Source organism: Gouania willdenowi, chromosome 21, assembly GCF_900634775.1.
Source record: "Gouania willdenowi chromosome 21, fGouWil2.1, whole genome shotgun sequence".
NCBI classification, from domain to species: domain Eukaryota; kingdom Metazoa; phylum Chordata; class Actinopteri; order Blenniiformes; family Gobiesocidae; genus Gouania; species Gouania willdenowi.
The window spans coordinates 8448011-8520099 of NC_041064.1; the positions used below are offsets into that span (position 1 = coordinate 8448011).

General features: G+C 36.3%; 1 protein-coding gene across 7 annotated transcripts; it reads right to left on the reverse strand.

Moving 5' to 3' along the window:
- Positions 1–5341: 5341 nt before the first annotated feature.
- Positions 5342–32054, reverse strand: ikzf2 (IKAROS family zinc finger 2). 7 transcript variants are annotated; one of them, XR_003672684.1, is made up of 10 exons: positions 30781–31778; positions 30571–30655; positions 29569–29615; positions 25820–25921; positions 20398–20589; positions 19308–19475; positions 13977–14114; positions 10490–10621; positions 7028–7981; positions 5342–6946 (listed from the first exon to the last, which is right to left on the reverse strand). XR_003672684.1 is itself a non-coding variant. In XM_028436756.1 (9 exons), exons 3-9 carry the CDS (start codon positions 29594–29596, stop codon positions 7179–7181), a joined length of 1563 nt encoding a protein of 520 aa, XP_028292557.1. In that variant the 5' UTR covers positions 29597–29615; positions 30571–30655; positions 30781–31778; the 3' UTR covers positions 5342–7178. The 7 variants fall into 7 exon arrangements, 6 of the variants coding, with proteins under 6 accessions (XP_028292557.1, XP_028292559.1, XP_028292562.1 ...); XM_028436756.1 differs by having other exon boundaries at positions 5342–7981; XM_028436758.1 differs by lacking the exons at positions 30571–30655; positions 30781–31778 and adding an exon at positions 31798–32054 and having other exon boundaries at positions 5342–7981.
- Positions 32055–72089: the final 40035 nt, after the last annotated feature.

Sequence of the window (72089 nt, forward strand, 5' to 3'; positions counted from 1 at the left end):
CCGCGGGTGAGACACATCTGCCCCTTGCAGCTGTTTTCTGTCATACTCACAGTCTCACTATTACTGCTTTTCTTCATCTATTTCATGATTTCTCAACAAATTGACTCTATTGGATTTTCCCCTTTTGTTTGCACACTTTTACTAGCAGCTTGTCAATTTTTTTTTTTTTTTGTCAAACCCTTGTGCTCTGTTATTTTCTTTCATCGAGGTCGTTTACAATGTGCTGATATGATCTAAAAAATACAATCTTTGTGTGTACGCTGCTCAACCAACTGTTCATCCTCACATGTTTTGCTAACCCACATGTCTGAAAAAAGCAGGTAAGCAGAAAAAAAAAGAAGGAAAGTGGAAGTCCCCCCCCCACAGTCCTACTTCCTCCCCACATGAATATAAATACCGCAAACTTTTAGAGCGCCCCGACCACAGAACAGCCCAAATTACACGAAGGTCTCTGCAGTGACACCGACACTTCCTCGCCATGGTTTATTGCTTCCATCCAAGAGTATTTAAAAGTCTCAAAAGTCAATTTATTGTATGCTAAAGTGTTCTTTTTAAATTATTGTTATTTTTTGTAATTAATTCAAATTTGTTTGCATGAATTTAAGTATGTTACGCTGATGTAAGAGCCACAATGGGAAAAATCACAAAAAAAAAAGTGACTTCTAAGAGGTTCCCAAGCTCCAAGAGGTGTAAAGAGCACTGATATATCCTACTTAAGTAGAAATACTGTTACTTTATTGAAATTGTACTCAAGTACAAGTACAAGTAAGTCATGCATACAGTAAAATACTCAAGTACAAGTAAAAAGTAGCTTGATTAAATAGTACTCAAAGTAAAAGTTAGTAGTAAACCTTCACCGTCCACATTGATTTATGGTTATGCATCTTGTCATGGTTCCCTTGCATACAATCTCATCTATAAACTGAAAAAGGAAAAGACAAAATCTTTCCCAAATTGGAATAAAAAAATATAAATAAAATATTTTCCACAACGGCATCTGTATAAAATAAAAGTTTTGTCAAAATGTACAAATCTTTAAAAAAAAAACAATGATGAGGCTCCATGTATAGCTAAAATTATGAACTGTAAAACAGTGCTATACCAAATGTGTCACATGGGTAACAACATACCAGGTAGAAACCACAACTTGAACCCAAGAAAGTGGCTGGGCGTCGATCAGAAATGGAACAATAAGAACAGTCGTCAGTAACAGTTGGGTGTAGACATTTAATAAATTACTTTGCTTTCTTATCAAATGTACTTATAGTACAAGTAAAATTACTGATTTAGAAATTAAATTTAAAAAAACAACAAGTACCCATCCCCTAATAGGTACTCATTTACAGTAACGTGAGTACTTGTAATCCATAACCTCTGCCAGTTCCACCAGTGACACCAACCAGTGACTGAACCCAAGTGTAATAATTGTTTCCCAGCATCTCACTTTACAACAAAACCTAAAGCTACACAAACACCTAGCAAAGATACGAATGTGACGTCTTGTAACAAGCCTGATTAACTTGTAAAATATGGGCGTGTAACGGAAACCAAATATAGTACGAGACGTGCGCATTAAGCTGTCTCCTATGTGTGTGTCTGTGTGTGTGTGTGTGTGTGTGTGTGTGATTTATTTGTGTGACTGTGTGTGATTGGCATGTATGAAAAAAAAGTTTAGGGGCCTGTCCAAACATCCACCACCATCTGGCAGGAAAAACAGGAATGGGACGCGTCACAAGGCGATTGCGCAACGTTAGCTACAGAGGATTCACACTCACTCGCTGAAACCAATCCCCACGCTGTAACACGACGCTAAGAGGACGTTATGACCTATTATTGTTATAGGCTCACTTTAAACAAACTGAAACTTAAGTGCTAATGAACTTAAAAGTAAAAAATAGCAACATGCTAGCATTATGCTAATTGGCATGCAGTGTAGCAGTTAGCATGATGACACAGACACGAGAAAATTTGTTTCACGGTTAAATGTCTTGACCAAAAGTAAACAAAAGACACCTGTTGCATTGGCCGCAATTTGTTTAGAGTTGTCAAATACAGCAAATCGTTTCAAATGCGTCCGTGTCATCATGCTAACTGCTACACTGCATGCCAGTTAGCATAATGTTAGCATGTTGCTACTTTTAAGTCCTGAGCACATATAAGGTAAAGTTGCCCTTTCATATTTAGAAATATCCATGCAACATACAAGCAGGCGTCTTTTGTTTATTTGCGGTCAGGCATTCAACCACGTAACTAATTTTCTTGTGTTATGAAAGGTGACGCTGTCCTTTTATATGTAAAAATATTCATGCACACACTAGCAGCCACTTCATTAGCTACTTAAAAGAACTTAATATTTCATGTCATTTTTACTTTTTTTGACATGAAACACCTACAGCACCAGAAAGTGACAACATGCCTTATTGTTATAGGCTCACTTAAAACAAACTGAGACTTAAGTGCTCAAGACTCACATGCAAAAACTAGCTACATGCTAGCATTATGCTAATTGGCGTGCAGTGTAGCAGTTAGCATGATTACACAGACACTGCTGCATTGGCCACAATTTGTTTAGAGTTGTCAAATATAGCAAATCTTTTCAAATGTGTCCGTGTCATCATGCTAACTGCTAGACTGCATGCTAATTAGCATAATGTTAGCATGTTGCATGTTACAGTTGTTGCTTTTAAGTCTTGAGCACTAGAGTATCAGTTTGTTTTAAGTGAACATATAACATTAATAAGGCATGTCGTCACTTTCTGATGTTGTAAGTCGTTTCATGTAAATAAAAGTTGAATTAAATTTTTTTTTTTTTTTTAAGAAGCTAATTGCTTGTGTGTTGTGTGCAGGAATATTTCTGCATATGAAAGGGTAACAGTTAGCATGATACCAGACACATTTGAAACGATTTTGCTATATTTGACAACTCAAAAGAAGTTGTGGCCAATGCAGCAGGTGTCTTGTTTACATGTGGTCAGACATTTAACTACGAAACTAATGTTCTCGTGTTATGAAAGGTGAAGTTACCAATTCATATGTAGAATGATTAATTAGCTTCTTAAAAAAAAAAACAAATAATTTCATTCAATGTTAACTTTTTTGATGTGAAACAGATGCGTCGAGCAGCAGAAAGTGACAACGCAGGTGTGTTTTCACTGTGCTGTGAGTATGACTCAAAATGAGATACGATCTCAATGGGAACCGACAGGCAGATAAAAACAAAAAAAAAAAAAAAAAAAAAAGGAATCTGAAGATAAAAAGATACAGTTCAGCGTCTGTTTAGGCTTTCTCAGTATTGCCTCTGCCTTCATGCAGCTTTGAATGGGAACGTGCACATGTGCGCGCGCGTATGTGCACAATACACAGATTAATGCAGTAAGTTGGTGTAAAAAAAAAAAAAAAAAAAAAAAAACATTGACATTTAGAGGCTTCAGCAGCCCACCAGTTAACAGAATGAGGCTGGATGGAGAATAACACAGCCTTGTAAAAGTTTAAACACTGTGGTGTCATCCACGCCCTTAAAACATGAGATGAGAATATGTTTTTTGATGAAAACGATCTGTTCTTTGAATTCTGAAAGTCCTCACAATTTAAATACAAAGGAGCAAAAATATTTAAAAACAAAAAATAAATAAATCAAATCAATTCATAAAATCCAAATGCACACAACCCTTGAAAAAATAAAAAATAAAAAAATAAAACTTTTTCTTTTTTTTTATATCGTAGAATTTTAGACGCACATTTCTTTGAATGTCTATTCACTGTTTGATTTCACTCCTGTTCCTGTGGTTATAAATTGTGTGTACAAAACTCTAAAACAACATTTTATGTTTTATTATTACTATATTCAGCATTTACCAGAACTTTAAGACCAAAAACAGCACAGACCCGACATTAGAATCATAAATAAAGCAAAGAATATTGTGGGAATTACCATCACTGGCCATATCTCGTAACTTTTCTCTGGTTCACCTTAACATCACATTCAAACACAACTTTTCAACGATAAATCATTTTAATTGCAATGTACATGTTTTATTTTTTCAAAGAAAGTGTAACAACCACACATCTGAATTTCTTGAAAAACAGACAAGGCAGCAAAAGCATTTATTTAACAGATTGAACATCACCCGTAAAATACACAATGCATTCCTCGCTGCAGCACATCTTCACATCCCATCATTAATGCAAAAATGGAAAAAAAAAAGGGCCCAACGCTCTTCACCAGTTTCAACTAAAGAATAAAGAAATTCAATAATGTACATCTTTTTGATAAATAAATCACACAGTTTAGGACATTACATACACAACCTATTCAAATACCTGAGAGCCCTCACATTAGAAAGTCGGTTTCAGAGACACTAGGTTGATCGGTTTGCACACTTGAGGAAATTTTCTATTATGCAGTGCCAAAATAAACAGTCTCCAAAAAATACAATGCACCCACAACCCTTCCATTACCATTTGTGTAAACATTTCAAACACTCAGAAGTCACAGAACTATTTGCATTCACCTTTTCAGCAGAAAAATAGACTTTTAGCATATTTTTTTAATTTCATTTTTATTATTTTATTTTTTTTTAGCAAAAGAAACATCCAAAAAACCTAGCAATGATTTGGATTTTCAAGTATAGTCCCCTCTCCTGAGAAGGACTGACAGATGAACCATTGATTCCTCTTGTTCCTATGGCTGCTTCTCTTTAAGAACATTTTTTAATATATAAATAAGGCCTTTTATTTATTTTTTCTATTATACATGATGTACCTGTAAATATGAGGTTTGTTGCCAGATACATGTACGTACAGTATGCACACACACAGAAAGGAAAAAAAAAAGATTTCTATGAAGTCAATTTACTGCTTGGATCCAAAATACACACATTGTTCATTAAGGACACATTTTTCAATCGTTTAGATTTACATTGCAGATATTGATATTAAGGTATCGTGATAGAGGAACGTGTAAATCACTACTTTCGGATGTAAACAACTTCCACTGCTAATACGTTTTATGCTAGCTGGGCAGAGTAAAAGAAGTAACATGAACAAAGAGCTGCCTTTTAAATACAAGTCAGTGGACATGAGTTAATAGTTCACTGAGTTTAATCGTTATTGACTGTGTTTAACGTCTACACCTCATAATGCCAAAACTTTAGTAAGTTATAAGAATTGAATGAAAATAGATTTGTCAGATAGCTATAGCCTAGGCCCTAGGCTGCAGACACATACTGTACTGTAGCTAAATGCTAAGACATAAAGTGCTTGATCAACTGTAGCAAACACAGTCTGAGTTTAATCTTTAAACAGATGGAAACAATGCATCCAGATCCTTCATTGTGTTGTGTATGATAAACCAGAAAACCCTCCTTTTTTTTTGCGCTTTATGTAAACTCCTTTTTTTCTTTGTTTGAGGTTTTTAGAGGTTATTTGGAATGCTACACAGTTTTGGTAAGTGCCTTCATTTACGTACCACACAGTAAATAACCACGCTTCCTTAACCTTCCTGTCGGTTTCCTTTCTTTGCTAAAAGGTCACTATGGCGATGCAAAGAGCTAGCTTGATTAGTCTGCACGTCAATGTTCGTAAGAATACGTTCATATAAATTTAGAAATATCTTTTCCATCAGATATAAAGTATTATAGAAACCCGATGAACATATACAAATAGACATAGCACTCATGTAAACTCATTCAGTAATTCAGTTTTAAAAGGGTTTAAAAGTGGAAAAGAAAGATTTGAAACACAAAAAAAATAATCCCATCTCATTATTGAACTTAGTTGGTCATTAATACAGTACAACATAACTCTGCAGGGCTTTCTTTACGTGTCCTTCATATCTATTTTCTCAGTATAAGAAGGAAAAAGAAACAAGGCTGATTAAATGAAAAACAATCAATACAAGTCAGTCACACAACTTGTTTTGTGCGTTTGCATTTCAGTAACTTTTTGTCCTTTCAAAAGTTTTTTTTTTAGGATATTCTCAGCTCTTGACATGCACAGATTACAGAAAGTTAATGCAATTATTACTATTTTTTTCAATTTTTTTATATTTTTTAACCAGAATTTGAATAATTCTGCCAATTAATTTTTGGCGATAAACAAATAGTGTAAGAGGCTGTCTGGTATCTGTTACGTCTTTAGTACTTTGTGTAGAATATTTGGGTTAGACTTTCTAAATGAACCATAAATTTTAAACATAAAATCAATGCAGTGGAGATTCTAAATAAAGAAATCATGGCTGATTTATTAGACTTCATTAAAAAGGAAGAATACGGGTACAAACTGTGCCATCATGAAACGCCTCGTTGCCATAGAGCTTGACCACTTGCATAAACGTCATCCTCACTGTTTAGAATCAAATCCTTCAAACCTACACATTTATACAACTTTGAATGCAAGAATAAAAATGATTGTCTTTGCAATCTACTTCAAAGGTTTACTTAAAAAGTCCTCCTAATATTTAAAGTTTAACTGTGTAACCTTTTATTTTCTGGGGGTGTTACTTCCTGATTATGGGTGCAACTTCCTGTGTGATAAATGGATGAAATACAAGCTTTGTTTTAAAAACTGTCACTGTCAAGTGCTTGACATGCAGAACATCAACTTCTGCTTTTTTTGACCTTTCACAATAAGAGCCCTAGACTGATGTTATGTTTTGTTTTTCTACCTTTATGTCTTATATCACACAGGAACTTGTGCCTTTGATCAAATCCACAGTAGCGCTTTCAGTAATAAGGCAGATTGACATTCTGTTTGCTGATCTCAATCAGAGAGCGAGGAAGGTTAACATATAAGCATTATTTTCAACTTTACACATTTTTTTTTTTTTTTAATTACAAAATAAGAGCAAGGAGAAGATGAAGGAGGGGGGAAAAGAAAAAGAAACATTAAAAACAAAAATAATAATAATCATGTGACAGCTGCTCTGGTTTACACTTCAGTGACATTTCTGAAAGAGAGAGAAAAAAAATTTCCTTCCTTAACGAACAGCTGTAACTGAAAAGGTATCAAATGTATCTTTGGCCCATACCTTCATATGATTTTTTGTCGGTTCAGATTCACAATAAGTAGCTTAAAAAGAGTCAGTGATTGTGCTACACTTGATGTTTACAGTTGCCATTTCAACAGACTGATATCTCGTCTATTGCTCCTTTCACGTCTTTGTTTGTTGTGTCTCGTCTTCACTGGAACGTATGTTCCCCACGCACGATGTGAGAGGAGAACTCATAGCGGTCCTTGCTTCGGTGGCCGCAGATGTTACACTCTAGTGGATCTCTGTATCCATGGCAACCCATGTGAATGGTGTACATGACATGGTCGAGGAAGAGCACTCGACAGTGCTCGCACTGGAAGGCTCGCAGCTCGTGGCCCTCTCGCCCGAACACCCGCACTCCCTGCTGAGGCGCAGACCTTTCTGTCAGCACTCGCATCAATCCCACTCCCGCTGCACTCTTTGGTGACGCGTCTCTGACCCGCTCACCTGAAAGTGCTCCTCCTGGGCTAGCTTGAGACCTGAGGCTAGGGGGCGCGTTGCCACTGTGGAAAATGGGTCGGTCCTGAGGGCTGCTGCGTGCTGAGTCAGCAGAGTCAACGCAGCTGTTTGGTGATTCATTTTGCCTCTTCGGGGCTGGTTTTCCCTGCCGGGGCAACAACGCGGGGCCATTGGAGGTGGAATGGTTGGCAAACTCCTGGGGTGGCGGTGGATGAGGTGTCACCCTGTCACAGTTCCCTGCACCCTCTATCTGCTGGCCCACTGGCAGGAGATGGTGAAAGAGGGGGTTGACGATGGGCACCACCTCGGCCATAGAAAGAGGGGGGCCCGGATGGTGCAGCATCGGACGTAACGCGTCTGAACCCAGATACGTAATGGCATTATTCATGGCCTGATCCATCATGTGGTGAGGCATCAGTTCACCATGCTTTTCATATTTAAGGCCCATCTCATATCCAACGTCAGGGAAGCTGTAGCGGACCAGCTTTTCACCTGCAGATATGACACAGTTAGACTATTAACATCATAGTGACAAAAAAAAAAAGAAAAATTGCCTGAGGGCCAAATACAGCGCAGTTTCATCTCAAGATTTTAGGCGGGAAAAGTTGCCATTTCAACATTAATGTGCACTAGTTTGAACTTCTACATATAAATGATATTTAAAGTATGTAATGCAACAACAGTATCCAAGCAGAACATGACATATCAGTCCCTGCAGGATCTTCTCTTTTAAATGCCATTGATTTTGTGACAAATGTTTAATTAATTTGGGGAAATTATGTTAATTATTTCAAGAAAAAAATGCAGGATTTTCAAAAAATTAAGAGTTCTTTGAACTAACTGCGATATAAAATGCAGTCAGGTAATAATTTGTTTTTCTCAATCTTATTAATTTGTCTTTAGGGCCGAATTGGATGCTCTAAATGAGCGATTCTCAACTGGTGGGTCAAGACCCAAAAGTGGGTCGTGGACCTGTACTGGGTGGGTCACAGACAGCTGGTAAAACATAAATTAATACTTAAAGGGCTCATGTTAGCTACATCAACTTTTCTGTGCTTTAAACATGATAAAAGTGCTATTTAGGTTTCATACACATGCACAAGTGCTTTTTCATTGATTCCCTCAATCGTTAGTTAGAGGGTGATTTGCTCCTTTTTTACTGCAGGGTGAGCCCAAACACCTCGCTACAATTTGATGACGCATTCCCACTTTGATGACGAATTTGACACGGCACTGAGCTGGAGAAGCCGCACCTCCAGGAAACTCTCTGCCGTGATTGACATGTAAACAGACACGCCCACGGAGGTGAGCATTTCAGCATCCTTCGCACAGTGCTATGTATGTATTTTCTACAGTCTATGTATATGCAGCCGAATGCCCCGCCCCCACGGTCTGTCTCGTGTTTATAAAGCAGCATGAGCTCAGCTACGGAGTGGGTGGGAGGTGGGCGGGCCTACGTCACCGTACGGGGAGGAGGAAGTCAGTGTCCTGTCTGTAGACACGCCCACTCATGAATATGCAAATCAGCCTGTTTGTGTAGAATTGCTCAGAAAGTGACTTTTCAGAGGCTAAAACTCTGGAAAACAGGCGAGTTTTGGAAAACAAACCTCAAATACTATGTTTTTGGGGTTCTTGAGATGGGTGAAAAATAGCATAACATGGGACCTTTAATGTCTCTCATGTTGGACTCTCATGTTGGACTATTTTGAAATAATCTTGTCTTTTGACAGGTATGTTGCACAAGAAAATATATAAATTTATGTTTTAAAAAAAATTATATAAGTGTGTTTTCAACAGCTTTTTTTGAAAAACTAAATTTGGTTGGCAATTTAATCACCAAAATGTGGGTCCCAGGGTGAGACCAGTTGAGAACCCCTGCTCTAGGTCACGCATGTCAAACTCAAGGCCCGGGGGCCAAATCCAGTCCTTTAGAGCATCCAATTTGGCCCGCAGGAGAAAGTAAAAATTACAGCGAAAACATGAATTTTTGTGTAAATGACCAAATAATCTGTTGTAGATCTCTCAAATTCACCAATTTAATGAAACTCTGCAATATGTTTAGGGGGTTACAGTTTTCCTTTGTTTATATCACATGAATGCAGTCATTTTTTATTGCAAATTCTGGAAAGAACTCAACATTTTTCCACAACTTTTGCAATTTATCAAAAAAACATTTCCGCAAAATTACACAAAAAATGGTTACAAAATCAATGATTTTTGAAGTGAAAATTAATAATTAATTAAAGCAAATGATAATTTTGAATACAATATTTTCTTGTGTGCTTACAGATTACTAATATTTTTTATTATTATGTATTTACAAATGTCCCTGTAGAGATACAGTGTATATATGACATAACATTGTTATGTTTTTTAAGTGTGCAGGAGTAGATGGTACATTAATTTAAGTTGCTTGAATCCTCCTTTTTGACTTTACTCAAACTCACCTCTTGATAATATTTGTTTGTTTTCAGTTGCTACTTCTTTATTTATTGCTCGACTCTAATGAAGTGGAAAGTCCCACATTGACAGTGTGCTGTTTAACCCCTCCTAGGCAGGGATGCGGTAAACTACTTTCTCTCTCTCTCTGTGTCTGTCTCTCAATAACAACACTGGCAAAGTACAGGTGTATATAACCACAAGAGAGCAAAAAAACAACACTTCCTTGCTTGTCGCTCATCTGCTTCTTTTTTTTTTTTTTTCTTCTTCTTCTTCTTCTTCTAATAATGCGGCAAATAAAGTGTGCAGAAGTAAAGTAGAGCACGGCTTTAAAGTGAAATGACATTATCTTGCATGATGAAATGCTGCAAACACGGGTATGAGGCAACATGAAAAAGAAATGTTTATGAACCAAAAAAAAAAAAGGGATATAGGTAAAACACATAATCATTAAAAACTACAGTTCTTTAACCACTATAACAGTGACAACCTAGATGTAATCTACTTTAATGTATAGATGCTGTATTTAAACCGTGTGATCAAACGTTTAAAACAACTCACCCACAAATTTCTGAGGCGTGGTGCTCTTCCTCTTTCCCAAGTTGCTGTGTAGCCTTTCTATCACAGGTGGCCGATCAAAGGACGCCATATTGTTGGCCTCGGCCATGCTTCTCGCCTCTTTTAACCCCTCGCCTTGAAAAAGTAGAAATGGGATCAAACTCAAAGTTGCTCAGAAACAGCCTTATCAGCTTCATCCAACCTCCTCTGTAGATCGTAGACATTTGGAGCGAACAGCCCCACAGATAATCAGAGCAAAGTTGCTTTTATTGTCACTCCTGGGGTCAATTATAATTGTAAATGCATAATTAATAATAAATTACAATTAAGGCGTAAATATAATTGTAATTTTAAAAATGTGTTGCTGTCGTAGCTGTGATTAAATTGTAATTGAGTTCAGATAATTGACTTTGTAATTGAAATTGCCATGAAAATTCTATAAAAATTGTCAATTAAAATTTAACGCAAAACTTGGGAACCATGTTACAGTTCTACACATATGTAGTTAACAATTATTGAAATATGTTTCATATCAAGCTTTCTCACAATTTAACATTAAGAAAAAAAAAAATCTAGGGGTATATTGACACAAAAAAAGGCTCAAACACCCACATTATAAATATTGAAAGCTATATTTTCATTGATTAAGAAGCCTAACAAGGTAATCAATAGATAGGAAAGAGAATAGATGATAAATATTAGTTTTTAGTGTATTTTACAGCTGATTTAGGACCCCAATCATAAGAGATGCTAACAGAAAGCTAACACAAGAGGAAGGTTCACTTTGATTAGGTTATTTATTTCAGACTCAGTAATTGTGTTCAATTGTAATTGAACTTTAGTAATTGAGAATGTAATTGTAATTGACTTTCTGAAGATAAAAAAAAAAAAAAATGAATGTAATTGGAAAAAATGCTGGTCACTAATTGTGATTGAATTGTAAATGTACTGGGGTAATTGAAAACGTAATTGTAATTGAAAGATGTAATTGACCCCAACCCTGCCCACGGCACACTTTAAAAAAAAATTACACTTTTTGTCCTTAGGTACCAAAATGGTACCTTTCATAAAACTGTGACAAAAAAGTTGCATATATAATCCCCCCCCCCCCCCCCCCCCCAACCACCTCTAGTTTGATATCAACAACTTCAGACCTAACCATAAGCATAAACTTTATCATCATATTTTTATACATTTTCTTTGCCATTTTTGTCATAAAAACATACATAATAAAAAAAAATACAAATGATGCCTTTTCGGGCGAACAGCCTTTCCTTTCATCCCACAGATAATCACAGTCAACTGACTCACTATGACAGCTAATCGCGTGTTCCTTGAAGCAGTCAAATTACATATTTATAAGGTATGACAATAAAAAAAAAAAAAGGTTTAATACATTAAAAATGTACAGCTACATTTTAAATGTGGGAAAAGTCTGTTTGTGACCCTGACCGTGATATATTTGCTCCTCCCACACTCCTGAATCGACGGAACGTGTCATCACGCATTGCTCCAGAACGCCTGATAACAAGATACCCTCAAAGTCTGAACTTGGGCAACCCTGATTTAAACCCGTTTGGTATTTATGATCTTTTTTTTTTTTTATTAGAAAACTAAACAGCAAAGGGTTTTATTTAAATGATTGCCTTTTAGTTCTGATGAACATATAACATATAAAACAAGCTTTACGTTATTTATATGTATATTGATAAATGACTGTAAATGTATATTAATATATTGTAAATGTATATTGCTATCATCTAATGTTAAAAACCACATATTGGAGGAATTATTATTGGAACTACGTCAGACAATATAAATGCTGTTTTTGTTTTGTTTTGTAAATAGTTTTAGTTGTTTGCATTGCATTGTTGTGTGATGTGGTATACTGTATGTAATTATATACTGCAATAACAAGACCATTGTATTAGGTGTGGACTCCAGGAAGAATGGCTTTAGCCAAAGCTAATGGAGATCCAAATAAAAAGTAAAGAAATAAGACATTTGCACCGATTTCAAATCAGCAAACCACACTGCCATGGACACGTTTTTTAGTCTGATGATGTGGCATAACGTCTGACCTAAAAACATTCTGTGCTGCAACATTAAAATAGGGCACACAAATCTCACAAGATAATTATAAACTTCTAAACTTGAGTCCTGCTGTTAATGGAAATTCATCAGTTAGATTTTTTTTTAATTTAGACATTTGTTCTTGGCCGTCTTCAAACATATACAATACAATGAAAACATACATTTTGCTTAACAGAACCCATCCCCAAACAGCATTATATAAAAAAACCACAACAGAAATAACTAAATAACAGCGCTATTTATCAGCTTATCAACTTATGTTTGAATAGGAGCAACATTTTTAGTTTTTTAATGAATTTTTGAACATAGACAGTAGGGGTGGGAACCTCACGATACGATACGCGATACAAAGCTCACAGTAACGATTATCTCAAAATATGACAATATTGCGATTATTGATATATTGGTCAGAAATCATTCTACGATAATCTATGACAAAACAAAGAAAAAAAAAAAGATTAAGTGAAAAAATCAAATTTTTATTTTACATCTCTGAACAACAATAAATTGAAAAAGTGTCCTATGAACAGTGACACTATTTTAGAGCAACGTTTCTGTAAATAAGTGTCAACATACCAATGTAAACAAATCCCAATAGTGCTTTGTGTAAACAAAAAATAGGGTCTTTCTTACCAGTGACACCATTATAGTGCAGTATTCCAGTAAACAATATATTGGTCCCTTCAACAAACAGTGACAACATTTATGTGAAGACCTTTTGAGTGAAAAAGCAGCAAAAAAATTTGAAATAAATAAATAAATATTAAAAATCGATAGCGCGAGCATATCGATAATCAATCGTGCGAAAAAAATATCGCAATATATCGGCGTATCAAGATATCGTCACACTCCTAATAGACAGTGAACTCATTAACTTAAAGTCATCCTCAAGATCATTCCAAACTTTAACACCATGAATGGAAACGCATCTTCTTTTCAAATTTGTTTCAAAAACATAAACCCCTCTTAAATTATATTTTCCTTTTACTTCTTACTCGGAAAAAATCTCTAATAATAATAATAATAATAATAATAATAATAATAATAATAATAATAATACGTTTTATTAATAATGCATTTTACATTTAAAACAAATCTCAAAGTGCAACAATGAATAAAAGCAGCTTTAAAAATATAAAACACAAAGTTTTACTATATCCATAAGTTTTATTGATCTAGATTTTTTAAACAGTTCATTAGTAAGTGCCGGGAATTCCCAGTTCAAATGTTACAAAGTCAAAAGCCGTTTTTAGTATATCGTCCTCAAATATAAACGTAGAACCTGGGTATAGAAACAATAATACAGTGTTTGCATGCAGCAGGAATGTGTGCATCTGGTTTTTTACAGTAAGTACGTTTTCACAGCAGAGAATCAGAGCTGTAGTAAACTTTTTACCTGTGTATGGGACAGCATTGGTTGTGGGATCCAATCCGATGCTCTGCAGGTAGCTATGGCAGCGCTCTTTATGCTCCTCCAGTGATGTGCGCTGTTTGTAACTCCGCCCACAGTAGTTACACTTGTGTGGTTTGCCCACTAAAAGTTAAGACATTTGATAAAGGAGCGATGATTAATTTCATTCACTGCTGCACAGACACAGACAGAGTGGGAAGCATACAATGCCGTCATTTTTCATGTGGTGCGTAGTATAAATACCGTGATGAGTTAAACCATGCAGCACAAACTAAAACGTCTGAGGCTGAGATCATGGAGGTTCCACTACTAGTGTAAAGGCTTCCAGATCACTGTTACCAGACACAAACGACAAGAAAGATGTGGGCGAGAGTCGCGATAGCTACAGTCGCTGCATTTCCAAATGCTTTGCTCAGTAAAAATATATACAGCAAACTCCCACTGCGGTGGTAATGTATGTGTAAGAGACCATCAGCATTTCGTGTTGGGGTAGGAAAGTAAGGCGCAGTTGAGGGTGGAGTGTGATTCATGCTGCCATTTTTACAATACCAAAACACTTCCTATTGATACGAGGGGAAACACATACAAAGACATATTTATGGTAAGCCTTTTGAGCATAAATGACGTAACAGTTTTATTATTGAGTAAAGTTAAGATCTCAAATGTGGAGTGCATGTACTCCAAAGTAAAGCTTTGAATTATTACAAGTAACATATTTGAAGTCTACTAGTACTTATTGTACTACAAAATCACCTACTAAGGCCAACTTGTGGTTCTATAACTTGTTTGATCCAAGTACCAGTTTCTCTTATTTCTGAATCCATGTACCCCCTTTGTCAGACTACAACATTTTGCTCAGAATACCATGAAAAAACCACTATTAAGCATAATGATGGAATAAATGAAGGTTAACACACACTTTAAAGAATCTCATTTTGTTAAATAGGTGAAAGAAACTGTGTTTAGTGCCTCCTGAAGAGATTTATTTCTATAGTTTTTTTTTATTTTATCATTTCAGTTCATTTCCTGCCTGGTGTGGGACCAAGACTGACTTTTGTATTTTCAGTTCGTGTTCAAATCAAGATCATTTCCATCATCATTATTGTTATAATCATTTTTAATTGTTTTTCTTCATTAGTACTATTATTTATTTATTTGTAATGGATCACAATTACATTTGTTACTCAGATGTATTGTTGTAAGTGTGTTAGCACATGTGCTAATTGTCCACAGGAGGCTTTTAAAAGATTTAAAGTAACAGAAATAATAAAAAAAGTGATGAGGAAATATGCACTGTAGAAAATTCAATTCCAACAGTAAAAGAAAAGCATTATTCAAAGTTAAACACAGTCATTGCTAGCACCATTAGTGACACTTTTAGATTTACCAGTAACGTGTACTCGCACACTGGTAACCAAAATGTATATCACTAATATCAAATTAATACACAAATACACATTCATTATGTTACTTTTATTAAAGTTATTGTCAAACCTAAATTGACAAACTAAAACTAGTAGCCTGTCTCACAAAAATGTCACTCTGTTCTGAGTCAGTTCCTTTTGTGGAAACATATTATGGAGGCAACACATAAATAACAACAATGACTCCCCGATATACTCAAATAGTGGCTTAACAGCTCATTATTTGGACTTAATAAATGAATACACAAACCAGTGGGAGTAGAAGATGCACCAAAACGTCTGAGTATGGGTTTAATGTGTCCTGGTTACAAGGGTCGAAGTTTATTTGTTTAATTGAAGTACATTTGTAATTACCCCTGATGAAGATTTTTCTAATGCCATAATAAACTTAAAGGCACATACAGACAGAAATATACAAAAACTCCTACATGTTCTATGTTTAATACAAATAGGTCAAAAACCCTGGAAGCTAATAAAAGACCTCATTAGAGTTGGTCTAAATTAGGATCATTTAAGTTTTTTAGGGCGATAAAAGGTTCACATTAGAATTAGACTCCATCGAAGCTCATTTTAATTTAGGTATCTTTCTTTCTCTATTTCTTTGTTTCCACATTGATGCTTTCTCTCCCTCTCTTGAAAATACAGATACTTTAGACTTCATTACTTCTTCATATTTATATCCCCACCTACACACAATGTTGTGCAGATACGCCACCTTTCATTTGCTACTCTTATTTATGCATCATCGCTAATGTACTCTGAGCGCCACATCGATTGACTGGCTGCATTTGGTCTTTAACAGAGAAAGAAGAGGAAAAAATATAACTGTAGATTACGTAGCCGCGTCCATTCACTCCCTGTGTATCAATATTTATTGATCGATAAAGGATCTATACTTGCCGACTTATACATCAATCCATTTTCTGACCCGCTATCTATCTCCAGCAGGCTTCAGGTGGGGATACACCCTGGACAGTGCGCCAGTCCATTGCAGGGCCCAACCTATACAGCTTACCAATATTTGGTACTCATTTGTGTCATTTCCGATATTTACTGGTGTAATTCCAACAGATTTGGCTAACCTGAATGTAATTTTTCAAGTTGTAAATGTAATATTTTCCATATAATTTGAGGGAAAAATGTTCTCAAACAAGAGCACTCGGAGAGCGCATACTATCCTCTTTGTCAAATATTGCCAGTTATTTGGATCACCATTAATCACAATTAAGTAGTTCGAAACTTTTTGATAAAATGCGTAATCAATGAATTGCATAACCATCGGTCAATTACAAACTGAAATATTAATTATTAGGAGGATGTAACAACAACTTACCGGTAGTTCAATCAAGAATTGAAAATTGGATGCTCTCAATTCATTTTTGCTTTCACAGTTTGTGTGTTAGTAATTGAATAGTTGCCATTCATCTGTATATGGAACGCCAATGTGGAAATGGGTTTCCTTCATTGGTCAAAATAATTTCCAAAGCTGGCTAGCATCTTTCCTGGCATTAAACGATTTTTTACGCAGCAAAATTACACAATTAACTTTTCTTATCCCCTTTCTATTTTCTTAAATATTTGGAAATACAAATGGTTATGGCTAAATCTGGCTTTTGTGTGGAGAAGTAACTCACCATTCCACTGTCTGGGGTTGGCTCTGCTTGCATTTAAGAAACATTTCAAACCTTTGATCCACTAAATGGTTCAATACCCATCCTCCATTCCTTCATTGACTGTTCAGTATTCTTTTGATTTTGGTCTGTTGTTACTATTTTTTCCTTAAAACTGCCGTTCCTGTCAGAAAACTACAGCTGAGTTGCCAGATATGAGCACTCACTGTGTAGCAGTTCCCAAGACAAAAATTGGTGTGAGAACATGACAAGACACAACCGCACGCACACACAAAAATCCCTTTCACAATGAATCAGCCTGCCTCCAACAACACAAAACAGTCGGTGGGATGTGACGGAATAATTTTGATGAATAAACAAAATGAGAAGTAAATAATTAGTAAACAGGTCCACGCACCTAAACACAAAAACCACCTACATCTAATATGAGAACTCTGCATGAGTAATCGCTGTCGGGGCACTACAGAAAGTTATGACTGCAGTATTGTCCGACCTTTATTCTAAAGGCAGAGGGCACAACCTCTGGAAAGTGCGATACATATAGGAGAGAAAGAAAAAAAGCCCTACGTGTTTCTCAACAGTTTCCTCCTGAGCAAGTTAAGCGACTGAGGAACAGCGTGTCCTTGATGCCTAACCACAAAGCCTTTGCAACCTCTGTCTATGCAAGCCATTGAAAAACAATAAGCGATAGTCACGTACAAAAAATGTATAGTGTGTTTTTTTTACATCAGATGTTGAAATTAACAAAAGGTGGCAACATGGTCCAAACGCTGGCTTTGTAGATGAAGAATCTCCAAAAAGATACTTGGGATGTCTGAATAAATGAAACCTTAGCATATTATCAAAAAGAAAAAAAAAGAATCTTGCAGGAATTATTATGCAGAAGTCAAGGAAACTTCAAAGGAAACATCAAAGCAATCAGCAGACGCCTTTGACAGAGACAGGCAGTTGTCAGTTGAAACATGTCAGGAAACCAAAGTGGATTTCCAGAGAAACAGTTGTCTGAATAAATGAAAACTTAACAAATTATTTAAAAAAAAAAAAGACAAATAGGACTTGCTGGAATTATTGCGCAGAAGTCAAGAAAACAGAGGAGGAGCGATATTGTGGAAAAATCATTTTAGAATGGTTTTGCTACAGTGATGTACATCTCTTTAGCTTCATTCAGAGGGCCAAAGTTGAAAAAGGTATGTTTCTCGTTATTCCACAATTTGTAAAAAGTCAGCTCCAAACAGGTGAGTTGGATTTTCACACCGTTCACACACCGTGAACTCTTCCTCGTTTCGCCTTTGAGATCTGCCGTCTTTGTGACACAATGCGACGCAGCGGTTGGACAAAACAGTGGACTATCACTTTGAATGGACTATTCCTGTAATCACTAGAGGAGATGATGACAAGAAAGCGACATAGCAGCTTCGGTAAGTGTTTTAAGTGTTTGAACTCCTCTGCTTTGGCTGCTGCTGCTCCGGCTCTGCCGACATATATGGCTGCTGCTGGTGCACGGCTCACACACTTCATGAAACAGTGTTTTTCTGACTCACAATCACAATAGCCACTTAAATAGCCATGTGTTTTACCGTAATGGGCAGATTTTTTGGCTGAAAACAATAACAACAATGTGTGGATAACGTCTACAGACATGCCTACTCAGGAATACGCATAAATAGGCCACAAATCAGCCCATTTTTAGAATTGCTCAGAAAGTCACTTTTCAGAGGGCTAAAACTCCAAAAAACAGGCGAGTTTGGTAAAATTAACCTCAAATACTATGTTGTTGGGGTTCTTAGAACGAATGGAGATGGGTGAAAAATAGCATAATACTGGACCTTTAAAGCAATCAGCACTCGCCTGTGACGAAGACTGGCAGTTGACAGTCGAAACATGTCAGGAGATCAAAGTAAATTTCCTGAAAAAAAGTTGTCTAAATAAATGAAAACTTAACATACTATTCAAAAAGGAGACAAAAAGTATCTTGCAGCAATTATTACGCGGGAGTCAAAAAAAACTTCAAAGAAAGCATCAAAGCGATCACACAAACGCCTTTGACGAAGACTGGCATTTGTCAGTCGAAACATGTCAGGATATCAAAGTGGATTTCCCGATTAACAGTTGTATGACTCAATGAAACCTTGACATAATACCTAAATTATAGATTTTTCACCAAAATACAAAAACAAAAAGTGAGCAAAACTAATCAGTTGAAAAGTGAAGCCTGTTTCAAAACACAATCAGATAACTGAGGATGACAGGGTGAGGCTTACCAGCATGGGTGCGCAAATGACCAGTGAGGGCATCGCGCCGCCGGCAGGCGTAGCTGCAGAAAGGGCATTTAAAGGGTTTTTCGCCTGTGTGCAGTTTAATGTGTCGCAGCAGGTTTCCCTTCTGTGTGAACGACACACCACACTGGTTGCACTGGAAAGGCCTGTCTCCTGGTAGAGGCAGACACAGGGAGTTAAGACCACATTCACTATGGAAGACTCAGTGTCTCCACAAGACTTTAACTCATTGCAATCACATCATTACTTTTCTTTTGTCTCTTTTTTTTTTTTTACTGTACTTTTAATATTCCAACAAGGCAAGACAAGGCAAATGTATTTGTATAGCGCCGTTCATGCACAAGGCAACTCAATGTGCTTTGCATGATCAAAAAGTGCAACAGAAAACATTCAACAGCCTAAAAATCAATAGGAACATTCAAATCATCAGTAAAAACAAAATTACAGCTATATTTGAGAAACCCTAACCAAAAAAGAAATGATCTGAGACAAATGTATTTAACTTTAATCTAATTTAATTATTTTTATTTTAAATAAAAGCAATCTTTCTCAACAACCCTGCAGCTAGGAAAACACAACAGTGACTTACTAATAAATTGATGTAAACTGCTAACAACTAGTTATGCTACTGTAACTATGTTTCTCTGGGAATGCAGTGAACCTTTTATTATGTGGATGGCAGCCTCCTAATCTCATGATTATTATTAATTTTTTTGTAGTTTAGTTTTTTTAATCTCTCTCTCTTTTTTTTTTTTTTTTTTAAATTTACAGCCAGTTGGAAAAGAGAAACATGATCCTAATGCTGTGACAAACCAAGCAGCCGTGGCGTCAGTTAAAACTGGTTGCGGGAGATTCCAAGAATTATTTTCCCTGGGTCATCATTCCAAAACTAAAACTATTGTCTTCCAGAAAAAGGAAGACTGCCGTCCACACCCATGAATGTTCCCTGTAAAGTTTGGACGCAGTGTTCTTAGGCATAAAAGTTAAAATAAATAACTGAAATGGTGTTGACTGATGATATCTAATCACATTAAACAGATTTCACCCACATATTTGCAAATACCCAATCAGTTACCGTTTGTTTGTCGATTTCCTGCCTCTCCTGCCACGTTTGACCCTGACGAACTCTCCTGTGTGATTCCTGGGCTGCCAGTCATCGACTCCTCCTGTGAAACCCTTTCATTGTCCATTCGGTTCAGTGCTCCATGGCCTGGGCTGCAGTTTTCAGTCTCTTCTGTAATTTCCTCCTCTTGCTTTATAGTCAGTTCTATAAACGGAAAAAAAAAAACACACAAAAGTTATTCTGTTGAAGCCTTTTCGTTTATCTTCAGACGCCTCTGAGGAAGACTGGCAGTTGACAGTCGAAATATGTCAGGATATCAAAGTAAATTTACTGAAAAAAGTGCTCTGAATAAAAGAAATCATAACATATTATTCAAAGTGAAGACAAAGTGAAATTGCTGGAATTAGTATTACGCAGTAGTCAAAAAAACATCAAAGCATCAAAGCGATCGTCAGGAGATCAAAGTGCATTTTCTGAATAAATGAAACCTTAACATACTAGTCAAAAACAAAAAAATGTTAACTTGCTGAAATTATTATGCGGAAGTCAATAAAACATCAAAGGGACCAGCAGGCGCCTCTGAAGAAGACTGGCAGTTGACGGTCGAAACATGTAAGGACACTAAAGTACATTTTCTGAATAAATGATACTATAACATATTATTAAAAAAACAAAACAAATTGAACTTGCTGGAATTATTAAGCAGAAGTCAAGAAAACATCAAAGCAATGAGCAGACGCCTCTGAAGAGGACTGACAGTTGACAGTCGAAACATATCAGGAGATTAAAGTAAATTTCCTGACAAAAAGTGTTCTGTATAAATGAAACTTTAACATATTTAAAAATAAAAGAATGTTAACTTGCTGAAATTATTATGCGCAAGTCAAGAACATCTCAGCGACCAGCAGATGCCTCTAAGGAAGACTGGCAGTTGACAGTCGAAGCATGTCAGGAGACTAAAGTACATTTTCTGAATAAATGAAACCATAACATATTATTCGAAAAGAAGACAAATTGAACTTTCTGGAATTATTACGCAAAAGGCAAGAAAACATCAAAGCGATCAGCAGACGCCTCTGAAGAAGATTGGCAGTTGACAGTTGAAACATATCAGGAGATCAAAGTAAATTTCCTGACAAAAAGTGCTCTGAATAAATGAAACCTTAACATACTATTCAAAAACAAGAGAACGTTAACTTCCTGGAATTATTATGCGAAAGTCAAGAAAACATCAAAGCGACGAGCAGACGCTTCTGAAGAAGACTGGCAGTTAAAACATGTCAGGAGATCAAAGCAAATTTATTTTAAAAAAAGTTGTCTGAATCAATTAAACTTTAACATATTCAAAAAGAAGACAAAATGAACTTGCTGGAATTGTATCAAACCTTCATGGAAAAATATATGTCAATAGAAAATAGAAGAAGTTTTAAAAGTGTTTGCATCTACTAAGGATTGTTACATTCACATATCTAAGTTGAACAAAACATGAATCAATCTTCTCGGCGTTAGGATGGACAGCCAAACTGACAGGACGAGAGTGAGAGCGAGAGAGAAACAGGCTGTTCTGGTTTCTGGTCCCTGGGGAGAAAGGAGTGTCAAAGGGCCGAGAAGTCGCTGCAGCTGACTGGCAACGGGAGGCCTGCTCGATGACAAGGACTAATGTTTGTGTAATGGTATGAGTGTGAGGATGAAGGAGGTGGCAGGAAGCCATTTACCTTCAACTGTTTTTTTTTTTTTTTAAACCCTGTCATAAGTTAGCAACAGTGTTAGATTTAACAACACATTTTTAATTTATAAACCTTATATTTTGAATTACTGTTCCTTTTTTCACTGGTTTTTAGGCAATATATATATTAGCAATAATATATATATTTTTTTTATTTAATTAATTAATACTTTACAGTACTTACCTACTTACTTAGATTATGGACAAAAAATAGGAAGATTTATAATTATTTTCTTATTGAATTAATGTTTTTATTGTCGATTTTAAACTGTTTAATCTTTTATTTATTGCTTTTTCAGTTCTGTTCAATGTTTTCTGTTGTATTTTTAATCATGTAAAGCACATTAAGTCACATTGTGTATATACATATAAACTTGCCTTGCCCTGGCCTTACACCTGAACTAATTTCCGTAAGTTAAAAAGTAAACATTACAGTATTTGCTGTATATAGTTTTCAGCAGTTGTTTGCATTTAGTCTAGTTTTGGTGAAAAATGAAAACCTAACAAAAATACAATAGTTAATAAAAAAAACGGTGGACATCTTACTGGAAGATTTTTAATGTTTTTAATTATTTAACTGTTGATTTTAAACTCTATTAAAAAAAAAAAAAAAAAGATTTTTAAGCTCTGTTTAATGTTTTATGGTTTTTTAATTATAAAGCACATGAAATCGCCTTGTGCATGAAATGCGTGATACAAATACATTTGCCTTGCCCTACACTGAACTAATTTCCTTCAGAAAAAAAGTAAACAAAGTAACATTTAAAAGAAAAGTAACATTTGTTGGTCGCTTTAAGTGAACTTAGATTATCCAGTCAAAACTAAAACGTTACAGTTCAGTCATACCCTGCACATGTCACACATTTATCTCAAACTTGTAGTTTCAGAGAGCCGTTCACAAAGGGGAGAACATTTACTGTGTGCTATCTACAATGATGGAAAACACAATACGTTAAAAATATAAACGCAAAATGAGTATGTAGTGCGTTCACGTTAGATAGTATGAAAAGATTGAGTACGCGAGAAATACCCGGACATTTTTTAAGTATGCACTATGGGCAAACTAGTCATACTCAACCGCCCCATGATGCATTGCGAGCGGAATGTAAAATCATCCTGGGACCGGCTTCAAGCTAAAAATCAAACATCCCCTTTTCAAAACAAAAGCTTCTCTTCTTGTCTTCCATTAGTTTTTTTTTTTTTTCTTCTGTAAATAGGGCTCTTGTTTTGAAGTTAACCGGAAGTTTGGTCAGTATCACATGAAAATCTCAGAAATGTCGGCATGAAATGTGTATACGCGAGTTTTATGGATCAAATGAGCACATGTTGATATTGTACTTGGTCACTTTGTCACTTAAAATGTTTTCAGAACTTTCAAAGGTGACGAATCAACGGAGATATTTATCTTTAGTGTGCTTCAGGTTTTCGCCGTAGGTTTGAAATGCATCTTGGGAAACTTGGAAGTGTACTTCAGAGGGAACGGTCATCATCCTAATCATACTACGGTAATAGTAAATAGTAGAGAGTAGACAAAGGTGAAGATTCTAGATGTGGTTACACCAGGTCTGTGGCTGTTGGGTTGGTTAAATTAACTGCCAAATTCTCTGAAACGCCTTAGGAGACGTCTTAATGCGCACGGTAGAGAAATGAACTTTTATTCCACAGGTAACAACTTTGGGAGGCATTCCTGCCGTCACTACGCCAACCGCACTCTCCCTTAAAACGTGCAACATGTGTGGAACACCTGTGCTACCGTCATGTCGTCTAATCAGCATCTTGCTATGCTACACCTGTGAGGTGGATGGATCATCTCAGCAAAGGAGAAGTGCTCACAAACACACATTTAGACACATTTGTGAACAATATTTGAGAGAAAAAGGCCTTTGGTGTACATAGAAAATTTTTTTTAGATTGTTGAGCTCAGCTCATAAAGAATTAGAAGCTCAAACAAGTGTAGCTTTATGCACATTTAGATATGATCATTGCCAACTACCATGGAAACGCAGGCATCCTTTAAAGAAATCAATCAAAATATAAATGTTTTAAATTTCAAGAGATTTCAGGATGTTCCAAAAATCTATATTAACAAAACTGCTGTGTTCTTTTTCTTTATCAAATATGTCCAAATTTGGCTTTTTTTTTTACGACTTTAGGAGGCAGATTTACACAATAAGGACTAATATACATATCAGAGATTTGACTTTAGAACAATGGTTTGATATTGTACAAATTGTCCTAAATAAATTTGAAATAAAGAACAAACAAAAAACTGTTTAGTCCAAAAAAAATTTAATATTTTTTTTAACCTCATTCAATTAGAAAATTAATTAGAAATACAGATTTCACATAAAATCAAGCATGATTTAAGTGTTCAAGTATTATTTTTTTTGCTTGTTTTGGTACACGCACTATTGTAATGTACATATCATATTGTATATTCAACATTTTTATGCAGCCAGCAGCTCAAATGTGTACATTCCTGTCGCTGAGATAGAAAACTGTGACTAAATGTTATAATATGTGTTCAACGTAACATTAACACACTATATTGTCTCCGTTTCAGCATGAGACCATGTCTTTAAAATCAGGAGATATACAGTACATAAATAATCACGTGGGTGATTTTTTCTAACAATAGGTTGATATTTTGGTCAGTTTTATCACTGCACACTACTATGATGGTGTTAATGTTAGATCGCTAAAAAGAGGATTTAGATTTAAAGTTAAAGGAAAAACCCCCCGCGGTGTTTTACTCACTCATCCTGATCTTCTTGTTTTGGGATTAGTGGTGATAATCATAGTGTGAGCAGACACGGTTGTTTCACTAAAGCCTCCCATTAGACTGCATCTGTTTAGTTTTTGCCCAAGGCTTCCAAACTGGATTCATCCTCCTTTCAGAGGTCAGTGTAAATGCATACATAATTAAAGGAACGCACTGATCAAAGAACAAAGCCATGAAAGACTTCTCCAAGGTGTTACTGTGTGTTTCCAAAGCCACAACAAGTAAGAGAGAAGGAAATAGAGAGAGTAAGAAAAAGAGAGATAAAAAAAAAAAAATCTCCCAATATTGAAGTTGCAATAGAGCCTTGTCTTTGACAGCTGTATCCTGGCAACACGGAGCAGACCTGAATGTCCTTGCTATTCAGCTCATTGCATCTTTACATCTGTCTCTCCAGTTCAGCAGCACAGAATGCAAAGGGGCGGTCAGCTGAGGATACACTTGAGACGGCTGCTCCGACAAAAGAATCAAGCACATTTTCTTCCCTTCTTTTTTTATGATTCCACTGCATTAGAAAAAAAAAACCCCAACCATACAATCTGTCCTTAAAGCTCTGTTCATCACATAAAACATAGAACACCAATGGAGAATTGCACTGTCGATGCACCCAAAACTGTTTTTTTTTTCTCTTCAGTATTATAAAGCATTTTTTTTTTTTGACAGAACTCGAAATACCAAGTCACGTTGTGCAACGTCCAGGATGACTACAGCTCTTTATCAGCGAGCAGATCCCAATGTGATAATAAAACCTCCTTCCCTTTGCTGATGTAGACTTGTGGGAAACATACAAACTACTTCTCCTTTCAAGTTCTGCACACTATGCAAAGACACATGGCATGAGAATGTGTGTTTGAATGTAGAGGTAAAAAAAGAGAGCAGTGACGTGCAGCTATCCTTCTTGACTGTCCGTCTGTTAAATGAGCACTCACCACCAGGGGAATTAGGAGCCAGAGGAACTGCCTGTCCATTAGGTGCTGACATATCCGCCAACATTCTCGAGTTCTCCTTACTGGGAGAGCACTGTCCGTTACCTGGGAGACACAGAAACAGAGCCATCCTCACTCAGCTTCACAATGCAACGAGCTGTACAGCAAATGTATACTTGAAGACATTGGTTTCAGTTGTTTTGTCCATCAAATTCCATCATTTCTGATCGAAAATGATCAAATATTGGAGCGAGGAACAAATTGCATACTTGTTACCCTGGCGTTGGCATGGATATTTGAATCTGTACTAAATCTGTTATTTGTTTAGAATATATTTTAATTGAATTAAAAAAAAAAAAAAAACTGAAATGAAAGCACCTACGAGCTTTCCTCAGTACTTGTATTATCGTCAAAACTGCAAAATTAACTAATAAGGACATGTCAATTTTTGTATTGGGTGACAAATGAAAAAACACAGTCACTTTTTCATAGCTAACATATTTTATACATTTAGCTAATTTTTTTCTCATATTTGAGACAAAAATTCGTGTAAAACAGCATATCATTGTTAAAAATGTGTACACAATAAAAATAAATATAAATGTTAATGTTAAATCTAAATGTTAATGTTAATCAGAATCATCTTTATTGGCCATGTATGTTAAAAGCACAAGGAATTTGACTTTGGTCAACATTAAATAATAATCAACTAGAAATATTAACAGTAGTTAAAGACTAAAATGTACAAGGCTAAATTGGATAATGTAATATAATAAGATAATATAATAGGATAATAGTACAGTGGTGAGAAGTGCAAAAGGACGATAAAGTAAACATGAGGTAATTTCTTTTTCAGTATTTACAGTGAAGAGTGTGCGTAGATGAAGATTAAAATTAAATAATATACGTACAGTATATATACAGTCACAGTGACAGTTCCAGGGTTATTTCACAGCAACAGGTCTGACACTGACTGTATAGCATTCATCACAGTGACAGCCTGGGGGAAGAAACTGTTCTTGTGATGAGTTGTTTTGCCATACATTGATCTGTAACGCCTGTTATGTTAAATGCTAATTCCGAATCTAAATCTAAATGTTAAATTTAAATCTAAATGTTGAATCTAAATCTAAATCCATCCATCCATCCATTTTTTGACCCACTTGTACCTATTTTTTCAGGCTTGCGGAAGTCTGCTGGTTACCCATCTCCAGCTCTCAATGGGCATTAGGTGTGGGTGCACCCTGTACAGGGTGCCAGTCTAAATCTAGATCTAAATGTTAAATCTAAATGTTAGATCTAAATCTTCAATCTAAATGTTAGATCTAAATATAAATGTTAAATCGGTCGCCAAGTGGAAAGCTATATGTTTAGAAATTATGCAAAGTGGGCATGTCAGCGTGATTATAATATGTATATTTAACTTTTACATTTAGATTTAAAATTTACATTTAGAAATATTTTTTATGTTTACACATTTTTAACAACGATATCGAACAGGCTGTTTTACATTAATTTGTCTCAAATGAAAGAAAAATTTGCTGAACGTGAGGAAAATTAGCTGAACGTTCAAAATATTTCTACTATGAAACAGGGAGCGGGTTTTTTACATCCGGCACCCCATACATACGCAGCTATAAAATCCTAATGTCCAGCAAAAAGATCAAATTCCATTGCCTTAGAAGGCTGCACAGACCATTGGTTATGGATAGCTGAGTGTCCACTCAGAGGGAGAGCAAACCCATCCCTTATCCCCTTTCACTCCACCACACCAGGGTGACGACAACAATGTGGTGTCAACAGACAAACAGTCCCTCTGGTAGAGGTGGAGGTGTCGGATCCTTAAGGAACCACACGTACTCTCACAGCCTTCAAATGCATGACAAGTGTGTGTCTACACGCCACTAGACATCAAAATAAAAATAGTGAAGACAATCTCACACAGAAAATACAGTAGCGCTTCCCATGTCTTGGGGAGAGTACAGTGACGGGGCTTTACTGGGAGTCACTGTCCATGACCCAATCCCTGAGCCTGGGCTCATGTTGCACACGTCGGGGTTGGAGGAAATCTCAGGTGACCGACACTGTCCTGAAGACAGGGGTGGCCCCGATTTGTCATGATAGATTTTCCATGATGCAAACAGGGGCTTTATCTATCTATCTATCTATCTATCTATCTATCTATCTATCTATACTGCAATAATAAATAGCAGGAGTTCAAAAAGCATAAAAAAGCCACATGTGACCCTCGGACTAAGTTTAGACAACGATCTACTCAAAATATAAGCAAAAAAAGGTAACGCAAATGTATTTTCATAGCACATTTCATACACAGGGCAATTCAAATTCCTATACACAAAATAAATCCAAAAAACATAATTAAAAAATAGAGCAAAATACATAAAAGAACAGCAAAAATTACCACAGAAATGCACATAATTAACAGAAAATATACAAAACGACAACAAAAATACATAGAATTAATTAAAACAGACAAATCAATAACAGAAAGATAAACAAATTTACAGCAAAACTACACAAAATAGCTCATGGTACAGCAGAAACACACAGAATGACTTCGAAAGCACACAAAATAACAACAAAAATACACAAAACCAATCCAAAGAACATACATTATAACAGAAAAACACAACAAAAACACACAAACCCTTTCTTCTTTCCTGTGTTACTATAAATGCTGACATGAATATTGATAACGTTGCCTTTGGATCAGACAATCACATTTTTTGGGGCCCCGCTGTGATAAAGGTTGCCGATCACTGATGTACAGGCAGGGTGTCGATTGGATTGCAGTGTATGATAAATGAAACAACATAATACATATATGTATGGGTCTGAAACATTAATAACAGCGTGAAATAAAAATAAATAAAAATGAACAAACAACAAATCAATGGTATGTAGCGATTATAACAGGCTGACCAGATGTACTATTTTCATTAAATCTGTCAAAATGTAAATTTTTGTAGGAATTAAAGATAAAGAATATGCCATTGTTTCAAACTGATCTACTGTATATTTATAGGGACAATTCGTTTTTACCTGATCTACAAATGGACCATTGTGTTTGCGATAACGTACTATTGTTGTTTTTTGTGTGTGAGAAATAATGCGTATAGATATGACTGCGTGTGCGTGACAAAGTAAATATCTCTGTTAAAACATGATTGCATGCTTTATTTTGCCATGTCTACCGATGTTGTCAGAAAGTTAAAAAAAAAACAAAACAACATTTTTATTATCTGACCAGTTTTTCTCAGTCTGCAAGTGCGTTAGGACCTTAGATCCATACATAATAAACAGTTTAAACCACAAAAAACGTTGATAATTCAAAATGAGAAGAAACTCTTATTTTCACCTAAATGCACAGGGCGAAGGGGGATACAAACCAAAAAAGAACCAGCAAAGGGCAATGCATCACCACAAAGTGCATATCCAGCATCTACTGCATTAAACAGGATGTTGCATATACAACATTGTCGCTTTCTCTTAAGGGGTGAACAGGAAAAGCCTGCACAAGGGGAAAATCCCTTGAAATACGTAGCGTGATTGCAAAAAATGTATTTTCTTATTTCATTTTTTTTCCTACCCGAGTATGAAATCCGACATCTAAAAACTTAAATGTGCAAAGATGCAGCCTGAGTTACACCTATGATAAGAGGTGAAGCACATTGACACAGTTGAAACGGACGGGTCAGAGAGATAATGTGCAGAGTGGCAGATGGACTTACTTGCACCGTAGTCTTCTGAAGCCTCCATTTCAACTGCTTTCAGGTTGCTGGGAGATCACAACCAAAAATAACAGAAAAGCAAAAATGAATAATTCTGCATCGACTGCACGTTGCACAAAAACTTAATTGTTTGCTTTATGAAATGTGAATGTCAAAAAAATCACACGTCTCAATCAGGAATGTGAAAATAAACCTCTCTTTGATTAAACTTCACAGCACATATTGTGTGTGTGTATATATCGGAATTATATACAGTATGTGCATACCTGGAGTAGAATTAAATAATATTCCTTTTTGGAAAAATAAGTGAGACATTTTACAGGCTATTCACTGGATTACAGTTACTTCAGTGATATTTACATTTACTAATGTGTGTTCCTCACATCTAAAATCTCACCTATGAATTTGATTTGTCTCTTCCAAACATTAACTTGCTTTAAACAAGCAAATCATGCCAAAGGTAAATGATCTTATCTGCTTAAATTTACCAATAATTGAAAAAAAAAAAATCAACAAGTTTGATGGCTATAAACAGCTGTAAAAAACAGAGTTGTACTGTCCCTAAATTAAGTATATAAATCTATATTTTCTAATAATCCAAACCAAAAAAAAAAAAAAAAAAAGAGTAAAGTGCCAGTCTTGATCTTACATAATGAGCATCGTCAAAAAGTGTGTGTGGTTTGAAAATCTAAATCTAAATGTTTAGAACTTCCTTATTAGCTTAACCATTTTGTTTCTATGAAAAGATGGGAAAACTAATAAATAGTCACGGCACTGGTTCCATTGTCTCAATTGTGGTAAATACCAGTGTAACAAAGACACAAAGGAGTTTTCTTAAGGAAAGGCCAACATGGCAACACGTTAGCTTTCAGGTAAATGTTCTTTTTCCACTTCATTGAATATTAAAACATCAAATCAAATAAATACAATCTGACATTCCTGCTAATTCAAAACAGAACACAAGCTGTAAAGCACTGGAACAATTGGATACACATAAGCTACCTTGAAGTGTTGCCCCAGTGCAAAATTAGTTGATTGTTCCAGTCAAGGTTGGTTGGAGGGAGGTTGGCAAATTGTCTCCACCTCCCTGGAAAAACCATCAAAAACTTAATATTACTCTTCATTGACTGCCAACAGAATCTCATTCTACATTATTATGTTCACGAACAAATGATATATATATGTATATATAAATAAATTAAATAATAATACCTAAGGATACAACAGATCCAGATCAGAGAAGCAGATGGAAGTTGGGCTGGTGCGCATCTGAAGTCCAAACAAGTGCGTGTTGGAGCGCCAACGCCTCAGAGCCACCGCGTCCCGTCGAGGTTCCCACTTTTTAAAAACACGTCCCCAGCGCAGTCCTGATCATTCACACTCACATTTCGTTACCAGTCTCACAACTCTTCTTTAAGCGGAGCCGGTTCAGTGTTGCGGTAGGAACAAAGAGGGGGGGAAGACTCAACAAGTTGGTAAGGGAAAAAAAGAGAGGGATGGATCAAACTGGATCCACCGGTTCCTAAGGAATTAGCCATAGCGACTGCAGGGAGCAGCCAAGGCATTCTCTCTCACAGACTTAAAGCACTGGAAATCCGTGGGCAGACTATAGTGTACTGTGTTCAGCTACTGAGGAAGAGGAAGAGGAGTGACTCAAGGTCGAGGAGAGAAATCCACATGTTTTGGATGATGATGATGATGCTGCCTCACAATGGGGATAAATGAATAATATTGAATGGATGTAAAAGGTGGAGAAATGTCATTTAAAGCAGGAAAAATAATGGAATTATAGCTTTCAGTAGGAATCAGGTGTGACCATTTTAACCCTAGGAGGGTTTTTTTTTTTTTTTTTTTTTTAAACACACATTTTGACACAAATTCCGTGTTGAGACTTTGGGAAGAGAAACAAACAGGTGGAATGATGAGGACGCAGTGACAGGATGCGAAACATGCGCGTCTTTTGGATAAAAAAAAAACTATTATGTGTTATCATAGGTCTATTACTCTTGAGTTAGTGGGTTTTTCTTTTCTTTTTTATCTGAATGACATCAGGTGCAATTCAACAGGTTATCCGATCACCGCATTGTGCAGCATGAAGCCCGTCTGGCTCTGCTTTCATCACACAGACGCTCCTTGTCTGTCTATGTGCTGCAGACATACAGTACATAAAGCCGATAACAGACAATGAATGGATGCGCGCTGCATCTTTTCTTTTCTTTTCTTATTTACCTTCCACATGCAGGACTTTATAGGATCCCATAAACTTGCACACTCATCCGGACTGAATGTCTCACCGCGGCGGGATTCATTGCGGTCCGTCCAGCGCCACACAGCGCGCACTGACACACAGACTTAACTAATGGTTCCGATGCAGCAGTAGCAGCTAAAGCGGCTAAAGCAACAGTTGTCAGACACACCGCTGACTTCCTCCTCCATCGCCTCCCCGGTGGAGCGCAGCAGCAGCAGCAGCAGCACCAATAGCACCATCTATTCTGGGAACTTAGTGTGACACAGAGAAACGGATCAGAGCCGCTCTGCAGCTTTGTGCTCGGTAATCGATTAGGTTACACAGACAAAGGCCTCTTATTTCTAAGGCAAGTCCTGTTCTATCCATGTGACTACTAGTGTGCGAAGGATTACAGTATAGCTGCTAATGGACATAGTGAAACATTTGCAATCATGGAAGAAATTTAGGGCCAATTTTTTTAATGGAGAAAATATTTTTGAGCAAATCAAAAATATTTGCCCAAATTCTCATCATTTCCACGTTTTCTTTTTGTGAAAATGTTGAGAATAAAGTCGAAATGTCGAGATTAAAATTGAAATTTCAAGAAGAAAGTTTGAATATATTATCAAGATTAAAGTCGACGTTTCTAAAACTCAAATTACAATAATATTGTGATGAATCTTGTCAAATCTACGGAAGCTGACAAGGGCCAATTTCCCTAATGACAAGACAATAAAATGCCATATCTATGAGCTAAAAAAAAAAAAAAGAAAGAATATTTTTGTTATCAAACCCAACTTTGAAGTAAAGTTTAACACAATCATCAATACAACTGTAGACGGCCACGATCTGCTGTTTGTTGTCATATGGTGAATTGGCCCTCGTCAGCTTCTGTAGATTTGATGTTATTAGCAAACCAACTTTTTTTCCACAATATTGTGTTTAGAGTTAATTTTTGAAATTTCGACTTTAATCTTGTCTTTTTAACTTTAATATTGACATTATATTTCAACTTTATTCTCAACATTTGACTTTATTCTTGATTTGCCCAAAATGATTTTCTCCATCAAAGTAGGCCCTAATCCTTTTTTTTTTATGCAATGGACACGACCTGAAGTGAACAAAGTATACTGTCCTTTATTACTTGAATGAAAGTACAGATGCTCATTGTCAAAAACTACTCCATTTATAATTAAAAGTATCTCAGCCAAAATATAAAGTATTGAAGTATTTGATAAGATAATTATGCAAGTATTGAAATGATGATTTTCATCATCATAACCGCAAATAAGAAAACACTGATGAAGAATGTGTTACATGTTTTATACTAGGAAACAAATGAATGTTTCATGAATATGAAAGCAGATTAGGGAGAAAATAATTTTGGGCAAATCAAAAATAATGTAGAAAAGTTGAAATTTAGAGAATAAAGTTAAAATACAGTATCGTGATAAATGTCAAAGGTGTCACTGGAAATCCTAGAATCTCTAGAATACAAAATCACCTGGTAACAGTAAAAATCTTGGGATGCATCATATGAAACGGACATTTTTGTTGACCTAGCTTAAAAAAAATTAAATTTTGCAAAGTCCGTAACATTCACATCAAAGATATCGAGTCATAGAATACACAATGTTTGACATAATTTGACGTGATGCACCAAAAGAGGATATTCAATACTAAATCAAGAACATATTTAAAGTTAAAAGTTCACCAACAATAACAATAGCACTCTCAGGGTGTCTTATTGTCCACAAACATGTGCGTCCTAATCGACATTTCAAAAACAGTCCCAAGAGTGAATGAGAATGAGTGGCAACATGTCCAGGGTGTTTGCAGTCTAGCACCTACTTTCAGCTGCTCAAATGATTCATTAAAACTAGTCAACATTGATGACACCTTCACCTGCTTTAGGAAATGCCTGGCATTTTCTCGTGCTGCCAATTTGAGCTCAAGCTTGGTTATTTTTGGCCCCTGAACATAATGGGTTTCACCCCCTGACTAAGATGTTTTGTGTAGCTGTTACAGATGACGTGATTACAATTCATAAAGTGTTTATGAGAGTCACAAAAGTTTTAGTGACAGTTAAGGAAAAAATGAAATAAACAAGTCAGAATTATGTCACAGCTCAGACACTGGAAAGTCAAAAGTCAAAAGTCACATTAAAAAAAGTGTTTTGTTGACAAGTGAGTGGAGGCAGACTTAGTAACAGGTCGCCAAAAATAATCCAAAAGTGAGAGTGTAAAGTGACCAAAATGGGCCAAAAGCAGTCAAGACTGACCAAAAATAGGCAAATAAACATGGTGGTATGTAATGGCAAAAGGTAGCTCAAATGGGCAAAATGTTGCAAACAATAGCGTAAAAGTGCAAAAATGTGGAACAAAAAGGTCAAATATAGGGGGGGGGGGAGTAAACAAGTGGAATTTATTGGGCAAAAGTCAGATTATTGGGATGAAAAGTGGTCAAAAAAATAAAGGACAGAAATTGGATTAAAGTGTCAAAAAGAACTTGCAAAAATCGTCAAAAAATAGGGAAATAGGAATATTAATTGGCAAAAGGAAGTTAAAGTCTGAAAAAAAGTTTGACAAAGGATGTCACACTTTTTCAGAGCTGTAAAAATAACCTTCACGAATATGAAATTCAAAGGAGAACTATTGAAGCAAGGAAAAAAACTGATGGGAACGAAGGTTTACATCAATGAAAACCTGACGAAACAAAATGCCAGCATTGCATGGAAGGCACACCAAATAAAAAAAGGAGGAAAAATTGTGAGGACGTGGACAAGAAACTGCAGGATTTATATCACACCACTGGGAGAAGAGAACGGAAAACCAATCCTCATCAAAACGATGGAAGACTTGGGAAAATACGAAGGATCCACCTAAACAACAACATTACTGATGGTAATCATGGATATGGACTCAGATCTATATAAACACTGGAAACAAAACTCAGACTGTGATTATTTTACGGAGACTGAATTAAATGTGGAAACCAAGAGTAAAAAAGGTCTGTCATTTATTCATTTCAATTGCTAGGAGGTGGGGTGATTAAGGATTACATAAAATTTAAATTCAAAGTGTTTATTGTCATATGTGCAGTTAGAAACACGTTTTCCTGTACAATGAAATTACTACCTTGCTTATGAACTAAGATATAATACAATGAAATTACTACCTTGCTTATGAATTAAGATATAATAATGTTTATACAAGTTAAATCTAACAGTGGAAAATACAACACTGCCAATAGAACTAACAACAGCTGGATTAACCTTGATGTAGAGACAAAACAAGCTACAAACTTGTGTGTCCAAAAGAGACTTTCCCGAGTGGTGACACTATGGATGAAAAGGGAAAAACCTTCCAAACACCTTCGAAAGAGGAACTATTCTTGAACTGGAGGAATGCTAACAACGTCTGGCAGGGAACAAGGCCAACACAAACAACGATAGAGAGGAGGAGGAATAAAAACAAGACAACACTGACTACAGATGAGAATACACAAAAAAGGACTGTTCAGAACAACTCAAGAATGTTTGACCAGAGAGACATGTAAACCCATGTAAATTTGCGATGGTAAAACAGGGGACGGGACCCAGATAAGCAAACTGCTTCTCTCGTCTCCTTTTTCGGCATGTACAAAAAAAAAAAAAAAAAATGTAACCATGTTGGAAATAAACTGAATAAATAAATAAATAAATAAATAAATAAAAGGCCCAAAGGAAATAGATAAAAAAAGGTGTTAAAAAGTTTCCCCGTTTTAAGGTTTTTTGGGGGAATAATAATTCAAATTAAGACACAAAAAGCTACATGTTGAGCCTCACTGCCTTAATAACAGTGATAATAACCGTGATAATGAAGTGGACTGGTCTGGACAGAAAATGCCAGGGCTGAATTTTTGTCCCTGTTGGTTCCAAAGTGATGAACCCAAAAAATGAAGAAGCTTCCCACAGATAATGTGTTACTGCTGATGTTCCCCATTTTCCTACCAGAACCAATGCTTCCATGCAGTCTACATAGAACAGTGATTGAACCTGTCAGAGAACCTGTGTGACAAGTTATTACAGTAACACACACACATACACTGAAGACGTAATGTTTACTTGGAAGGAAACAAAAACATTTAGTTTACATAGATACAACAGGAAGAGCTCATGCATTGGTTGGATTTAAGAGTAAAGGTAACATGCGGCACATCTCACCATTCATTTAATAAAGTTAAGGAAGAATGTCTTGAGTTTTCTGGCAGGAGTACAAATTTAGAAGAGAATAAACCAGGGGTGTCAAACTCATTTTAGTTCCAGAGCCAAATACAGACCAGTTCAATCACAAGTGGGCAACAAGTTTTAGGTGGGAAAATGAACAATTTCAACATTAATGTGCCCAGGTTTGCATTTCCAGTCATAAATTAGACAAAGTATGGAAGGCATCGATATCGAAACCATTAGTGATATACAGTTAAATGTCCTTTTATTTATTTTTTGACCAATTTTTACTTAATTTGGGGAGATTTTGTGGAATAATTTAAGAAAAATTGCAGGATGACGGAAAAATGTAGAGTTCTTTCAACAACAGTTTACAATTGAATTATTTGGTAATTTACAGAATTATTCATGATTTCTCTGTCATTTTGAATTTCTCCAGCGGGCCGAATCAGATGTTCTGAAGGGCTGAATTTGACCCCCGGGCCTTGAGTTTGACACACATGGGATAATCCATCAAAGGAGTTTTGAATTGTGAAAATAAAATATGATTTATCATTAACTTAAATAGGGAAGGACATCTGAATAAACATGTTTTTATAGAATAGGGATGTCAGGCTTCACTGATGTGATTTTTAGTATCTTTTTTGTTTTGTTAATTGACCAAAAATGAACCAACAGAAAATTAGAAAATTAGGATGTCAATGCAGAGACAGGACTTCACAAATTTGCAGGCTGTTTTTCCTGTTTTTTTTAACCCAAACTTTAGAAGTGACAGGACAAAATTTCCTTGTTTGTGTGAGTTTTAGCGTTGAAATACTGAATGCATTGATGAGTGTGGCGTGCTAAAGGTTTGAAGACAACCCATGAGAAGATCAACGGAAATGTCGATTAGATTAGATCTTTATTTGTCGAACACATATCAAGATTAAAATGCAAAAAAAACAAAAAAACAAGCAAAATAATTCTTCTCATTATGTACAATATGTATATTATATATGTGTATTTGTATCAAGATTTAAAACTGCAAAAAACAAAAACAAATATTGCTTTGTAATCAAATGCATGGATGAGGGGAAAGACCCTGAAATTGGCATTATTGGCTAATTAATATATTGCATAAATGTAAACTTGACTAATTTGTAATTGTAATTTTGACTTTTTGTGAGACGTCTTTATTTTTTACAATGTCAAAGTACTTGCAATTGCATTTTTTTCCAACTATGATATATATATATATGAACAACATTTAAGTTTTTACATGTTGGGTATTTTAAGAATATATTTTAGGTGCTGCCATGGTGATATTACTGTTTCAGTGCTGTAGTAATTTACTGGATAAAATTACCATTACATTTACGACTAGTACTACTACTGTTACAAATATATCCTGTACTGCCCCCTTGTGGTAATTAACAAACATTAGCCTCACACAAGCAGGATGCAGCACATGGTCCAGCATGCTAAACCAAAACTTCAAATGTACATGATTTAACATATCTATTCTATTTTTGAATTATGTGAATATTATAATAACATAAAAAAAAATCAATCAGTAATTAAAAAAAAAACAAAACACTAATTTGATAATAGAAAAATATAGTTCGATTTGTTTTTTTGTTCTTTGAAAAAATCTTTAAAAAAAAAAAAAATCTCCAAACTGATCTATTAAAATCATCTGTCATCATATATTTTACACAGCAATACATTTTTTTGTAAATCTACAAAGCTTTTATGAAATAATAATAATACACTAAATTTATATACCACTTTTTTTTATTTTTTTAAAAAAAAAAAAAAACTCTCCACAAGAATTTATTTTGTGAAACTAGATTAATAACATTATCAAATATGAAAAGGCTGAAAAATCTTTTTTTCCATTATAAACATATTCTACAATAATGAATGCAAAACACTTTTAAATGAGTCTATTAACTAATACATCTTAGATCAGACATAGGCAACTGGTGACCCGGGGGCCACATGCGGCCATCAATGTAATTTTTGTACAACCCCCAGAACAAAAGTGTAATTCATGAAGTTGGAAGTTATATGAAGTGTAACAAAATATACAAAAATCCAGATTTTTTTTTTTTTTTTTTTTTTAAATACACAAAATGAAAACAAAGACACACTAAACAACACATACAAAAGGACTATAAAAAGTGCACAAAATGACAGAAAAATACACAAAATGACAAGAAATATTACAAAAACACACAATGACTCAAAAAAAAAAAAAAAAAAAAGGCAACAAAAATTCACCATATAGACAAGAAAATGGACAAAATAAAGTCAAAAACACCAAGAAAAAAGAACTACAAAGCCAAAATCATTTTGTTCTTTCCTAGCTCAGATTGGTCATTATTATAAATACTAACATGAATGTTGATAATGTGGCCCTTGGATCAGATAATCACATTTTTATGGCCCCACTCTGATAAAAGTTGCCCATTTCTGTCTTAATTATTATAGTTTTTTTTTTTAAATTTATTTATTTACAGAATAAAATAAAACTTCCCACCCCCATCCCACCCCAACCACTCCCCCATACATTCATACCACAATCACAACCACAATCATCCACACATTCATAGTGTTGTGACAGGAAAGCGGAATAAAAATAGAAATGACACAAAGCAAACAATAATATACAACATAACAGAATGATAAATCAAATCAATAATACTAATAAAAACAAACAAAATACAACACAATTAGTGAAACATTTATAAAATGCCACACCTTTAAGAAAGTACCCCTAATAAAAAAAAAAGAAAAAAGAAAGTACCCCTAATAACTATAGTATATCTCTAACTCAAGTAAGACTTTCCATTTGTTTTCATGCTCAGTTATTCTGTTGTTTTTTGTTCTTATAATTAATTGAAAGAACTGATGATAAACTATTTTCTTAAAGTGTTTTATACATAAATTTGATATAGGTTTAACTATAAAAATGCACTGTCTTAGATTATTGCACATGTTGTATATGAAATTGTGAGTTAGTCCAACAGAGGGCACTAGTGCTCTACTAAATAACCCAAACCTGTGTCCTGGCTACTGCAATAACAACAGCAACAACATATACATCATTCAAACAGCAGTGCAACATCATTACCTTCACGACTTAAGCTTGAACCTCATATCTGTGACAGATGTGTCTTGTTCTGGGACAGAGAATCATGATGTTGCTCCATCTCCCTACATGTCCTTCCCTAGTCACCATGGACTCTTTCTAAAGGATTGGTACCAAAACCTGGAAATTCATTCCAACCTTCATAAATCAAGCCAATCATCACTAATCAATTTGGCCTTCTTCCTCTCACAGATCAATAACAGAATCAACTACGATGAAGGTCTTCTGCTGGCTGGAATGACATTTAAAATATGCATGAGGGTGTGTGGGGTGGTATTATTGTCGACAGAAGATATCTGGGCTTGTTTATTTGTGCCTGTGTGTAGGAGGAGGATGGTGGGTGTTTATTTAAACTGTGCATACACGCTTTTTACATCAATATTTAAAGATGGAGCCAGTGATTTTCTCACTGATTAAAGATAGCTATACACCTCGCCGTACTGCGGCAGAGAATCACAAGCAGTCCACTTCCATCTCTTTTTTTTTGGGTATTTTGGGCTTGAGAAACAATTGCACGTAGAATAGCTAACATCATCTACAGCTTTTTAATAACACCAATAATGCAAAATTGCTTTTTTATTGACCAATAGTTCACTCTGTCTGGCATTAAGACTTGAAAGTAATCAATACACAGACACCTATAGCAGAGTAATGAGTTTTCAGGTCAAATCCACCTGATTTCTAAGGGAGGAGCTAGTAGTTAGCGAGCGGCTAATCATAGCAACATAGCAAATCATCCTTCTAGAACAGTGGTTCGCAAACTTTTTCTGCTGTGCCCCCCTTGAAGAATGCAAAACTCTCATGGGCCCCCATTGCAAAATAGTTTAAAAAAAAAAAAAAAAGGGTAAAAAACAGTGTGACTTTTTTATTAAAGAAAAAATTGGACTATTTGTCTTCAAACCTCATAAAAATAACATTACATTTGCAATCACGTATTTTAGAACATAAAATGCATTTTCTATTCTTCATGGTCAAGGTTCCACAAGGCTATTATAGCGCCCCCCCCCCCCCACATCATGACATCACGCCCCCCAGTTTGGGGACTACTGTTCTAGAAAAATCAATGATGATGAAAAAGACGGAGAGTAACTAAACCCCAGGTTTTGGCTGACTTTCGTCTAGGCTGGAAATTCAAAGAAAGGCTTCGATTATGGGCGGGGCTACCGGAGAAGTTAAGACACACCCAGTTTTATGAAATCTCCAAAGAACCATCAATGCTATGTGAATTGCTATTCACTGAATCGCTTCAAATTGACAGGAAAACCCCAAAAGTTCCAAACTTGTTTGTTTTTAATGCACTACAACTGAAATTATACAGCGTTAAGGTGCGCTCACACCGAATGCGAGTTCAGTGACTATAGTTGTTTACATAGTTCATAATGAGTCGCTCGCTTCATCTACCCCCGTGATGTGACCACCGGTGGAGTGACGCGGGGAGAAACTTGTTGCCGATTAGATGTCGTGACACAGTGTCACTCAAAGTTGTTTGAAAAGTTCAACATTTTCAACTTTGAGTGAATTCAAGCAACTCAGATTGCGTGATTGAGACACTGGAATCTCGTGAGTCGCGGCGCTTGACAAATGTAATCTAGTCGCCAGAGTCGCTGAAGTGTGAACGCACCTTCATGATTTTCAGCAGTAGGGTGAAAAAGCAAAGGTGAAGCGAGTCGGTAGCTGCGTTTTCATGAACCTTGGAAATGCGCAAAATTTAAATAGCGCAAACAAGTTTTGACGCTTTCATGAGGTGGTATTTCCTACGTTTCAATATTGAAATGTGTCGCAAAAGTGCTACGGAAACACTTTTTCAGCAAATACATGTCACAGAACGTGACTTACCTCGTCACATGACCACTTCTCTCAGAAAAAACATGCGTTTTCTGTTTACACAATATGTGTAAACAGGAGGAGACCGGGACATTTCTCAGCTTTATATTTTAAAATGATTACTACCACATTAGACATGAAACAACAAAGGAATATGGAGTGTTATAAAGAGGTTTGGAGCTTCCGGCTTTCTGCAGCTAAGTCTCGCGAAATGAGATTTCACGGGAGTTACGAGGCTCCTCCCTAAAACAGCCTTCAAAGGAAACACGTTCAAAGGCGCAATTATACTTTGTCTACCTTGAATCGCTCCTCCCTGCTCTCTTCCCCTTCCACCTCCCCCCCACCCCCTCACCTCGGTGTAACACTACCCTCTCTTTTTATATTGTCCCTTTAATAAAGTGTTTCTTACCCTTTCCTTAGGGAGGGCTAGTGATGGTCACAATTATGCAATAAAATAGTGCAATTTATTTAATTGCAATAACAAAAAAAAAAAAAAAAAAAAAAAAAAAAATGCATTGCTGTCTAAAAAAGATTGCAGACAAAAAAAAAATAAATAAATAAAAAAAATAAAATACTTTGTCGACATTTAGAAATATTGCTTTTATTTTGCACAAATCTGTAATTGAAACCCAGCTTGTGACACCCGAATTCACTTCTCCTCAGATGTTAAAGCCATGACATTTTCATCCCACTAAACATGTTAAAACCTTGTTATTCCTGCAAGTATTTTCAAACATCCACACACACACACGCCGACCATTTGTTTATCTGTTTACTATGCAGTTCGTGTACACAAATTAACAATATGTAAGTTTCTTGCTTTGAGTGGGCTTTGATATTTTGTGCGTGTAAGTCGACCTCTCACTGCACAAACACTCCCCCATCTACCGACATCAGTCAGTCATCCATGACCTTGTATAAAGTACTCTACAGATTAGAGAAACGGGTTTTAAAGCAAAGACAGATCACCTTCCCGTGTAGTACATCAGAGTCCAATCACACGTGGCCTCGCAGCGCTGCCCTACGGATTTGTTATAGCTTTTTGATGCTCGCTGTTTACACAGGATTTATAATCATGACTTCAGGATCCACAAAGGCCTCTCTGCTAATGATTCTACTACAGGCCGGGGATGGCAAACAAAAGAAAATTTCCATGCAAAGGCATCTGGCAGATGGTTCATCATTGCCAAGGTCGGGAATCTTTCCATTAGTTAAAAACATGGCGGTATACACGTTCACTCACTGATCATCACTCCACCTTTTCTGTGTTTGTTGTTTCAACCTTTAAGTCCAATCATGTAAACTTCAAGTTAGGTTAGAAGAGAAATCTATCCACTTCTAATATTTCTTAGTCTGAGTGAGTCTGTCCATCCAGGGGTAGAGCAGCGATTCCAAAAGTGAGGGTGTTCTAAGGGTGGGGCAACCGTCAACTCCCAATTTAGTTCATTAAATGTTTACTAAAACCATGATAAAGCTGTTATTAAGTTAGTGATACTCAACACGTGGCTCGTTATGTCTTAATTTTAATTGTTATTCATTCCCCTAGAAAACCTTAAACGGGGGAACTTTAACCCCCTTTGTATGGGGGCCGATTGTAAAGTTGCGCATCCTAAAATAAACAGCAACTTTTTTGCAACATTTAGCAACAAACCATGTTTAAAAAATGTATGTAAATTTTTTTTTAATATTGCTTTTGACCAGATTTACAGCAATATTTGTGAAATTTGTGATAGTTTTTCTCGTAAAAATATGACAATGTTAAATCTAAATGTTTGAAATTTAACATTAACATTTAGATTCTAATGTTCAATGTCAAATGCTAAATCTAAATGGTGAATTTGCATATTAGCTAAATATTTAGTTTCACCCATGACATTGAGGTATACAATTTATGTTTAAAGAATTAACATTTAGATTTAATATTTCACATTTACATTTAAAATTTAGATGTAAGATTTAGATTTAAATGTAACATTTAAATTTAAGATTTATATTCAACATTGACATTGGATGTTTACGAGAAAAGAAACATCACAAATATTAATGTAAATCTGGTCAAAAGTAACAAAAATGTGTTGCTAAATGTGGCAAAAAGATGCTGTTTATTTTAGGATCGGTACCCCATTCCTTTGTCCCACTGTTGCCCCTTTTCCAACAAGATCTGGCACTTTTTACCTTTTTTACTATCGTTTGCCACATTTTGCCATTAAATACCACCTTTTTTCTCTTTTTGGTAATTTTTTTTGCTACTCGACTGCTTTTGGCCCATTTCATTCACTTTTCACTCTTTTCTTGCCGCGTTTTTGCCACTTTTGGATAATTTTTTGCTACGTGTTACTCATTTTTGACAATTTACTCATCGCTGTTAACTCTTTCCTTACCTTCAAGGAACAGCAGCTTCGTCAAATGGCTGGTTGTGATTGGCTAGATCACCATTCAGTCATTCTAACTGGACCAATACGTTTTCAACAATGAATTCCTCTGTAAAAAGCGTGGGAGGTGAATTTTTGTTTTTATGGAAGTGCGGGTGTCACATCTCCCACCTGTGTCCATCCATTCATCATGGCTACTTTTCCTGATCAGACACTGTGTGTGAGCACTCCTGGATAACCAAGGGCACTCAGCAGGACATCTGTCTATCACCGTACACGTCAGTGCAATCATCGAAAGTTGTGGATCACTGCTCGGTTGAAATCTTGTCAAAGTCAACCCAGTGTTTAGAGCTTGTTGTGTGCATGCTAAAACAAACTAAAATATCCCCAATGCTCAAACGCAGTTTTAATCAAATCCACAAGAGAGCACAGCAGAGGTTAATTATTTTATGTTTCATCAACGGCCGCATAAATGTTGTCTCTGCAACTAAAAGCATTTAACCTTTGGAAAGCATTTGATTTATTTCAACTATTGTTCTATTTGTTTTCAAGCAGTCGACAGCTTTGTTTGAGATTGTATTCCCATGTTTGTTTGTTTTGACTGTGTATTATTCATGCATTGCAGTACAAGGTCAATAATCAGTTCACTTGTACCGATTATGACTAAAGGATTATCTGAAAATAAAACGATGTCTTCGTTTAGTTTTTTTCATTCAAAAAAACTACAAACTGTTTCTACTTTGGTATCATATTTAATACTCTTGAAGGTTCCTCAATTAAATCAACTCTTACTATGTTTTCTGGATAGGTCACATTATATTAAACATATATTAAGAGACAAAATAGTATTTCACATCCTTGACAATTAGGATTTTTACTTTAATTGCACTAGTAGGTTTTTAATAAAGCAATTGTCATTTTATTTTCTCATTTGACTTTTATTCTTTTTTTTATAACTATATTACTCACAATTGTCAAAAAGTTACATAGCTTTAATCCATATTAAAGTTACATTTTCGTGCTTTTTTTTTTTTCCACCAAGTTCATGAATCGATTCAGTTTTATGGATTATGACCACGGGATTTATCTGAATCTAACAAAATTGTACAATTTCAGTTTAGTTTATTTCAATAGGGGACAGTGCACATGATTAAACATGAGTAAAAAAAAAAAAAGCCAGAATTAGCAAAGGAGGCTATTACAAACACTTTTAGCTTCAAGACCTTCCTTTGTTGTGCGGAAATGACTTTTTTTTATTTAAATTTATTTGTTATAAGGACTACATTTGATCATTGTGAGTCTAATAAAGTGCTATTTTGTCTTATATTAACAAAGAAAAAGTAGAATAGTTTTTTCACTTTGACATTAAAGTAAAATAAAGAATTTTATTTGGTGGAAAAAAGTCAAAGAAGACAAATACAAGGGAGCTGTAGTGACTAAAGGGTGTGAAATGAACAATGTCGCTACGGTTAGCGTAGTGAATCTAATTGGTCACAGATCATATGGGGTGAATCAAAGGATGGAGGACAATTAAATGAGATCAATGGATTTCCTAAGTGAGGTCAATACTAAAGGGATATAAATTATTAAACTTAAATCTTAATTAAAAGCATAAGGGGCTTTTTATTGGCTTATATGAACACTATGTTTCAGAAATCATTGTATAACTCCATCCAATCTATCCTCTGCTCCTCCTGTCACAAGGATACAATATAAGAATCACTATGGAAAAGGTGCGGAAACACACACGTTCACCCTCATTAAAACCCAACACACTTTCACAGAAAACATACATGTACTGCTTAGAAGAAGGGACTCATTGACCATTTCTTGCTCCTGGTACTAACCCCAAAGGCATACGCTGAGTTTGCGGGAGGGGAAACTCAGCGTATGCCAAATGGTCAAAAGATTTTATTACAGTTTTCCCAAATGAATTCTAAAAAAGGCAATTCTAAATATAAGTTTTCAGTGAAATGGTCCCAAACTTTTGAGACTTTAGGTTGGTTCTTCTGTTGCACAATTCTTCACAATTTGAATGGTGAAGCGACACTGCACCCAGCAGTTCATGTATGGTACTGCAGTAAAAATGAAGTAGAAAGCAGCCACTGGCCTGATTTGATCATGAATTTACAACATTATACGATGCGTCAATGCACATCTTTGTAGTCAACATTATGAATTATGTTACTAAACATTTTTGCATTATTGTATTTGTTACACACATTGTGGTTGGTGCAAATCTTGAGATGGTCTACTGTATATATTTAAATATTTAATTCTTTTTTTACTTTGGCTTCCCCCTTCCCCGGCAAACATCTCAAACTCCGCCTATGCTGAAAGGTCTTATTTTATTCCATGTTTTGCAGTTTGCCAATAATTGGAAGCAGAGGTGCGATTTGAGGAGAACAAGCCATTTTAATGAAGCAGTATCCATTTTCTTAGAACAACTTAACTTTGCACAATGTGAGCTAGAAATGAAGACATTAACATGATTCAAACTGGTTCGTTTATTTGTTTTCTCCTCAGAATAGACTTTAAAGTTCTGCTGCTGGTGTTGAAATCTCAGGGAGTTTGGTCAAAAATACATCAGTGATAGGTCAAAGAGTGACAAACATGGTGAAGCAGCTTTTAGTTGTTATGCTGCAAAGAAGTGGAAGTCAGCATCCAATCCAATGTGATGCTTTTTAAACCCAAGTTAAAAGCGTTTCATTTTCTCTCCTGCTTATGGTTTTTAATCATTTTATTGCTGATTTCAAACTCTTTTAATGTTTTATATTAATATTGCACTTTGAATCATGGAAAGCACATTGACTTTCCTCGTGTATGAAATATGATCTACACATCAATTTGCCTTGGTTTGATTTGCCTTGAAGTGTGTGGGGAATAACTGCATGTAACTCCCCTTCTGTGCTATTCACTGTTGCCCTCAGGATAAAAATCAGAAGCTTTTTAAATAAACTTTGATGAGTTGCAGAAGAATGTGGGCCATCTTATATTTAGCGCTGTCCCATGATTCTGAATAAGGTAGGCAGGTGCAGACGATAGGATATTTTTAATTCAGTTAAAAATGTAAGGTGGATATCGGATAAATTAGATTGAAAGGTATAGTTGTAGAAGCTCAATATCTGATTGTCTATATCAGACATGGACAACTGGTGGCCTGGGAGCCAAATGCTGCCCTCGGTCTAATTCTGTGAGGCCCCCAATACAAATCCACCAAAAATGGTAATTCAAGTAATTGTAAGTAATATGAAGCTCAACATAATACACACAATAACTAAAAAAACAAACACAAAACAACATCAAAATGCACAGAATGTCAACAAAAATACACAAAGCAACAAAAACACAACAAAGATTCCAAAAATACACAACAAAGATTCCAAAAATACACAAAAAGATTCATAATACACACAAAAAGACAGACACACAAAACAACCACATACAGAATGACTGTAAAGAAACACACAATGCTAACACAATTAAACACAACACAATAAATACTGAAGAACTAAAAAAAAAAGGCACAGATTGACATTAAACAAAATGCAAAGATAACACACAAGAAAAAAATAATGCCAGCAGGGGAAATCCCAAAATGACAGATAAATTCACAAAATGACTAAAAACTATACAAAAACACAACAAACAACAAAATCCTTTGTTCTTTCCTGTGTTAATGCTCAGATTGGTTGCTATTCTTAATATTGGCATGAACAATGATAATGTGGCCCTCAGATCAGACAATCACGTTTTTTTTCTGGCCCCGCTGTGACAACAGTTGCCCATCCTTGGTCTATACATTTTTTGATAGAGACATTGTTTTTTCTCAGAGGTGTAGCTCACGGATTAAGTAGCGTGGTGCGACAGAAATGTAGCTTCTTACTCCCTGATCAGCCCACACTGGGAGCCTCCTCCATCCTGCTCAGTAAGATCACTACAGCGTATATGGGGTACCTTACTCTCCACCAAACTGTCAGCTTTGGTAATTGACTCTTCCAGTCTATACAGAGCTGGCCACTATACGCAGCCTCTCGGGCTACAGACCCAATTACAGGCTACAGCTCCCTGATGGGGCTGAGGTAAATGACTACAGGGGATTGCACTTTGATGTGGAACTGAAGAACAGGTGGGTGCACCGTGGCAAACTTACAGATCTCTATCACCACATGAAAGTCTAATAGCTGATTTTTTATGTGTTTGCGTCGGAATCAGTTTGTTACTTGACTATAAAGTATAAATGACCATATTTTGATGTCCAAAAAAACTTAACGTTTTCTGAAATGTACCTTGTAACGGCAAAATACAATAGAGTAGATGAAGAGGTTGTTATTGTCCATAAGGTTTACAGAACATTAAATAATCAATTTGATAAATAACTGTAACCTTAACTTCTTATAGAATAAGTTTCTCTGAACCTCCATGGAGGTTTTATCATCCAGGAGGGTGTTCCTGCTGACATTTTTTATTTAATTAAATCATCACGTGTGAGTAAAATTACCGTAATGAACAATATTTGAACTCCTTAACTTTCAGGAACTGGTGGAATTTCTCAGATAGAGCAAATATTAGCGAAGTTACGATAATTTAAATTAGCTTGTTCTCCGAGATGCATTCAGGGTCCATGGGAAACCCGGGCATTTCAATCTGTTTATCAAATCAGGCCGGACGGTCCGGACAAGATGGGAAAAAAAGGACCTTGTTGGGTGACTTCAGAAGTATGGTCACCCTAGTATAACATTTCAAAAGCAGACACTAGATCAGAGGTGCCCAAATTATTTTCATTGAAAGGCCAAATATTAATTGCGGTGGAGGGACGTGGGCCAAAACGAAACATTCATGTTGCAGTGCATGAAACTGAATATGTCAATAACATCAATGAGCAAAAATAAACACTTAAAGTTACAAAATTACAAAAAAATTATACACAGTTGTGACAAAAATACAAGAAATTACTCAAAAAAAGACCCACGACAGGCTGAACAACTACAAAAATACACAGAATGACAGAAGAATATGCAAATGACAACTAAAATACACAATATGACTCCACACACAAAATTAAAGAAAAACATAAATGACAAGAACACACAAAAATACAGAATATACACAAAAACACAGAATTATAATGATAAATAATAATGACAAAAATACCCAAGATAACTCCAAACACACACAACCTTTAAAAAAATATACAAAGATGGCAGGTAAATATACGAAAGTACAAAAATAAATAAATATATTTATTAATGCTCAGATTTGGTGTGTTGCAACCAACTTGAATAGGTACATATCGCCACCTACTGTACCGGAGTGTGTAAATATTGGTGAAAAAATATAAATGAAAAAATATAAAAATAAAAAAAATAGACCATTTTTGTGGCCCCTGCTGTGATAAAAGTCCCTTTTCTATTGCATATTTGTTGGAGGTAAATAGATTCTCATGTTATTTTTTCGTGTTTGACAGACGTTATCTTCGCTAGCAGATCAACAACGACGATAGGAAACTCAAAAATATTACATTTATGGACACATCTTAACTGAAAGTGACTTTTTTATTACTGTGACTATATAATTGCATCCTTCAACCACCCTCCAAAGATTTAGGGAAGAGGAAATGTCTTCAGTTTGGTATTTTTGAAGCTTAATGGTCCATCTAAGACGGGCACAAACCAATTAGCCTGAGTGACCTCGGAGATAGCGTCAGTCGGTCTGTCAATCTCACTGAAGGTAGAAGCAATGCTTATCTGTGGGTGGCTGTTAAAATGAGCAGATGTGGAACGGTGGGAACAATAGGACAATGTCACTGATGGCAGAGTGTTGAGTTGAGTGGAAAGGTCAATTTGGAAAGGCACATTTGACCCCCAACCTCTTAAAAAGGAAATGATCTAGTGAGAGAAGTGAAGCAGCCTATTACTGCCCAAAGTACGATTGCTTTAAAAATTGACATTCCTTTGAAATGTTTTAGACCAAACCAGACGTTTAAAAGGGCTTAAAATGATATTATATATAACCAGCCTACATTGAAAATCACTGAATTTTTGAAAAGGTACTTATCTCTAATTCATTGACCTTTGTCATTTCTGTGGCTTGAGAATGGAGATTTGAGTGTTTGAGCTAAAATGGAAATGTAAATGTTGAAAGGAATGTCTAGATTGTGCTTCAGTTCTGTATACTTTATTCTGCCTATAGCTTAGTTTCAATGCTACTTTTTGAAAATAAAAAAATAAAAATAAAAGATAGCCAGATGGACTCGAATATGTATATGGTGTATTTTCATAGAATAGGTCACAGTTTTTTTAATTGCATATAAAGTGTTTTTTATCACTGTTTTGATGATAGAAAAAAAAATAAACAGTCCTTTACCTACACTCATGAGTATTGGATTAAAACGCAGAGCTTAATTTGGGTCTGATCCTGTCGGAGCGAGATCTGGCACCTCCCAGATCGAGCAACTAATTTTTTTAATTTTCAGAACCTCGTTTGCTTTTAGGTGTTTTGATTAAATTCAAGAATTAGATTTGGACAGCTGTTTCTTTTATTGGGTTGAAATTTCATTGTACACAAAATTTTGTATAAAAACATGAGTGAGGAAGAGAGGGGAAAGTCAGGCCACGCCCGCTCTACGTCTAAAGTGTGATTTTGCGCAAAAATTGTTTCGCTGTGTTAGCTTGGAAAAAAAGGTGGAAAATGGCAGTTGGATTTAAAGAGATTTTTTAGGTCAATAAGGAGCAGCAGCACAACAACAGTTAGCGTAGCGAGTAGCAGCACCTGTAGCAATGATGCTAATGCAGGAGATACGGCTGTGAAATATGTAAAAAAGTTCAGAGGATACAAAGGGATTCATGGCTTTTTTTTTGTTTTTGGCTGTTTTGGACAAATAAACAGGTAAACACATTTCACTTTTACTTTCTGCTGTGCTGCTGATTCCTTAGAGGAGTTATGGTGTAAAAGTTTGTAAATATTTTGTATTTGTGGGTTTTTGTGTTTTGAAAGTTTAGTGACCTTAGTGATGAGAGTGGCTAAAATAACGGTGATTTTGTGCTGTCCTTGGTACTGAATAATGGCAGATTTGACAGCTGTCACTCAGAGTGAGACACGGATGTGCTCCATAACGGGCGATTGTCCGTGCTTCTTTAACGCTGATTCATCGTTTTTTTATGAAACATTCACAGTAATTGTTTGTAGTTAGCAAATGGCAAAATATATTCCGTGACATTTTTGTCTCTCTCGTACTACCGGAACAACAACCGGCCTGTGTTCCGGGACCTGATGATTTACAAATTAAGCACTGTTAAAAAATAATGCTTATAATGCTTCTCCTTCCCCTCGTTTCCATGTTCTCCTTCACGCACAGAGTCCCATATAGACTAGTTACTAGTTGTTCTTGCCTCTTGTCAAAGATAGAAGCTGAGATACATCATTGTTAAGACTGAGTCTTCTCGGTACTGGTTGTTAGCACATGATGTATCACAGTTGACCTGTTGTTCCTTGATCTTGTGCTACTAGTGTTCCAGGACACAAGCACCCCACACTACCAACGCCACAACACAAAAAATAATCCACCATCTAGTGACAGACCAAGGACTTAATACAGTAAAGTCAACAAGAGAAAAACACATTTTTAACTTCTAGGATATGGGCTAAGATGTAAAACCAGACCAACTTGGTATTGGGTCACTACCGGTGACGTACCATCAGGGTAGGCAAGGTAGGCAGCGCCTACCCAAGGGTGAATTGATATTTTGATTATTTGTTTTAATTATAATATAATTGTGAATTATTTATTTTTCTATTTCCAATCACCTACAGTACCTATAAGTTTGAAAGTGTCAGCATTTTGTGCGTGTCATAGCCCAAATTACTAAACAGCGCTATTTCCTGGAACGGCTGCCGTCTCACTCCGCTGTAAGGCAGGAGGAGGCCACACCCCCTCCCAAAAGCCTCTATTCCCATAGCGTGTTTTTATGTGTTTGCACATGCGCAGTCAGTTCCCCAAGATGCCAACCATTTACGTCCAAAGGCAGCTCTCTGCGCTATGCTAAATGCTATACATAAGTTCACAGTGCATTAGTGAATTGATCCCATGTGACCGCTGCTGCTACGTTGTCTCTCGCTCTAGCGAGTGGGCGAGATAACACTACAGGCAGGATGACAGCACGAGAGACGATTGAGAAACTATTTTTTGAGGAAAAACACAGCTTTTAAAAGATGGAAGACCAACACCTGAGCTACCAGAGCTTCAGCAAAGGTAAGGTCAGAAAACGTTTCATATTTTCTACAGTGAATGGAACAAAAGGAAGGATTGGCTTTGTGGATGCTCCTCACTGAGGCTGTTCTGAGTAGTTGTTGTTGTCATTTTCTCTGTGTTTCAAACAACGGATGCGTCATGAGATATATCTTGTTGGGAGAGTATGGAAACTATTTCAAATAATTGTTTATGTTTCTTTAATGGTGTTTATGATGTTGATTTTGTTAGATGGCTAAATGCTTGTTTATGTGGATCTTGTTGAGTTTTCTTTCTTCTTATTATTATTATTATGAATTTTATTATTTGATAAGCGCATTGAGATGACTGTTGTAAATTTTTTTATACAAATAAAGTTGATTTGAATTAACACTAGCAGAAACATAAAATTGTCATTGATGGTCTCGATTTGCAACATGCCTACCCAACCCTTGTGGTCAGGGCATGTCAATGGTCACTACTCCTTATTTCCATTCTCAGACAAATTCCAAAAATGCATGATGGTAATTTTTTTTAATTAAGGGCATCCTGAAGACCAGTTTTAGAGGAAGCGGTTGTGAGACTGTTTTTTCCTTTAGAGTCTGACATGCTGACACTCTCGACCCGTTATTGTTGTTGTTCTTCTGGTTCGCCCGAAAGACACCAGCAACCCATGATGGTTTGCATGCCATTCAAGATGGCATCCTCCTGGCTCTAGAACTGTAAATAAGAGAGATAGGGGGCGTGGCCAGCCTGACAGAACTGTCAAGTTGGCCACGGTCACAAAAAAGTGCTTTCCATACAATAAAATGCAGCTCAACGTGCTTTTAAAAAGTTAAAAATAAAAATAAATAAAGAATTTACCCCGTACAAATCCCATCCACTGCACACAGACACACAGGTTAAAATAAGGACATAAAGCTGACATTATGCTGTCATTATGACATGACACTTGTTATTAGCATGATTAAGGTATCATGAAGGCTGTCATTAAGCATTGTTCGTTATCCTAACCATAACCCCACCTAACCCTAATCCTAACCATAACCCTGCATAACCCTCACTAGAATCATCCATCTAATCCAAAAATGCCTACATAGGTGTCAAAATTTAGCAAACGACACTTAATGACCACCTTCATGACATCTTATTCATGCTAATGACAGATAATGACAGCGTAATGTCAACCTTATGTATAAAACGTCAAGTAAAGTGTTCCCCTTTTCTTTTTAGGACATATCTAATAAGAAAATCTTCATTCCAGGCCACAAATGTCAAATCAGTGGAGAATCCCTTTAATGCAAAGCTAATGAAGGAAATAAGGACATTCATGATAAAATGTCACTACGATGCAAAATTTGTTCAGTAACCTAAAACCAGCTGTGAGCCATAACCCAGTTAAATAAATGCTGAACAGTGAAGACGATTTCTCCTGGAGGAAGTCAATGGAGATCTTTCATCAGGCGAGTGACATTTTAGCATACAGTCATTCCTCAGTCACGTCAGATTATGCAATTTGCCCAACCAAAGGTCACTTTTGCTTTCTAATACTCAGTTTAGATATTGAAAAAAAATTAATCTGCCTCATTTCAAGGAAAGTACATACATCAAAAAGCAGTTTGCATTTTTACTCAATTTTCCCAAAAGAGTAATGAAAACACTTGAAATTATCAGGGAGGTTACTGATTCTCCCACGTGCATTAACAATAAAGTCAAGAAAATAAGATGAAAGGTTACTTTTTACTTCTCTAAAGCAACAAAGTCTTACTGAAGTTGGTGCTAAGGGTGGCTATATGAACAGGCACGGCAAGGATACCTAAAGACTGTAAAGCACAAATCTGTTAATATGCATATCTATACCGGAGTGCATTCAAAACAGCAAAAGTGGTTCTACAATTTCATGTATGCTGATTCACGTGCACCAGTAGGATTATAGATTTACTACTTGTTGTACATGTCATTATTACTGCTGACGTCTCTGTTGATGGGGTGAGATCTCTATAGGCTGTTATACTGTATATATATCATGTTAAAAATCCATTCACATCATGCACCTTCACAGCAATCCTAGTGCAAGTATGTCTGCAGAGACTGCAATAAAAAAAATCCATCAGTTCAGTGTCTCATCCCCCAACAATTACGGTAAGCCAATGACATTTCATTTGTTCACCAGGCGTGCTCATTAAATAACCGTTTGTTTTTGAAAAGGTCAATGTTTGAATATTCTGTGGTGCTTCCATGCGTTACATATGCATGATGCATGTGAACGCAGCCTTTACAACAGGCAGCGGGTGAAATGTCATCATTTCGCTTTCATTCTATTAACTGTCAACATTTTGCCCAGTCAAATGCATGTCAATTGCTTTTTTTTAACCTTTTGATAATACATTTCTTTTTAATATTGAATACAAATACGTTACATTAATGTAGATACATTAAATTGAAAATTGATATTTCTATTTGAATGAGTAAGATACCATTTTGTGTTGTGTTTATGTGCACTCTAGAGGGGCAGTATTGTAAAAAAATACACTTCAAAATGGTTTTGCTACAGTGACGTACATCCCTTTAGCCTCATTCAGAAGGCCAAAGTTGAAAAAGTTCTGTTTCCTCCCTCTGTTGCTCTTCCACATTTTGTGAAAAGTCAGCTCCAAACGGGCAAGTTGAATTTTTGTTGTCTTATTGCGCAAAACGTGGAAACGACAATCCTCGCTCCTCTTACCCAATAAGATTGTGAGGTCCTCCTTGTTCAACATCTCACAGTAATGGAACAGGGAGATTCGAACCAGTGACCCTCCGATTACAGGCCCATTCCCTTAACCACTAGGCGCCCACAATCAGTTTCATTTTTAGTAGCAGTTATATCACCTTTGACATGATCTGACATGTTTGTGAACCAATGCGGCAGAACAAAACAATGGACTATTGTTTTAAATGGACTATTCCTGCGGTTAGAAGAGGTGAGGATGACAAGGAAGTGACTCACAATCACAATAGCCGCTTATACAGCCATGAGTTTTACTGTAATGTGCAGTGTGTGGATAGCAAAAGACAACCTCTGTGGTAATAAAACAGTTGGAATCCCATACACCAGACACAGACGCAGCATCATATCAGTGCAAGCCAAGTCCTCTCCAGAGCGAGGCATAGAGTCTGCGTCTACTGACACGCCTACTCATGCATATGCATGAAGGCCCCAAAACAGCCCATTTTTAGAAGCATCCTGAAAGGGACTTTTCAGAGGTCTAAAACTCCAAAAAACAGGAGAGTTATGGAAATTAAACTTAATACTAAACCAAATACTACGTTGTTGGGGTTCTTAGAACATTTGGAGATAGCATAATACTGGACCGTTAATGGCAAGCATTATTTCAACACATTCTAAATGAAACAAACACATAATCCAAGTGTTACACTTTATATCAACAGGATGATATGTATTCTGAAAAATAAAATGAACAATAATAGTCAGTTCATAAAATCTTACTTATCACATTGTGACATTTATAACGGTTTTAATTCTAATATAGTATAAACCGTCCGCAATATTTGAGCAACAGGGGTGACAAGTACAGGGTTTTCAGCATTCAGAGGTAGAAAATGTGTCAGCGAGTAATTTTCTAGACTTCTTCATGTGTAATCTCCAAACCCACCAGGAGAGAAAAAGAGACGTCACCATCCTGACAGTCTACATTCTGTTCAATGCACTCAAAGCACAAAATTGGAGTTTTGCTGTGGATTAAATTTAATGCAATGTGCTAATAGCTTGAAATGCATCACTAGAGTCACAGTAAAACCTGCTATATATTCAGAGGAAAAAGTCATAAGTGGTGGATAAGTAGAGCAATCAACAGAAAATACTGGTTTACAGAGAGATTGACGTGTTAAATTGGTTTCAAACTAGGCATAGTTTTCTTTAAAAGGAAACTCTTTGTTCAGTGTACTTTCACAATTGAACAATTTTTCATACATGACTAAATACATGTATAATTCTTAGCGTTTTTCTTATAACCCCCCCCCCCTAAAAACACCCCCAAAAAAACAATAGCACTCAGAGAGCTTGGTGGAGTAAATGAGGAACCAACTGATTCAACTTTCATAAAAATCAGTCAAGTATGATCCAGAATCAGTTTAATGGAATTTTCCAAGGCGTTAGGTAGCATTTTTTTTTCAACGTTGGGGTTTCTTGAAATGTCTATTAAATGATAAAAAAAATAAATAAATTTGAATAAAATTATTTTTTTTGTAATTTTTTAGATTAATGTTCTTTTTCAAATTAAAATACCACACATAATTTCAAACAACTGTATTCTATAATTTCACATCCTCAATTATAAATCTAGTTAAAAATGCACTATAACAATTAAATAATTGAATAGTTAAATAAAAAATAATATAAATAAAAATATTATATATATATATATATATATATATATATATTTGCATTTTTTAAATTATTATTCATTTTCAAATTAAAATACCACACACAATCTCAAACAACTGTATTCTGTACTTGGACTTCCTCAAATATAAATCTAGTTTAAAAAAACTGTAAAAACATTTTGTTACTCTTAACACTGTCACAAACATGATCGAAAAGTTTAAATGTTTTTTGTTTTTTTTTGTCTCTGGGGTCACCAGAAATTTGTGATATCACCACTGGCATAAGGCCTGTGGTGGTTGAAATTAGTTCCGTTAAGTACTTTTTAAGCAATCCTGCTAACAGACAAATAAATAAAAAAATAAAAATATCACCCCCTTGTTGAAGGTAATAACACATTTTTTTAAGTGCATGGGGATTGCACAACAATTTGCGACTTGGTTGAAATGGGTCGTTCCATCAACGGTATCATGGATTGTGTTCGAAATTGCATACCAACATACTACTAATACTAAGTCTGATGTCAAAATTACTATGTAGTGCATTCTCATTAGATAGTATTGAAATATAGTATGTGAGAAATACTCAGATGTATACTATATTGGGACATTATTGAAGTATGCATGGTGGGCACACTAGTCATACTCAACCACCCTATGATGTTCAAGCTAAAAATTAAACATTGCCATTTCAAAACAAAAGCATCTCTTCTTGTCTTCCATTAGTTTTTAACGCTTTTGTAAATAGGGCTCTTGTTTTGAAGTTTTATCAGTAACACAATGGCGAGTCTTTGAAAATCTCCGAAATGTCAGCATGAAATGGGTTTCTGGGAGTTTTATGGATCAAATGACCACATATTGATATTCTACTTGGTCACTTTCTCACTTAAAATGCTTTCAGAACTTTCATAGGTGGAGAATCTTCAGAAATCTTCAGGTTTTTATTGTTGTCGGTTCAAAATGCTTCTTGGGAAATTGGGAAAGCTTATTTCAGTGGGAACGATCATCAATCTAATCCTTCTGACCATACTTATAGTATAGAATATACCATATATACTCATTGAGTTTAAAGTGTATAGTACGGAGTATGTCAATTCGAACACAGCAATGGCTTGTTCTAAGTGTGTATCTGCCAGAATGTCACTCTTCACACTGCAACATGCCAAAGAGGACACGCATCACATGCCCTTTCTTGCAACACCTGTCCGAGAGGCTAGAGGACATAATCCAACACTTAAAAAAACCCACTTGTCACATCTTCCCTCAGAGTGTTACACAGAGCATCCACTCAACCACTAGTGAGAAATGTATGCTTGCTACCTCCTCATTGCTGTCGATAAACCAATACTTCATTTCTGTGTTGGGATTACTTTTTGATAAAAGTGTAGCCAAGAGCTAAGAGCTAAATTAATTTCTCCAATAAGGTTTTGGAGGTTTGTGCATTAATCACTGATTTATTTAAAGCAGCAGATGCATTAAAATCTCTCAGCTCACTTCATCTTTTTACGCAAAGGCAGCATTGATACGCTACCTTTTTATGTGTGAAGTGGCCTTGTAGAGTTTCCAGTGGGAAAGGATAAAAGGAGAAATTAAAGCATTGGAAGCTCTTCAGGTTGATTACATCTGACATCAGTCCTTGTCCTTTGTTTCTCCTTTGAAGTTACACTCTAAGATAGGACAAAGTGTTGGATTGGCTACAGGTGAACGAAGTCAAGAGTGACAAAAGTGTGATAGACAGGAATGAAATGTCTGCCACTGTTGTGACTTATGATACTTTTTTTAAAAAGAATAACTAAACCCCAAAATCACTTTTTTCTGCTGAAAATTAATATATCTTGGTATAAAGTATTGTTGTTGATTGATTTTTGTCCAACTCTTGACATTTTTCTGAAAGTATTTCAAGTTTAATATAGATATTTTGTTGTAAAAATGTAAGAATGACTGCTATCTATGGATTGAAACTGGTTGAGAACGATAGTGTTACGACCCCTTCTAGGTCTAAAGGAGTAAAGGAGTGTAAGACAACCAGTTGTAAAAGGTGTGAAAGCTGAGAAATGTCGTCATAATTTAACAAATAGGGCATTTCAATAAAATAAACAAGGGGAAACAGTCACAAAAACACTAAGGCAAAAGCCCAACTAAAAACCATACCTTGCAATTCAAACCAAAAATGAACATTAAGAAAATCACAAGGTGCACAGGACACAGGAAGTGTTCAAATGAAAACTAGCACCTGTGCAATTTGTGTTGAGTAGGTTGGATTGGGAGAATTGCAAATAGAGAGATATAGCGAGTATTGAGTAGGCAGTTAGCATAGCATAGATTGTTTGGAGAGTCTGGGCGTGTCTTAACTGTTCCAGGAGCCACGCATTGAAGCGAATTACTTAGATTTCTGTTGCCCGAACTCTCACGTCATATTACAAAAAAAATTGACATTTTAGATACGTGTTTATTGGTTGCAATTAAATTCCTCCTATTCTGCAGATACTTTTTGAGTTTCCATAAATAACAATTAAAGCCACATCTAATGCAGCAAAATGAAAGTTTATAAGGACACAGAGAGAAGCAGGCGAGAGATGCAGAAAGAGACAAAAAAAAAAAAAAAAGCACCTTAAATGTAGAAAATAATGTATGGCAACATTTTATACCACGTACTTTAAACTAAAGCAGCTGGATGTACCCACTCCAACCCATGACTCACCAAAATACAATTCAATGGCCTTTTTTAATAGATATGAGAATAGTAAAAGCTTTTTTGTGTGTGCCTCATTTAATGTTCTGTCGCTATACTCCTCTAGCCTCGACTTTTTCCAGTCATTCATGAGGGTTCATTTGCATTAAAAGGATATTGGCGTCCATGGCTTGGCAGCTGGACTCAGGGAGCCCCGCTATACTCTTTCTGGTCGCAATACTTCTCTAGGTTTTTTGTGGGGTCATTTTCAGCCGGAAGAATAATTGGCTTTCGTCAAGCTGCACACATGCTGTAAATAAGAAAGGTCGAAGAAAGTTCAGCGTTGCTTAAACACTCCAACATGATGCACAAAAAAACTCTGAGTCATGCAGTGATTTGTTGGAATCAAATCATAAATCAGCTTTGCAAAGATTTTTTTTTAAAACTTTGGTCTCGAGAATAATTCCCTCGGCCTCGTTACCCTTCCCACTCATTTATTTAAATTATTCACACACCCACTAAGCAACTTAATGTATCATTTACTCTTTTGCTCACCCACTCCCACCCACACTCCCCTAATTGTTCTGCCTGAGCAACACTTTCACAGATTCATGACCCTCATCGTGCATTTCGTGCACACCCCTTCACTGCTGCCTTCACACTCACATTTTCTGCTAAACTCGTCATTTCAGTGGAGGTGCATTAAGGACTCAACTGGAACCACACATTATCGATACATACATGATACTTTTTTCACCTTATTGTTGAATTATCTTGCAGCTATCATCCATTCATAGTCATACATATCAGAGCAGTGATTCAGGCCACGTTTACATGAGAGCTTTAATTCCTAATAAAAGTTAAATACTTTAAACTGACCTTATAAACACTTAATTCCAAATGAAAATGGCCATTCTGAATTAAACTGAAATCCAAATTAAGTGGTTGGTTTATTTCGATTTTAATTACGAGTGGAATAATTCCTCAATCTTGTGAATGTTTAATTCTGCTTTAAATTAATTTTGGTCATTCTGCGCATGCTCGTCCTGTTGCGATGATGCGCTGGTAAAAACAATCCAAGATGGCCGCCCAGACTAGAGCCCGGACTTTAAATCAGAGCCTTAGAAGACATGGATATAATAAAAAGAGTGGATGGAGGGAAACAAACATGCAGACATTAGCACTGACTTATTACACACACAAGGACTAGTGTTGTGTTCAAGACCACACTATCCGAGACCAGAATGCACTGAGACCAAGACAAGACCAAGACTTTCGGGAGCCGAGACCGAGTCAAGACCAAGACCGAGACAAGCCGAGACCGAGACCAAGACCATAAACATTTTTTTTTTTTCAATTTAAAAAATATATATAAATAAATACAATTATGACAAGGTTCAACAGTTAAATAACATTCTCTCTTTAATTTTAGTTTATTTTAAATACATTTGACGGACAAAAAAAGGTGCCTTCAAAAAAATTAACTAAATTATTAAAACTACTACTGCTACTGATAAATTCACAATTATTCTACGTATTTGAAAACAAGATTTTAATGTCAGCTGAATGTACAGCAAGTGTTTAAAAGCATTTCTACCAAGAAATAATGATTCTTGATTCTGATTCTTTGAGTTGTGCAGGTCAACAGGTCACAGATTTCACAAGATTATTTTTTAGTTTGAAAAAGCCTTTACACAGGCCATTTTTATGAATTCCCTTAGTTGATATAGTTTCATTTGGTTACTGTAATGTACCTAGGATATTCAATTAACAAAGGTTTCCAGCTGTAACTGTAAAAGTGAAACTTTCTGAAATAAAACTGCAAACAAGTTGTCAGTAGTCTAAAAAACAAAGAGCTACAAGTAGATGTGAAACTAAATAAAACAAACTGGAACAGTCATGTGACAAATTAATCAATAGTTCTTGTTGAGAAATATTATTATTATGGATACAGCGGAAACAGAAACTATACAAAATAATTATATTGTGAACCTGTTTATATTGTAGGGAACATATTATATACATAAATGTAATTGGAGTCTAAAGACACAAAACACACCACTAATATAAGACCTCTTTACAGTTATTTGAGTCCAGGCGATGACTCGCTGGCACTGACACCATAGCCAGACACACACACGTCACTCAGTCACATTAAGGAAGGTTGTGGTCATTATACGGGGTGGATTAAAGAATGAATAAAGGATTGTTTTATCCCGTTCTTCTCCGTGTTATCACATTATAAAAAAGTTTAAAAATAGCAGGAATTAGTGCTGGTCTCGAACAGTCTTGACGGAAAATCCCGAGTCCGGGCAGCCCGAGTCCGAGACAAGAACGAGTCAAAATGCTTCAGAGTCCGAGACGAGACCTCTAAAATTTGGTCTCGAGACCAAGACCGTTCTCGACTACCACAACACTAACAAGGACATCGGCAAACGAAACAGGCTACATTGGAAACATGAAGCCTTGCACCAGGACGGGTGATGCTAAAACTCAAACATTTTAGAGACATACCATAGACAGAGTAAATGCGGCCCCATACTGCACGCACAGGCTTTGATATCACCAAGATTATCATTGTACCAGTTGTTAGAGCTACCATCTTTACCAGGGAGCAAATATTTATTCCTGTACATTTTTATTTCATTAAGCTTTATTTACCTGTGATTAGTGTTATGTCCCTTCTCCTGCTCAGCGGACCGAAGTGAAAAGAAAACGGTTCTTTTTGAAGAAAAAAAAAAAACAGTTCTTTTTATGTGGTCTATGTTCGAGTCGAAAATAAAAGTTTTGTTGTGTTTTTTTTCTCTATAGACAAAATGTCACGTCCAATAAGTACCCTTCCCAAAGCCCAGACCTAAAGTGGAATCGAATAAAGCCAAATAAACCTGATTGTCACGTAAACTTCAATTCACAATTACTATTTCCATGTAAACATGAAGCAGAACTCTTTAATTCAAATAATTCAACTTGTAATAAGTAAACCTGAATTAAAAAATACTATGTAACCGTAGCCATTGCATCTACATACCCCCCACGACCCTGAATAAAGGAACAAGGGGGTCAGAAAATGGATGGATGGATGTATCTTCATACACTTTCAACCAAAAGCACATTTACGTGGCCGCCTCGTGTGCTTAAGATCAAGGTAGCAGCATGCAGATAAAAGAGAAGCAGTTATTGCTTTCTCCCACATCACTTATTCCAGCTCAGCCTTGGGAGCTCTTGTTGATTTCATGCTAGTCTGGATATCAAAGCTTTCTCTCTGGTTCTGGGCCAACCACGCAGTTGGCAGATCCAGTGTATTTCTATCCCATTCCAGATCCTAGAATGACCCCAACAATTGCAGATGAACAGCAAGATGATTGAGATTCATGTTCAACTGCATTGGCACAATGAAAAATGGCTGATTAAAGTCAATAAGCAATGAAAGGCAAACAAAGTACACTGGAACAGATGTTCACAAGTATGCATGCCATCACTCCACGGCTAATTAGGAGAGAACTGATATGCATGTTTTGGGAGCGTGAGGCGAGAACAGATGAAGCACCGACAGCTTTGGTCAAAACGTAAATCTGTAATGTGTGATAAGTGATATGAGATGATTTATTGCTTTATTTGGCACTTTATTAAAGAAAGTTGAATTAAATTGAAACTGAGTAAAAATCAGCCCCTTGTTCATAAACATGATGAAACAACACCACATGCTGCAATATCTGTTTATTGTCATTAGTTCTAGCATTAAAAGACTTTCCAAATACTGGCACAACTATTATTATTATCATTAACTCTGCAAGCAGTTAATATTTTCACATGTATTATTTGTTTGTCTATTAGCTGCATTATGTCAAATGTATTTAATTGGTGATTGCAATGGCCGGGTTTCAAGTTTCAACCCACTGTGGGTAGTCGCTCTCACATTTTTACAACACAATACACCACACTGTAATACTTTAAAATGTACTAAAATGAACTAGAATAAAGAACCCTAATATTCTAACAGGCCTAAGAACCTGTTTCCTGTTTGTTTGGATACTAGGATCCAGAGCAGGGGTCAACAACACAGTGCCCGCATGTGAGGACCCCCCAGGAGCTCTAGTCACCAATGAGCTCCAACTAAAATCTGATTCAATCCCACAAAGGTAAATACAGAAGAGACATAGTACTTATTACTTAGTAAACTTAAATACGGCTGCACATGATAAAGTTTTAATATTACATTACAATCTAATTCTGTTTATTTTCACTGAAACTTTGTGACAAATGTTTTTAAGTGCTGAAGATTTAGTATATGGTCAGTGATATGTTATATTAAATGTAATATGACATGTATAAAATATATTTTTAAAAATGCTTCTTCATAAGATATGACATCATTGTTACATTTTACAAATGTTACATGTTCTACGATCAGTTAAATGTTGTTTGTCAGTAGCTCTTAAAATAGGAAGATCATTTTTTTTATGATATGTAATCTCTGGCAAAGAGGAGATTTAGCTACCTGAGTGCTCAGATTCATGCTCAAACATATATCCCCCTCCACAAAATGTGGCGGGGGATATATGTTTGAGCTCTGTCCATCATCCGTGTGTGAGTTAAAGGGGATAACTTTTCCCAGAAACTGTTTAGGATAGGATAACCAAATTTAGTGTGTCACTTCAGGGTATCAATACCTTGATGGAGTTTGAAAATGACAAGTGTCTAATTATTTTTTCTGGAGTTATTGCCCTTGTTCAGTTTTTATTTTTTACTCTGTTCAAGGAATCTTCAAAGCGGACAGCTTTTCTTAGAAAACGTTTAAGATAGGATAACCACATTTGGTGTGTGGTTTCAGACTATCAATACCTTGATGGAGTTCGAAAATGAGAAGTGCGCAAATATTTCTTCCGGAGTTATTGCCCTTGTGCCGTTTTTTTTTTTTTACTCAGGTATCTTCAAAGGGGACAGATTTTCTTAGAAAATGTTTAAGAAAGGTATTGATGTTAAATTCTGATGTGTGTGAGTTAAAATGGATGTTGATGACTATATGTTCTTGTTATTACTATTATATGATAAGCTCGTAACAATGCATTGCATTTTAACATGTGTTTGAGCTATTATATTTTTGTGAAGCAAAAAGTTTGCAATTTTATTAATTACACATATCTAGCTAATTATAGCTAATACAGGAAATACAGTTATGGGCACAGCTCCCTGTGGAAGAGAGGTAGCAGTGAGGAAGTGGCAAATTAAAATGTTTAACCTGTTAACAGATGATTAAAGTTTGTGTTATGCGTTCAGTTCTATTATTTGTGCTTTAACTCATTCTCACACAGAACATTGTGGTCATAATAAGGATGTATCAGCCTAAAAACACAGCACATAAGCTTAGACTAGTGCAGGTAAATAAGGCCTTTTTGATACACACAATGCTTAAATTGAATCATATTTACTCCATAAGCAGTGAAAATAGCCTAAAGATGTTTAAAAAAAATGAAAATGTTGCAAAAACAGCTTTTCTCCATCCATTTAGTGACTACAGGGAGAGCTGTTGGTGATTTAGTCTGCGTTAAGGAGATACCTAATCTTGTGAGAAGGATGAAACCTGTGGACTTTTTTTTAGCCAAGCCCATAAGGGTTCTGAATCAATTGATCCTCCTAATGGGGGCAGGATTAATATGCTTGGTCATTAGAATCACATTGGCAACTTTCTGCTTTCTTTGATTGAACCTAAATGAGCTGCAAATGCATGTCACATCCCCCCAAAAAAGGGTTGTTTGACAGACATTTCGTGGCATATACATTTCATTACGTGTCAGATTTATTTTTTAAACTAATAAAAAACGCTTGAGTGAACCCAGCCACCACATTGTCAATTTAAGTGAGTATACACCCTACTTTATGAATCTCATTAAGCTGACATTGATCAATGGCTTCATTAAAAGCACTAAATGGCCTTTGTATTAAAGGGATTTCCAGAGCATGTGGAGTCTGTTACTCCATCCAACAGAACAGTCTGTTAGGGTATCAGGTTGTGAAGCAGAATATATGATCGGCTACTAATAGTGTAAAGCAGGGGTGGGCAACTCCAGTCCTCGAGGGCCAGATTCCTGAGACTTTTAGATATGTCCCTGCTCCAACACACCTGAATGGCTCGTTATCAAGCTTCTGCAGAGCTTGATAACAACACATTAGTTTTAACCAGGTGTGATGGAGCAGGGAGAGTAGTATCCAGCTGCAGCCCTGGCGCGGAAGCCCCTGACAGGACACAAGCCTCTGGCCGGGCGGATGTGACGGAGAATACCAGTAACTGTATCTACTGTTCTGGCAGCTTTGCAATACTTACCTTTTTTTTATATATTTTTTTTTTTAACCAACCCTAACCGCTACTGAATCCACTTCCTGTCTAAATTTGAGTTTTTTATTTTTTATTTACAGAAATATTTACAGATGAACAAACAGTATTTATAAAGTATATACAGACAGACGATCACTCCACAAGGAACAATTTTCTGAGAGAACCGAAAAAAGAAGAAAAACCTTAAAATTAATACATATTTAATACAGGATTAAGGAACAAACAATAAAAGCAGTTACAAAGTTGTGGTGACGTATTTGTTGTAGAGGGTTTTAAAGGATATTTCTTTTTTATTTGTAGAATGTTTGGCAAAGATCATTTTGCTCTATGTACTGTATGTGGTATTTTCAGAATGAAGATGTTGGTTAGTATTTATATTTTGATAAGTGAAGTATGTGATGATGCTTTCCATTTTTAGCTTTATTATATTATGCATTTTTTGTGTAAAATCATGTATCTATTGAATTCCAGAATGTGAGGGTTAATGGACATTGAAAAAATAAATTTGCTAAATTTGAGGTTTGTCGCATTGAAAAATAGCTTCCACTGTCACGTCAGGGGCCCATACTCAACCCTACCTGGTAAAATGTCATAAAATCAGTCAATTACGAACCGAGATATACATTTTTGTGACAATTTCTGTTGCAAGTTGGCATTTGAGAGAATTGCGAATCGAATCGTTAGCATAGCATAGATTGTTCTTTAAAGATTTTGTAGTATGGACGAAGGGTTAAACAAACAAAAACAATACAATTTAATCGCGCTAACATATGGATAACACCCCATTACTAGGTGTCAGTGAACCACATCAGACCTTGTTAAACTACCTCACTACTCAATGCATTTTAGCTGGAAGTTGATTGCACGTTTCATAAATCATACTGTGCACTTTTAGATATGTGGTGACTTTTTTCTTTAATTTTTACAAATTTTTTTAGATCTTAACAGAATCCGAATCTGTTGTAGAAGCCAAAGTTGAACTTTTTTAAAAAAATGTAATTTGACAATTTGATAAACATACCAATTGTTTTTGTACTTGAATTACAGTCAATTACCATTTACTTGTTCTTGATAGTTAAAAAAAGTTAAAGAAATTGTATTTCATACCATTTTGTCCACGTAAAGGGGAGATTTGTAATTATAAATAAACAGGATATAGTATCAGGATAGTCGTGAATCGTACTGTCAGATTCATGGCAACGCACACCCCTAATATAAACTGGTTGTGTCTTAACTGCTCCAGCAGCCCCGCCCACAATTAAGGGATTTTTTTTTTTTTTTTTTCCCCCAGCCAAGATACACACACATCAGCCCAAAACTTAGAATTTAGCAACTATTTAAACAAAAGAACCATCATCCCTAATATCAGTCTTAATTCTGATTCTGGATTCAGCATCAGTCCAGGGTCGTGACATGTAGAAATTGACAAAAAGTCAGACTGATTTTTAGGTGTTCCACAAGACTTCAGATAAACTCTGGCATGAAGTAAGGAAGGAATTAGCATTGTATATTAAACGTGGTATAGTTTCATGACTTTTTTTGCACGAAGTATACAGTAATACATAAAACAACAACAACACTTCGGTTCTGTGCTTCACGGAAACGTGGCTGTGTGAAGCGGTACCGGACTCTGCGCTGCAGTTGGCCGGCTTCGAACTTCACAGAGCGGACCGAGACGCGGAGCTCACCGGGAAGAGGAAAGGTGGAGGAATCTGCTTTTATGTGAACAGTAACTGGTGTAACGACGTGACAGTGATCCTCCAGCACTGCTCTCCTCACCTGGAATCCTTTATTATCAACAACAAACCCTTCTATTCCCCCCGTGAGTTCGCTTCATTCATCCTGGTTGGTGTGTACATCCCAACGTCAGCTGATGTGCGCGAGGCACAGCGCACACTCGCCGACCAGATCCTGTGCGTGGAGCGGACCTACCCGGACTCTTTTATCATTGTGCTTGGTGACTTTAATAAAGGGGACCTCTCACACCAGCTCCCCAAATATAGACAATTAAATAAGTGTCCGACCAGAGAGGAGAAGACACTGGATCACTGTTACACCACACTAAGCAGTGCTTATCACGCCGTTTCCCGTGCTGCACTGGGCCTATCGGACCATTTGATGGTCCACCTGATTCCTTCATACAGACAGAGGCTGAAGCTCTGTAAACCTGTGGTGAAGGAATCTAAACAGTGGACCAGTGAAGCAGTGGAGAAACTCCAGGAGTGTTTGGACTGTACTGACTGGGATGTTTTCAGGTCTGCACTGACTGGGATGTTTTCAGGTCTGCGAACAGTTCTCTGGATGAGTTTACAGACGCTGTGACGTCCTACATCAGCTTCTGTGAGGACAGCTGCATTCCATCAAAGACCAGGGTGAGTTATAACAATGACTGGTTCACAGCTAAGCTCAGAGGGCTGAGGGCAGACAAAGAGGTCGCTTTCAGGGGTGGAGACAGAGCCAGGTACAGAGAGTCAATGTACACGTTTGGAAAGGAGGTGAGAAAAGCCAAACATTTGTACTCAGAGAAGCTACAACATCAGTTCTCTGCGAATGACTCGGCTTCTGTCTGGAGAGGTCTCAGGCAAATTACAAACTACAAGCCCAGAGCCCCTGCTGCTGCTAACGACCTCTGCCTGGCCAACAGTCTGAATAACTTCTATTGTAGATTCGACAGACAATGGGACAGACCTGACTCCAACCCCCCTCACACCTCTGACCAGCCTCACTCCAACACCTTCACCCCCCACATCAAAGCTACAGTCTCACCACAGCTGCTTACAGAGGCTCTCTCCCCTATCTTCCTCCCCTCCTCCCCCCCTCCCACAGAGACACCTTTCTCCATCAAAGAGAGAGATGTAAATAGATTTTTCAGGAGACAAAACCCCCGTAAGGCTTGTGGACCGGACTCTGTCTCTCCTTCCACTTTAAAACACTGTGCTGATCAGCTGTCTCCAGTGTTCACAGACATTTTTAACACCTCACTGGAGACATGCACTGTACCAGCCTGTTTTAAGGCCTCCACCATCGTTCCTGTCCCTAAAAAGCTGAGGATCACAGGACTTAATGACTAAAGACCCGTCGCTCTGACATCTGTGGTCATGAAGTCCTTTGAACGCCTCATGCTCTCCCACATCAACGACATCACCGACCCCCACCTGGACCCCCTGCAGTTTGCCTATAGATCCAACAGGTTTGTAGACGATGCTGTAAACCTGGCTCTCCACTTCATTCTCCAGCACCTGGACTCCCCAGGCTCCTACGCCAGGATCCTGTTTGTGGACTTCAGCTCTGCTTTCAACACTATAAGACTTCAGGAAGAACCCAGCCCCCCTCACCCTGGGAGACTCTACAGTGAGCTCTGTGGAGTACTTCCTGGGGACCATCATCACTCAGGACCTCAAGTGGGAGCTGAACATCAGCTACCTTATCAAAAAAGCTCAGCAGAGGATGTACTTCCTGCGGCAGCTGAAGAAGTTCAGTCTGCCAACAAATATGATGGTGAACTTCTACAGATCCATCATCCAGTCCATCCTCTGCTCCTCCATCACCATCTGGTACGCTGCAGCTACGGCCAAGGACAAGGCCAGACTGCAGCGTATCATCCACTCTGCAGAGAAGGTCATCGGCTGCAATCTGCCCTCCCTGTAGGACCTGTACGCCTCCAGGATTCTGAGGCGTGCAGGAAAGATTGTGGCCGACCCCTCCCACCCCGGTCATAAATTGTTTCAATCTCTCCCTTCTGGAAGGAGGTTTCGGTCCATCAGAAACAGAACCTCCAGACACAAAAACAGCTTCTTTCCCTCTGCCACCATCCACATGAACACACCCCAAGTCACCCACTGAACCCCCCCCCACCCGATCACCACCTCCATGTTGGCATTATCTGCTGCACTGTATATATATTTATATTTATCCTATATTCTCTATCTATCCTTTATTTATCCCTCATCCTTTATATTTATTATTATTATTATTATTATTATTATTATTATTATTATTATTGTTGCTGGGTTGTTCTTTGTTTTTGTTTTTGTTTGTTTTGTGCACCAACTACCAAGACAAATTCCTTGTACTGTCCTTAAAACTGTACATGGCCATTAAAAACATTTCTGATTCTGAGACATGCTTTGTCAGGCCCTTAACGTTTGTTCTCAGTCAGCGACACCAACTCACCCTGAGGGACTGACGCATCCTGCTGCCCTGTCGAGTTAGGATTTGCAGTGACATCGTCCACGCATTTGTCTCAGACGTTCATTACTGCTGACAAGCCTGAACTACAGGTACATTAAAACGGTGCTCGACCTCCTTTTTGTAAAACCTGCCAGTCCACAGTAACATTGTTTGAACAGTTCCAACATTTACACCACCTGCAGCGACAAGTCCAAATATTCAAACTCAACACAATAGGTCTGGTTTACTCTTTTTCAAATGTGTCACTTTCTCTAACAACACTTTTCAAACTACTTTACTTTAGTTTCAATACGATAAAGTCACAAGGATTTAATCTGAAGGAGCAAAATTCGAGGGGGAAAAATAAGTTGTCATTCTATTTTTTTTTTAAGATATTCCCACACATCTCCTGGATAATGAGTAGCAGTTACTGTATCTAAAAAGAACTGAAAAGGCATCATAAAAACTCAAATATACCAAACAGATTTACATGTGGTTTCTATTTTATTTTTAATTTTTTTATGTATGACTAATAGTTTACTTAATGGGTTTGATTTAAATGCAGCTTTAAAATTTGAGCTTTTGGTAACGAAATCCAATTAAACAATGCGAGCATTTCTTTAGGTCATGTGTCAAACTTAAGGCCCGGGGGTCAAAACCGGCCATTTTGAGCGTCCCATTCGGCCCGCCAGCGAAATTAAAAATGACGGTAAAAACGAATTGTGTAAAATTTCCACTAATTCAGTTGTATATATATCAGAAATGGGTTAAATGCAGAGGACAAATTCCATTAATGTAATAACATTACATGGCCAATTAAAGGCGAAAGCCCCGACTTAATCTTAATCTTAATCTTAATATGGCTTATATCACATGAGAGCAACTATTTGTAATTTCATATTGTTGAATGATGAATTTTTATGAAATCCTGCAATTTTCCTCAAATTATTCCACAAAAATTCTCCAAATGAAACACAAATTCATCAATTAAATGTCGCTTATTGTTTGAATAATATTGGTGCCCCACTATCTATATATCATTAATATGTCATTTACAAGGAAGTGAATACTAGGGTACAATAATGTTGAAATTGCTCCTTTTTCTACCTAAAACCTGCTGCTGACTTAAAATTAAATTGTCTGTATTTAGTCCCTGAATTATAATGAGTTGCACACCCCTGCTTTAGGTTTTGTGTCATTATGCTGTTTCCCTCCCTTATGTTTACATCCAACAATACTGGCAGACAAAACAGAATAAATAATAAATAGTAGTACTGATTCTTATGGAAAATGTTGTGGAGTACACATTAGCGTTGAAATAAAATTGGGGGCGCTCCCACGCCAAATTACAGAAAAATACACAAAATGACAAGAACAGAAAAAAAAAAAAAAAGACAACAAAATTCACCATATTGACAAAATGTGTTGACATGAATGTTAATAATGCCTCGGATCAGATAATCACTTTTCTGTGGCCCCCGCTGTGATAGAAGTTGCCCATCCCTGCCCTAACCCTAACCCAAAAAATGCCAACATAGCTCCAAAGGTGTCATAATTTAGCGAACAACACTTAATGACAGCCTTCATACACTATTTATGCTAATTACAGGTGTCATGTCATAATAATAACATTAATGACAGCGTAATGTATAAAACTTCAAAATAAAGTGTGACCTTCATTTAACACGTCTTTTCTTATAAAACAGCGGAGTGCACACACAGCTCTTTGCATACTCACAAAAATCAATTAAAAAAAAAAAAAAATCACCATTCACCATATTTTCATATTAATCACATAAATGGCTTCCAAAGTGATCACAAACTTTAATTACTCTAAAAAGGTTTTCAGTCAATGTTTAATCAGCTTTTTTTGTATATTGGTCATATCAGGCTTGGACTGCTTTATTCACTCTTGTTGGGAATTGATTTTTGGTCATTCAAAGCTGTTAGTTTTAATTAATGATTTCAACAAAAACATTATTTTCTTCTCTTTGCGTTTCCAGTAAGGATGCAGACGAGCCTTTTTCCTTCAGGTGAAATTAGAACGCCACAGAGTGATGAATCAAAAACATCTTGCCATCAAGCTTTGACTAATTGGACTTTGTCACGAAGGCTTTGTGTGATTTGGCATCCTGTGAGCCACTGAAAGAAAAAACGTGTCTAATTAAAACATTATAATTCGTCGACCAAGGCAGAAGTGCCAGATTTCAGCCATTTACATTCTCATTCTGTTGATTTATTCCAACAATAAATCCTATTGTGGGATGAAAAAAAAATAGGATCAAAGAAAAGCACAAAAAGATCTACAGTAATCTGAATTTTAAGGGTAATCATATTCTTTAATGTTCCTGAGCCAGGCAGCGATTTATGATACTATAACTTATTTATTTATTTTTTTACTGGCTTCTTTAGAGTTTCCCTCCTATATGTCACCTTTGCTAAACTATGCAGTGCCCAGAGAAGTACCCACCCAAAGAGACAGCGTTTGTATTTCACTGATGACCCGGCAGTTTGTTACTATTTATGTCGGAATTTGAATTTCATATTACGGACTTAATGAATATTTTATGAACTCCTGCCAAGAAGGCAAAAATGTCAATCAAATCCTCTCTTTAGAGGCTTTTCATCAGTCCTTGGAAAACTGCCCGACAGCAATATTATAAGACATGCTTTATAAAAAAAAAAAAAAATCTGATATGCTAATAACCATTTTGAATCTAAATCAAATCAATTAAATAACCTTAATGGCGTATCCAAGCTTTGGTGGAGGGAGAGAATTGGGAAATGGAAAAAAAAAGGCTGCAAAAGAATTGTGAACTCAAGGAAAACGGGTGATAAAACAATGTGATTTCTGTTCTACAGCCTCAACATAGCACTTTGTAATGAGCTCTTTAGGAAGCTTTCAGACAGCCTGAAAGCAATGGCTCGTTTTACCTGCAGAAAAATATCAAAGGAGGCATTTACTATAGGAGGATA

Coding starts and splice junctions, on each gene's coding strand:
- ikzf2 (XM_028436758.1), bottom strand. CDS start 29,596: ATGGAGGCTTCAGAAGACTACGGTGCAA. Junction 20,590..25,819: donor GGCTCCTAATTCCCCTGGTG/GTGAGTGCTCAT, acceptor TTCCGTTTATAG/AACTGACTATAAAGCAAGAG. Junction 7,982..10,489: donor CACGCCTCAGAAATTTGTGG/GTGAGTTGTTTT, acceptor TCATATCTGCAG/GTGAAAAGCTGGTCCGCTAC.